General features: G+C 32.2%; 1 protein-coding gene and 4 pseudogenes across 1 annotated transcript; 1 reads left to right on the forward strand and 4 right to left on the reverse strand.

The window, feature by feature from the left end:
• Positions 1-12,593: 12,593 nt before the first annotated feature.
• On the reverse strand, positions 12,594-13,416 carry LOC148270382 (agamous-like MADS-box protein AGL62 pseudogene; annotated as a pseudogene).
• Positions 13,417-28,135: 14,719 nt separating this feature from the next.
• Positions 28,136-29,133, forward strand: LOC110810657 (patellin-3 pseudogene; annotated as a pseudogene).
• Positions 29,134-34,475: 5,342 nt separating this feature from the next.
• LOC148270383 (agamous-like MADS-box protein AGL62 pseudogene) lies at positions 34,476-34,760 on the reverse strand (annotated as a pseudogene).
• A 6,701-nt stretch (positions 34,761-41,461) lies between these two features.
• Positions 41,462-42,323, reverse strand: LOC110825677 (agamous-like MADS-box protein AGL62). Its single transcript, XM_088221697.1, has 2 exons — positions 42,001-42,323; positions 41,462-41,924 (listed from the first exon to the last, which is right to left on the reverse strand). Exons 1-2 carry the CDS (start codon positions 42,319-42,321, stop codon positions 41,499-41,501), a joined length of 747 nt encoding a protein of 248 aa, XP_088077823.1. The 5' UTR covers positions 42,322-42,323; the 3' UTR covers positions 41,462-41,498.
• A 28,573-nt stretch (positions 42,324-70,896) lies between these two features.
• Positions 70,897-71,522, reverse strand: LOC148270384 (agamous-like MADS-box protein AGL62 pseudogene; annotated as a pseudogene).
• Positions 71,523-72,089: the final 567 nt, after the last annotated feature.

Genomic DNA, 72,089 nt, shown 5'->3' on the forward strand with positions numbered 1-72,089 from the left:
GGTTAAACAAAATCCAATTTCTTTGATCCATTTGATTGAAAATTTCTATTTAATATTGTTTGGTCCTAATATAAAATCTTCCTTGTTTGCATACTTAACATTTAATGAAGATATTATCCCTACTTGGGATATATTCCCAAATATATAGATATGTTTACATACTTAGATAAGCACTCTCAATAGAATATTTCCCTTGAATATTACCTAATTTCATTATTGATTTATTTTAAGATTAATTACCCACATCAAACTAGTAGAATTTTCATAGCTAGCATTTATGTGTTAATAAAATTTTCTTAGTTGGAGCTTATGCATGTGGCCCATATAGGCTTAGTATTAAATAATTTATAGGACTTTAACCAATATAATTGATTTATTATGACTAAACACTTTTCATTCATCATCATGATTTATTTATCGCATCAATAAATTGGATGAACATACATGTCACCAAGAGTGTCATCTAATAAATATATCACAACTCTTACAATGTATAAAAATTTGATCATGAAATTTAGTAGTTTGTCCATGGATGCATAATTACCATATAGTTAATTCATTTCATTTATTGTATTTTAGATTAACTCAAGATATGACTTATACCAACCATTATTTAACTGAATAGTTGGTATATTTCTTCTTGTACAAGAGATTGTACTTCCTTGTAGGTTTTTAATTAAATGTTATTTATATTATTTTAAAATTAATGTCTGTATATTAGTTAATTAACCGACACAAGTATTTATTCAAAAATAGACTCATAATTGTCAATGTAAAAACTAACTCGCATAAATATGATATAATTGAAGGTATTCCCACAGATGATCATGTTCTTATCGAAGCATGATAATGTGACTTTAATATTTTATTTTCTTATATTTAGACGTTACCTTTGTCTTGAGTTAATGAGTTAAAAATAAATTACTTAAAATATTTTCTCCTATTACAACTCTTAGAATAGCGGGTTGATTTCAACTTGAAAATAAAAATAAATGCATAGATAAAAAAATTATGTTATTATTGCACTCTTTGAAAGTACCACAACGCTACAATGAAAAGGAATATGATGAAAACCCAAATGCTAAGGCATCAGATATCTAACATAAATAAAATAAAACAAACTGCAAGCATTGTGTTTGCAACTCTTTTTAATTTCATCCTTCCGAGACTTAGTCAAGAAATGCACTTACTAGAATCTTATTTTTCCATTTCCTTGAATATATATATTGGGAATATCGTTGAGCACATTAGGTATTGTGTTTGGGTCGTTTAATACATGAGGCATCATGTTTAATTTGTTCTGAATTATAATCATCTCAGCTTCGTTAGTAACTTTCTTCTTCAATTCCTCAAAAGATGTCTTTAAATGCTCAAGTTCTGAGAAACGCATTTCCTGTTTTTGACCCATCCACCAACACTTACTCTCACATATTTTTTGTATTTCCTTAAGCTCTGCATTGCGATTTTTCTCGATTTCCAATTGATTCATGACCTATTTTCATATGTTTTAAATAATAAGTACAATTCAGTATAAGTTGTAATCGAACAAAAGGAAGATCAAATAAGTATAATAAGTTTTAAAATCTAAATATGGTCTACTCAAACCTGTGTGAGGATCATATTGAGCTCATTGGGATTCATCAAATTGGGATTCATCAAATTGGAAAATTTCATTTTGTACTATCCAACAAATAACTTTATTTATAAATTTATTAGCTTTAATTACTTATTCATTTAGAGTCAACAGATTAGACATTATCATTTTGCACTATCGAATATATAACTTGATTTAGATTAATTTTCTATATAAATTTCTGAGCTTTAATTACTTATTCATTTGGAGCACATTGCGTATTATCATTTTGCACCATCTAATATATAAGTTGATTTATAAAATTTAATTACTTATTTATTGGGAATTATTAGGCTGGACATTATTATTTTGCACTATTCTATATATAACTTGATTGAGAGAGATTTTCTATATAAATTTTTTTAGCTTTAATTACTTCCTCATTGGGAGTTACCAGGTTGGGGATCTTCATTTTTCACCATCAAACATATAATCTGATTTAGATGGATTTTCTATATAAATTTTTTACTTTAATTACTTACTCATTTAGAGTCATTAGGTTAGACATTATAATTTTGCACTATCTAATATATAACTTGATTTAAATGGATTTTTTGCATAAATTTCTTATCTTTAATTACTTGCTCATTTGGAGTCACAAGATTGAGCATTATCATTATACACCATCCAACATATAGCTTGAGTTAGGTGGATTTTTTGTAGAAAATTTTTAACTTTAATTACGTACTCATTTGGAATCATCAGGCTGTGCATTATCATTTTACACTATTCAACCTATAGTTTGAGTTAGACAAATTTTCTATAAAAATTTCTTAGATTAATTACTTACTTATTTGGTGTTACCAGATTGACTTTATTATTTTGCACTATCCAACATATTGCTTGAGTCAGGTAAATTTTTTTTATAAATTTTTTAACTTTAATTACTTACTCATTTGGAGTCACTAAGTTTAACATTATCATTTTTCACTATCCAATACATAATTTAATTTAGATGAATTTTCTATTCAAATTTATTAGCTTTAATAACTTACTTGTTTGGAATCATCAAGTTGGAAATTATCACTTTTCACCATCCAACACAACTTGATTTAGATGAATTTTTTATATAATTTTTTTTTGGTTTTGATGACTTACTCGTTCTAAGTCACCAAGTTGGGCATTTTTATTTTATATTGTTCAATATATAATTTGATTTAGACGAATTTTCTTTGTAAATATATCGGCTTTAAAGACTTATTTGTTTGGAATGCTTTACAATCACCTCATTGAAATATATAGTAAAAAAATCTTGAAAATTGATATAATATTACCTTTAAGTTATACGAATTTACCATTCCAAATCATCATTGCTTGTAGAACGAAATGAGATGAATATTCTTAGAAATAGTTATTAGCAGCCACATTTTTTTGCTTATCAAATTTGACAAGATAATGAAAATAGTGTCAACATCTATGCAAGGATGAATAAAATTTGAATTACACATCCCAATACACAGTATTATATAATTACCAGCCTATTTCCTAATATATATATATATATATATATATATCAAATTTGGGAAGATAATGAAAATATTTTTCATGTTTCTCCATACATGAATAATAAGTTAGTCAACAAAAAATTACAAACTTGGTAATTAAATTATAGCGAATATTGCGAAACCACCATGAAGTTTAACATGTTATATATAAAAAAAAAATTAAAATTATAAGAAAATCCCAAAGTACTGAATATCATACAATTACCAACCTACTAATTATTTTAATAACCATTTTCATCTTTTCAACCTTAGCCATAAAAGGTTTTGATGAAGCTTCCATATAAAACTATTCCGATTTGGCTCAATTCTTCACTATGGTGAGTTGTCTTTCATAGTATGTTATCTTTCTTGACGCTTTTGATGATTGCTCATCTTCTCTATTAATCTTCTCTACGTTGATTCAAAATGATTTATACTCTATTTGAATCCATAGGGACTTAAAAGTGTTTCCACGAGAGATATTTTAGTCAGAATTTTAGGATTATCTAACTAAATTTTTATGTTTGCTTTTTCATTAATCTCGTCATTCTTCCCAATAAATTTGCTACAAAATGGAAGGATTTAGATAGTCATGTTTTTAATCGAATATTCTCAATTGGAATTAATATTTTCTTGAAGAAATCTGTCTTCGAGAGCTTTTTTTTTTGGAAAAAAACTCAGACCCCAAAGAGATTGGGGTTCCTCCCAATTTCCATCATAAGTAGTAGTTATGCTAATGAAAATGCACAGTATGTTTTATAAAAATTTTGTAAATATAGAACATGGTTGTAATTTTTCAATTAATTTTTTCAATATGAGATATTATTTTAACAACACTCGATTATTTATAATATATTGAAATATCATATTTTTAATATAAACTATAACACCTTGTATAGTAAATTTATTAAGTACGCATAGATATTTTAATATAATTTGCACTTGAATCCGTATTTGCATAATGCATTTTTAATTTACTATTTATTTTTACTTTCATTGCCATATCTTTCTTAAAAATTTTTGTTAAATAAGAATAAGTTAATTGTGTTTTACTTTCGAAGTTGATCTATATATATCCACTATATATCTTCTCCACAAGCTATATATTCTATTTTCCATTGGATTATTACAGCCATTACGCACCATACATCTGTTTTAACAGCAGATCGGTAAATAATTAATATTTCATGGATGATTTTTCAAGAACCTGCCACCCCATATAACATCTAATAGAACATATTGGATATGTAAATACAAATTCATTTTGATTCTTGGTATCTATTATTTCTCTCTCTCTCTCTCTCTCGCTCTCTCTCTTTTGGGGTGAAATCTAAGCCCTAATATGTATTAAACAATGCACGTCTATATAAGATTTATAATGCATGCATAGCATATAGTACTGTAAATTAGAGTTAAGATGAAAGCAAATAGATCTTTTATTTATAAAATATATCACTTTACATTCCATTGATAATAAAACTTAAATATGAAAGTCAAACTGTATGAGCACTCTGTGACCTTACTAATCAAAACACATTCCCACAAACTTCAAATTTAGAAAAACTCCTACCTGTTTCCACCATTATTCTGAGTCATATTATATCCTGTAGCTGGCATCATGTTCACATTGTTAAGACCATTGGTATACATCAAGTTTTAATCGTTGATCGCATCCGATCCCCCCACCATCATGTTCTAGTCATTGTTCATCATCATATGATCGGCTGGAACCATGTTTTGATCATTGTTGATCATCAGATTTGCCGCCGGTAGCATCATGTTTGTAGGGTTACTGTTGATAAGCATGACATTAGAGACCATGATTGGATTATTGGGAGTCATGGAATTGGACAAGGGAATGTTTGGATTATTGTTGTTGAGCATGTCACGAAGCATCTTCATATAAGCTGCAGGATTAACCATGTTAGGATTAATCATGCTGGGCCTAATCACGTTTGGATTAACCATGTTGGAATTAACCCTATTCATGTTCGGATTAACCATGTTTCTGGGACCAACGATAGCATTTAAGGGGATAGATTCAAATGGAAGTCCAGTTCCATTGGAAGAGCTTCCAAGAAAAAGCTGATCATCAGAATTAGGATTAATATTGTCCTCTTCGGCATCTTTTTCTTTGGCGACTTTTATAACATTCTCGTATAATTCCTCAAGAGCAGGTTGAAATTGCTGAAATTGTGAAAGGTTCATGTCATCTATGGAACCCATCCACCAGGCTTTACTTGCATTCTCCTTCATCACCTTCTTAAGCTCCACACTTCACTTCTTTTTAGCATCCAGTTGGGCATTAAGCTTTAATTATATATAATCATGTCCAAAAAAAATTCAAGAATTAGTTATAAAAATCAAATAGTATAGATATATGAAGACATGGTAGTGATTATACCTTGTTTAGCTGTGAGTTGAGCCCTTGGAGACAAGCATTTCGATGAGCATCCATCATGCATCTGTTAGCTGAAAGAGGTTGTTCTATTAGGCCACTGAATCGATTGATCAACTTTTCCACAGAAGGACTGACAAAAAAAAACACTTTCTTAACAGGTGAAAAAATAATCACTGCAATTTCAGCACCACAAAGCGTGCTAATTTCACTCGCCTTCTTGAAAATGCTAGCCCGGCGTTTGGCAAAGGTAACTTGGAGATTCGTCGCCTTCTTGATCTTCACCATCTCAACCATTTGGCGGCCCTTTAACTTCCTAGGAGGCTCCATGGATAAATTTAGCACGAATTAAAAGATTAATTTATGATTTGAATGATTGAATAAGGATGAAGTAGAATGAAGTATATTTATAGACTACTCAATTTGACAGTTACAATTTTTAAGTATTCCTGCATTTAAATTAACTGTCTTAATTACTTACTCCTTTAGGATTTTGTAATAATGGAGAGAACATAATTTAACTAATTTAGAGTAGTCTAAATAAATGCACTCGAAGTTTTTAGAATCTTTCTTAAATAATTTGACATAGAGCTTCTAAGATATTCTTTTTATTTGACTAAAAATAATTGATTGAATTATCTTTTTTAATGAACATTGACTTAAATGAAATCTCTCGCGTCATTCAAATTTTATTATGTGCTTAGTATATAAATAGCAAAAGGCTTATAAATTTTAACATATTATTACATATGTAATTTATTATTCCTAATTGCGATGAGTATACTATATTTTCCTTTCAGATAATAGAATTTAAAAGTATTTCGCCATAGTTAAGAGAATGATAAATCTTTAATTTACTAAGTTTTGTATGTTGAATATTATATACGTAAATAACCTATTATAATTCTTTTTGAAAATATAATAGATCTTGACGAGTTAAATAGTTCATAACCTCTTTCACATTATTTATTATTTTGAATATTAAAATTTGAAAATAATATATTTAAGAGAATGATCGATCTTTCAATCTATTGCATTTTGGATAGCTTATAATTTTTTTTAAAAAAATATATACATTATAAATTATATCTGTCATATAATTTATTACATTTAACTGTAATGAGAATACTATATTGTCCTTTTGAATATCTATATTGAAACTAATATATATGAGAATGATAGATATAATTTTTCATAATAAATTATTTATATATTTTTTAACAATAACAAAAGCATTCTCATTCTAACTTTCGGATATTGAGACTAAACGTCAATTGAATTATTTTACATTATATTAGTGAATTCAGAATTTTTAATACAATCACAAAATCCAAACTCATATTAAAGATTTTTAAAAACTATAATTTGAATTTGATTTAGAATCATAACTCTTTTCCAATTCAGATATGTGGTATTTGTATTGTAATTTAAATTAAATACAAGTTAAAATTATACAAAATCTTAAGCATGCTACCAAATTAAATATATACCAACAGATTTATATATTTCTATATAATGGAATAGGGAAGCGAAATGAGTACGCGGAATAATCTTTTACCTTTTTTCTTCAAAGTCATAGATATACACGTACATATATTTATATATAATGTAATAATTAACTTTCTAAAAATAATAAATTTATTACGTACTTAAAGAGCTTTAATATTTTCATATACTCGAGTGTATTGATACCAAATTCTAAACTCTTTTAAATCTCTCGAGATATAGTTTACAATAAATGCGAGATAAGTGACTACTGTATATACATATATATAAATACACATACATACACACATATATATAAAGAGACAGAACTATCATATAAATGTACTTTATAGGGTGATTATAAAAGATTAAATATTTTTAAAGATTTGCAGAATTGTACTTAACAAGAATGTAAAATAAACAACACTCATGAAACACACATATACTTATTAACTCGATCCAAGACTAACAACGACAACATTTATAAAGAAAAAAAAACACACACACACACGCACACACAAGAACACCACCTGAAAGTAAGCAAATACAAAACTCAAGCCAATTGAAATCCCAAATTCCCAAATCATTATTTGAAAGACAAGACAAACAAAAACAAAAGACACGATACTGAAACTCTTCAAACTAGCCCTTGATTCATTTCAAGATAATCAACAAACTTAGTCATTAAAATCCTTGGCCGCTTCCTAGAACATTCCCTGCAAGAGGAGGCGGCATTTTTTTTGGATTATCACCGTTAGCCGCCTCATTTGGATTGTCCACAATGAAGTTCTCATCATCCAATGGATCCGCAAATAACATCTCTAGAGTGAAGCCATCAAATACTGAGTCTAGATTTGAATCATTTGGCACAATACGTATCATATTTAGAGCATCAGATGTTGTGCTAATTGGATCATTTGGTGCATGAGGCATAGTACTCGGATTAAAAAACTCATTAAGCCCAATATTTGGATCATTTGACAGATTAATATCCATTGTTGCAATTTGGTTCCCGAAGGCATCACATATTATGTCTGGATTATCTCCTGCATTAAGTGATGCAATTGGATCATCTGACTCAATCATGACTAAATTATTGAAGAGATCCCTAGGCATGGCCTTCAAGTCATCAACAGGATCTAACGCCATGCTTGAATCATTCAACGGGTTATCCATCATCATTATGTTGGGATTGCCAGAGTCTAGGTTACAGAAGCTACTCAGGGGAGGAGTTGAATTAGTACTGCTGGGGGCATATTCATGAGTTGGGTTGCTGGGCATACTAGGCATGGGGAAAGTAGTCAAGCCCTTCATTGCTGGATCTGAGTAAAACATCTCATCATCCCTTGGAGAACCCTCAGCTGAACTCGAGTTTCCTTGTTCCTTCTTTAGCTTCTTTGTAAGTTCGACAACATCATTCCACAAGGCCTTCATACCAGCATCCAAAACTTCAAGCTCTTCCAGGTTGAATTTGTCCATTGAACGCGTATACCAAAGCTCTTTCATCAAGCCTTTTCTTCTTTGTTTGAGCTCTTTACCTCGCTTCCTTGCTGCCTCCTCCTTGTCTTGAGCCTGTTATCATATATACATATTCATGTATTTGCAGTATTAGTTAAGCAGTTAGGCTAAAGATTTGAAAGTCCAACAAAAAATTCAAAATATATCACGTAACTTCATAGATTTAAGTATTAGTGAGTCATGATAATTTTTAGATTATCATAAATAGATATTATAAAAAAAAGATAACAAATAAGTTGCTAACACCTCAATGATCCTACTGATTGTTTGTTGAGTATCATTGTCGTTGTGAGGATCTCGAGCTGGACGAACATCAATACTAAGAAAACGATCAATCACAATATCGATATTAGGATTGCCATAGCAGAAGGCCCTATTTCCAGGGGAGAAAATAATAAGGCCAACATCTGGTCTACAAAGAGTGCAAAGTTCACTCGCCTTCTTAAAAAGGCTACTTCGATGTCTTGAGAAGGTAACTTGGAGACTGGCTTCATTCTCCATCTTTTTTGACTCGATCTTTTGACGACTTTTGCTTTTACTTGATGTCCCCTCATCTGCCATTGCTAAAACTGAAAATAACAAAAGATAACCTCGGCAAATTGAGAAGAATATAATGGAGATTATGATGAGAGGATGTAAGTATGCTATTATTGCAATTGAGGATTGTAAACTACGCAAGGTATTTATAAGGTTTGGAGGTACCACTTGAGGCTATCCAAGTTGAGTTAGGTGGATTTACTTAACTTTTATGCATTTACGTTTCTGGCTACAATCCTTTTTTCATTGAAATATAAGGTAAGGAATATCTTGACATAATCCAAAACTTAAATTTATGATACTATCAAGAATTCTTTATCTTTCATACTAGTACATAGTAAAACATTCATTTATGAATTTTGATTTGCTTACATCTCAAGGAAAAAACTTATTCTTCATTTGTCAATGATCGTATGAGCACGGCGATCTTGGAATATAAAAATAAAAAGTTTACACAAGCATGTTGAACCTAAATTCCCTTTAATGTATTTTCCTTGTTCATAGTTCATTTAATTATTTTCTACTAAATAAAAAAATTTGTTCTTATCATGGTCGTCAAGATGATCTTATTCAACTATTAGTATTTCATTCATTTAGTATAATGCTAGAGATAAGTTAAATTTCTTTAATTATTAGTGAATTTTAATATAATTTCATCTAGATAGTTTATATGTTTGTATATTTTTTATGTTCCAGTCTTCTTATCTAGCTTCTATCACTGGATGCATTTGTGAACAAATTATTACAACTTGATTTAAACTAAGGAAGAAATTCATCCTTGGCGCATTAATGATCATGACAAATACAAAAATGAAATGTATACGTAAGTGTATAGAACCTAATTCTCTAATATTGACTAAAACAAACTAATGTTCAATATTATTCTTTTTCATGCATTTCACTTACTAACAATTCATATAACTGTTTTTATGTAAATCAACAAGTTAAGTTTTATAATGGTCAGTAAGGTGATCTTATCTAACAACTAATATGTCGTTCATTGTGTAATGCTAGGGGGAAGTTAAAAATGTTTTTACCCTGAATAAATTTAATAGTCTCATCGATATGATCTATCTATTTGTTTTTTATTTATTTATTTCAGTTTTTTTGTTTGGTTTTTATTATTAGATGCATTCATGAATAAATTATTTCATCAAGTTTGGTTCAATCTCAAAGAAGAAATTTATTAATGGCATGGAAATGATCATAATAGCCACGATCTTGGAACACAAAATAGAAAGTTTATGAAGATTTATATAACCTAATGCTCTTACATCATGCATAAATTAACTAAAGTGAAATAGTTCAAGAGTTTTTGCCTTTTATGCATTTCTCGTATTAACATATCATTTAGTTGTTCTCAAGTAACTGAGAAGGCTCGATTTTAACATGGTCAAAAAGATGATCTTATCTGATAATGAATATGTCATGCACTCGGTATAACGCAAGAGAGAAGTTAAATTCTACCGTTATTATTGAATTTGACATAATCTCATTGATATAAACGTGTCTATATATTTTTTATATTCCAGTCTTCTTGTTCTGTTTTTGTCCTTGAACGCAATATGTTCTTCATGCATATCACTTTGTGTTTCATAAGGCTTCAAAATGTAAACTATATATCATAATAGTATTGCCATGTTAATGCATCATTCAGCAGCCCTTCCTATTTCTCTTTCTTTTTTTTTTTCTATTTAATCTTAAATCTATTAGTATGTTTTTCCTTATCGGCCTCCTTTATTGCTCTCAAGATTAATTTTGCTCTCAAAATTGAAAGATATTTAGTTTTAGTATACAAAATTAGTCTGAAAATATGTTTAACAATAAATCTTTTGAAATAAAATTTTAAGACTGAATATCACACTTATATGCATTGATTAAGCATCTGGTAAGAAATATGTTTTCCTTAGCGAAAAAATTTCATTCTTTGTTACGAATTTTTTAAAAAATAGTAAGATAAGTATACAAAAATAAGACCCTCGTTAATCAAAATTGAATGGATCACATGAACCGGGAAGCAGAGTCAAATTCTCCCGTATAAATATATGTTTGAAACTCTGGTTTAGAAATATGTTCAGACTAAAAACAGAAGAGATTATTGGTTTTAGATTGAAAGATCTTTTAGCTGCTGTGGATCGACTTCAGATGGTGCTCGGGTGAGAGCACACTATACGATAGTTTTCTTCAAGAAAGCTATGACATCTCTTATTTACTAGCTCCTGCTAACAATATAACCAATCTATCCAATCCATATGCAGTGTCCCCTGCATTTCAGAAGCATTGCCAGCAAATTTTTTATTACAAAATTTAGTAGCTGTCTTCACATAATAGCTACAATATGATCAATATTTGATACCTACACCGAACTTAAAGCAGAGAAGGATGTCTTCATGGGAAAAAGATATAAATTGTAGACATACACGAGTTGAAGATCCAGTGTAAAAATATAGAAAATAGAAATTCAAATGGAATAGAAATAAAAAAAAAATTGAGAAAGAGAATAATATGCTGAGTAGATTTATGATTCCAACATAGCTCCAAATTCAATATAGGAGTGTAATAGCCAGATTTATGATTAAATACGTATATACATTTCAATAAAACGCGCACTTATATCTGTACATGCATCATCTTTTTAATGCACAATTTATTTTTATTTTCTCTATCATGTCGTTCTTACAAATTTTTTGTTAAATAAGAATAAATTAACTATATTATACTTTTAAAGTTGATCTATATATAGATCTACTACTTACCTTCTCTACAACCTATATGTTCTATTTTTATTTGGATTCAAACAGTCATTTAGTATCATACATACGTTTAAATTGTACATAAGAAAATAGTAGATTATAATTTTTACGTAATTTAATTCTTGTGCATGCTAATTATTCCATAAATTTACCTGAATAACAAAAACTCATGCCTGTGTAATCTAATATCTATCTCTAAGCTGAAAGCTTTTAATATTGAAAAATTCTAGTATGCTTACCTCAAGCTCTAAACTTTCCTCAATCTCTCGAGGTATTGTATACAATAAATAAGAGATAATAGATCACTGTATATATATACACACACACACACATATATATATAATAGAGGCTAAACTCTTGTATATATGTGTTTTACATATTGTATGGTGAATATAAATGAGTAAATATTTTGATAATAATTGTTTATATATTAAAATAATACATATTACGATATGTTATATAGGTAGCAGTTGATAGTGTCACAACGCATGACAAAAAAAAAAAGCGTAGTAGAATGTTTGAGATATATACATATATATATATAATCAAGCGCAAAGGGTTTTAAGGAAGAAAACTTATATTAAGAACTAGATGCAGTATCACTGAAAGATTACAAAGTACTTAAACAAATAACATAAAATAAGACGCCTCTTATTTTCTAGAACAAACCCTTACTCGTTAGAAGCTAAAATCCTAAAACCCAACATAATATAAAGACTAATAATGTGGCATTTACTGTGCTGGAAAAATTAAAAATTCATTTTAAATAAATAAAAAAAGTTCACTTAGAAGAATCCTTGGCCAAATCCATGATACTTTGGAGGCATCATATTCGGATTGTTGAATGGAACAATACTAGAACTGAATCCAGCAGGCTTTGTCTCAAAAGGAAGACTTGCTCCATCGGAAGAACTTCCTAGAAAAAAAGGATGGTTAGGATGATGATGATGAGGATGAGGATGAGGAAGATGAGGATGAGGATGAGGAAGATGATGATGAGGATGATGATTATTTTGGGTACGAATCAAAATCTTCTCAGCATGCTTAGCCACATTCTTCTTCAGTTCATCGAGAGAGGCCTTCAGTTGTTGAAGTTGTGTCAAGCTCATATCGTTCTTGCGAGCCATCCACCAATATTGATTCTCATTTGCATTTTTCATATGGTTAAGCTCTTCGCCTCGCTTCTTCTCGATTTCGAGTTGGTTAAGAACCTGTACATGTGGTAAAATTAATATATATTATTTATACCGAAAATGTTTTATTAGAAAGGAAATTAATTAAAATAACCTGAGTGAGCTGCATGTTTAGCTCACGGACACTAGTGTTCCGATGAGCCTCAATGAGTTTCATGGTTCCAGATGCAGCTTGTGGTGGATTACCACTAACAAAACGTTCCAGCACAGTTTGGACACAAGGATGGCCAAAAGAGAAGACCTTCTGACCGGGTGAGAAGATGATAATAGCAATCTCAGCCCCACATAGAGTGCTCAATTCACTCACCTTCTTGAAAAGTCCGGCTCGACATTTGGAGAAAGTGACTTGGAGATTGCTTTCATTATTCATCTTCGCCATTTCAACCTTTTGCCGTCCCTTACTCTTTCTCACCATGGTTACAAGTATTGAATATGTGCAGAGAGAAATTAATAGAGAGATTAATGGAGAGAAATAGTTTGTATTGAAAGAGGGGGAAATGAGTGATATTATAGGAGATTTGAATCAAGGTTGTGAATTAATAAATTTTAGGTAGACATCCTGTATATATTTTCTTGTTTTAATAATTTACTTGTTTAGGGTTGCTTGAGAATCTCCTCCTTATTGAAATATATGGTAGGAAAAATCTAGACAATTAAAGTTAAATTTTAGCTGTACTTTTATACAATTTGCAAAATCATCATTATTTTAACATATATAGATACATAGCTAGATGGATATACATGAAAATCGAACCTTCTTGAAAATTTTACATTTTTTATGTTATATATATGTATATATATTCTCGATATTAATTTGGGATTGAGAAGGTAAGAGAGCTACTTTTAATTTTATTTATTTGTCTATTGTTAGGAGACACACTGAATCAAATTGCAATGATAAAAATCCTTAGATAATTTCTGTTAAAGTAATAAAAAATTTAAAAATGTATTATAAGATATATTAAAATTTAAAAACTATGATGAATTCTTTATAAAATTAATTGATCATTAGTACTATGGATAATTTTAATTTTATTTATAAGCATTAAGGAAGGATCAAAGTTGTAAATTAAATTATAACTATCAATTGGATCACATTTAAAATTCAAAATTTTAAATAATTAAATTTAATTGTGACACTCGATTAACCTTCATAACAATAAAGTTTTAATTCGATTGCGTGTGATATTCAGTTAAACTTAAAATTCATATAATTCATGTTTAGCTCTTTCAAAAGGTGACTTATAATTATTTTACTTGTACAACACTTCAACTTGAGCCTGCTTAAACAAAATCCAATTTCTTTGATCCATTTGATCGAAAAAAAATTTTTAATACTGTTTGGTCCTAATATAAAATCTTCCATGCATTTTTTAGGGAATTTTTATTTAAATTATATCTCATATAATTGAATAAGTTAAATAAACAATTAACATTTAATAAAGATATTATCCATACTTGGGATATATATTCCCAAATATATAGATATATTTGCATACTTAGATAAGTACTCTCAATAAAATATTTCCCATGAATATTACTTAATTTCATTATTGATTTATTTTAAGATTAATTACTCACATTAAAGTAGTAGAATTTTCTTAGTTGGAGCTTGTGCATGTGACCCATATAGGCTTAGTATTAAATTATTTATAGGACTTTTGACTCATCATCATGATTTATTTATCGCATCAATAAATTGGATGAACATACAGGTCACCAAGAGTGTCACCTAATAAATATATCACAACTCTTACAATGTATAAAAATTTGATCATGAAATTCAATAGTTTGTCCGTGGATGCATAATTACCATATAGTTAATTCATTTCATTTATTATATTTCAGACTAACTCAAGATGTGACTTGTACCAACCATTATTTAACTGAATAGTTGGTATATTTCTTCCTATATAAGAGATTGTACTTCCCTGTATGATTTTAATTAAATGTTATTTATGTTGTTTTAAATTTGATGTATATATATATTAGTTAATTAACCAACACAGGTATTTATTCAAAAATAGAGACTCATAATTGTCAACGTAAAAAATTAACTTGCATAAATATGACATAATTGAAGGTTTTCCCAAAGATGATTCATGTTCTTATCGAAGCACGATTATGTGACTTTAATATCTTTTTTTTTTATATTTAGACGTTACCTTTGTCTTGAGTTAATGAGTTTAAAGTAAATTACTTAAAATATTTTCTCCCATTACAACTCTTAGAATAGTTGGTTGATTTCAACTTGAAAATAAAAATAAATGCATAGATAAAAAAATTATGTTATTATTACACTCTTAGAAAGTACCACAACACTGCAATGAAAAGGAACATGATGAAAACCCAAATGCTAAGGCACCAGATATCTAACATAAATAAAATAAAACAAACTACAAGCATCGTGTTTACAACTCTTTTTAATTTCATCCTTCCAAGACTTAATCAAGAAATGTACTTAGTAGAATCTTTTTTTCCCATTTCCTTGAATATATATATTGGGATTATCCTTGAACAAGTTAGGTATCGCGTTTGGGTCGTTCAATACATGAGGCATCATGTTTAATTCGTTCTGAATTATAATCGTCTCAGCTTATTCAATAACTTTCTTTTTCAATTCCTTAAGAGATGTCTTTAAATGCTCAAGTTGTGAGAAACTCATTTCCTTTTTCGGACCCATCCACCAACACTTACTCTCACATTTTTTTTGTATTTCCTTAAGCTCCGCATTGCGATTTTTCTCGATTTCCAATTGATTGAGAACCTATTTTTATATTTTTCAAATAATAAGTACAAGTCAGTATAAGTTTTAATCCAACAAAAATAAGATCAAATAAGTATATTAAGTTTTAAAATCTAAATATGGTCTACTTAAACCTGTGTGAGGATCATATTGAGCTCATGTATCCTTGAGTTGCGGTGAGCCTCAATGAGCGTCATGGCTCCTGAAGTATCTCGTGGAGGATTACCACAAATGAAATCTTCAATCACTTTTTCAACACAAGGATGACCAAAAGAAAAAGCCTTCTTACAGGGGAAAAAACAATCGTTGCAATATCAACGTCACAAAGAGTGGACAATTCACTAGCTTTCTTAAAAAGACCAACTCTTTGTTTTGAGAAAGTTACTTGGAGGTTGGTTTCGTTACTCATCTTCACCATCTCAATCTTTTGACGTCCCTTGCCCTTCCTATCCATTGCTAAAAGTGAAAGAAAAAGACAATGTGAAGAAAAGATAAAAAAGTTGGTTTATAATTTACTAGGAACTGATAGAAAATGTATAGTGTTTATAAGAGTCGTCGGACTGACATTATTATTTTGCGCTATGCAACATCAAACTTTATTTAAATGAATTTTCTATATAAAATTTTTAATCTTTAATTACTTACTCATTTGGATTCATCAGATTGGAAAATATCATTTTGTACTATCCAACATATAACTTGATTTATAAATTTATTAGCTTTAATTACTTACTCATTTGGAGTCAACAGGTTAGATATTATCATTTTGCACTATCGAATACATAACTCGATTTAGATTAATTTTCTATATAAATTTTTTAACTTTAATTACTTATTCATTTGGAGCAGATTGCATATTATCATTTTGCACCATCCAATATATAAAGTGATTTATAAATTTCTTAACTTTAATTACTTATTTATTGAGAATTATTAGGCTGGACATTATCATTTTGCACTTCAATATTTAACTTGATTAAGAGAGATTTTCTATATAAATTTCTTAGCTTTAATTACATCCTTATTTGGAGTTACCAGACTGGGCATTATCATTTTTCACTATCAAACTTATAATCTGATTTAGACGAATTTTCTATATAAGTTTCTGCCTTTAATTACTTACTCATTTGGAATCATCAGGTTAGACATTATTATTTGCACTATCTATAACTTGATCTAAATGGATTTTTTGCATAAATATTTTAGCTTGCTCATTTGGAGTCACCAGATTGAGCATTATCATTATACACCATCCAGCATATAGCTTGAGTTAGGTGGATTTTTTGTATAAATTTTTTAACTTTACTACGTACTCATTTGGAATCATCAGGTTGTGCATTATCATTTTGCACTATTCAACCTATAGTTTAAGTTAGGTAGATTTTCTATAAAAATTTCTTGGATTTAATTACTTACTCATTTGGTGTTACCAGATTGACTTTATCATTTTGCACTATCCAACATATTGCTTGAGTTAGGTGAATTTTTCATATAAATTTCTTAACTTTAATTAGTTACTCATTTGAAGTCACTAAGTTTGACATTATCATTTTTCACTATCCAATACACAATTTAATTTAGATGAATTCACTATACAAATTTATTGGCTTTAATAACTTACTTGTTTGAAATCATCAAGTTGGACATTATCATTTTTCACTATCCAACACAACTTGATTTAGATGAATTTTCTATATAATTTTTTTTCGATTTTGATGACTTACTCGTTCCGAGTCACCAAGTTGGGCATTATTATTTTATATTGTTCAATATATAATTTGATTTAGACGAATTTTCTATGTAAATTTATCAGCTTTAAAAACTTACTTGTTTGGAATGCTTTACAATCACCTCATTGAAATATGTATGTTCAATATATAATTTGATTTAGACGAATTTTCTATGTAAATTTATCAGCTTTAAAAACTTACTTGTTTGGAATGCTTTACAATCACCTCATTGAAATATGTAGTAAAAAAATCTTGAAGATTGATATAATATTACCTATAAGTTATACGAATTTACCACTTCCAAATCATCCTTGCTTGTAGAACGAAATGAGATGAATCTTCTTAGAAATAGTTATTAGCAGCCACATTTTCTTGCTTATCAAATTTGACAAGATAATAAAAATAGTGTCAGCATATGTGCAAGGATGAATAAAATTTGAATTACATATCTCAATACACAGTATTATATAATTACTGTAGCACCCGGAAAGGAGGAGGAAAAAAAAAAAAAAAAAAAAAAAAAAAAAGGGGGGGGCCACGTCAGCAGCCACGTCAGCAGGCCCGGTCAGCAGTCCCGGTCAACCGGGGCCTGCCACGTGGCAAGATCGTTTCACTCCGAAAGGAGCCACGTTGGCGATCCGCGTGGGTGCGATCCGACGGCCCAGATCAATCACGCGATCGGACGGCCCAGATTCAAACGCACGGACGGCCCAGATTCAATCAAAAACGAACGGCCCAGATTAAAACGAAACGAACGGCTGTGATCAAAAGGCAAGGGGTTATAAATAGAACCCCCACACCAGACCAAAAACCCTAGCCGCCAGCCGCTCGCCGGAGAAGACGAACCAGAGGCCGACCGCCGCCACCCGCCGCCACTCGCCGCCGCACCGGGGAAATTTCCGACCGCCGATCGAGGTAAATTTCATACCCCCGACTCGTTTTTCCCCACTGATTCCTCCTATGGCCAAATCGAAGCCGAAATCCCGGCCAAACGGCCGGAATACGCGGCCGAAGCCCAGCGGCGCCGCCGCGCCCCCTCTCGGTTTTTGCCTCCGACGAGGCCCTTCCCGGCCTCCGTTCGATGCAATTTTTATATCACCGTGATCACCATTCTTTTCTCTACAGGTTGACCGAAGCCAAATCACCAAAACACAAACTTCGCCGGAGAGTCGCCGTACCCGAGAGCGCCGCCGCCGGTAAGCTCCGTTTTTCCGTGATTTTTTTGGCCCCCCGAGGGCCCTAGGGTTGTTTTCTGACAAGGACCAATGCGAGTGTGGCCGAATTCGGCCAAAAACGGCCGAAAACAGTCAACCCGAGGCGACTCGCCGCCGCCAGCGGCGGCGCCGTCGCCGGAGCACGGCGGAGCCGCCGTGCCGGAGTTGCGATTTGGGCCGAAAGAGGCCCTGGGCCTAATTTGGATTTTTTTTGGAACCCGTGCAGGTACTGTTAGCGTGTTTCAGTTCCCCGGGAAAAATTCAGGAGAAAATTAGGGACAGCCTGCAGGCGCACTGTGAATCGTATTCGGATCCCGAAAACAAGTAAGGACCCCTCACCCTATTTCCTATCACGGTATTAAAGTTCAAAATGATAAAACAGTATTTCTTGAATTAACGCATGTGTGAAATTGCTTAAGGTTGCTAATGGAGCCCGAGTCTAGTGTGATTGATGATTTACTGTTATTTGGCCTGTTTACAGCTTTAAATGCAGTATGAGGTTTGATGTGTTCATTTTACAGATTTGTGTGCATGTACTACGTTTTTATTAATTATGGGTTGAATGACTGAAAAACTGATACTGTATGTTGTCTGTTTGGTATGAATTACGATTTGCTTGTTTAAATGTGAATTGATGATGCTGATTGAGGAAAAGGAAAAATGAAAGATTGTGTAGACTGATAATTGTATTATGGGGGTCAGCCTGACTAGATATCCTGGGAGATGGTGGACGGACCGGGTCCGTAGGGAACCCTACCGGGATTGTGGTCTCACATGCCGGACGGGGTATGGAGATCTTATGGTTTTGGCGCCCATACCGGACGGGGTATGGGGACGGCCCGTTTCACCCTCATACCGGACGGGGTATTGAGGTTTATGGTTTTGGCGCCCATACCGGACGGGGTATGGGGACGGCCCGTTTCACCCTCATACCGGACGGGGTATTGAGGTTCATGGTTTTGGCGCCCATACCGGACGGGGTATGGGGACGGCCCTGGAAACTGATTATGAATGTTAAAGGTTAACGGGTAGCGGAACCCCTATGGAGCCCCACGGATACTAGTAGGCTGGTAAATGAGAAAAAAAGATATGTTGTACAATGATTGAATTACAAGAGGCGTGATAAGTGTTATATTTTACAGCTTAGATTATTCAATGATTATGATAATGTTATTGTTTTTCTCATATTGTTTTCATAAATTCCACCAAGGTAAGGGGATGGTAAAAGTTTTATTATTGATAAAAGGTTTTGTTGTTAATAAACGAGTTTTTTGTAAAATTATGCTCCATTGGTCTTTTTGTGGTTTTCTACCCGCCTTTATCTCCGTGACGGTGAGATATCGTGATGTTCTTACTGGGCTAGTGTAGCTCACTCCTTAATTAACCATTTCAGATCAGGAAGACATGGTTCCCGAGCCCGTTCCGCAGGAGGACGACGAAGGGGATGCCTAGAGACTCTGTAGTCATACGCATAGTTTATTTTCGAGTTTTCTTTCTTAGTTAGTTTAACCTTTTATATTTTAAGTACGTTTGTTTGGTTTTTCGTGTAAGGGATGTTAACTGAAATTTTGATCTCGCTTCCGCATTTGATATATTTAAACACTCATTTCATTTTAATATTTTCCGGGGTCGTTACAGTTGGTATCAGAGCCGCATTTCCTCGGACCCATCCCTTACACTATAGTCCTTTAAAGAAATACTCACCGATTGGTCGTTACTCAACCATTCCTTGTAAATGCAGGTACACAGAAATGAGGAGAGGAAGGCCCCCACTAAACCGAGCGGCCCAAGATAATTCGCTTCGGGAGGATTTGGACAGATTATATGAGATGGTGGAAGCTCTCGTAGCTGCTCAGCGAAGGCAAGAGGAGAGAAGGGAGTTACCCGGACCTCCTCCGCTAGCGCAGGTTGAGCCCCCGTTACAGCAGGCTGATCCCGAGCCACCCCGGCAGGAGCCTGTTCCTCCACAGTACCACCCGGCACCACAGCCGCGGTACGACCCGGTACCACAGCCACGGTACCAACAGGTACCGCCACAGCACATTCCAGTGCCCCCACCCCATCAGCAGGCGCCACCACAGGGTCCCCCAGTTCACCCTCAGCCGGCCCCAGTTCCTTTACCTCGGGACCCCGCTCCCTCCTTGATCGACCCTGGCTTCATAGAGAGGTACAGGAGACTGAACCCTTCTACTTTTTCGGGGGAATCCTCTTTTGAAGAGGCCCAATACTGGCTGGCGGAGACTGAGCGAGCCTTTGAGACCTTGGGAGTAATTCCTGAGCAGAGGGCTGCCATTGCCTCCTACATGCTGGTAGGGGAAGCAGTACGCTGGTGGGAGCTCAAGCGGGCCACCCTGCCTGTACCAGTTACTTGGGAGCAGTTCCTAGCGGCTTTCCATGCGGAGTATCTCCCTAAGCACATCCAACATTTAAAGGAAATTGAATTTGCTCAGTTGGTCCAGGGTAATATGACAGTGTCGGAGTATGCCCGCAAGTTCCTGGAGCTGGGCCGACATGCCCCGGAGACATTGTTGGATGAGGGCCGAAAGGCCAGGAAATTCCAGTGGGGTCTCCGCCCGGCGATCAGACAGCACTTGTTGGTGATGGAGCTCGAGACATATTCGGCAGTCCTGGCAAAGGCGCAGATCATAGAAAGGAGCTTCGACACCCGCCCTCAGCTAGCGGGAAGTTCCCGACCTTCAGCCCCGCTCCGCAGGCCAGCGCCTACCATGCCGGTCCAACCCAGCAAGAGACCCAGGCCTGCCGCTCAGGGCCCTCCTCAGGCTATGGGGGCAGCTCGTGGGAAGATCTGCCAGTACTGCGGCAGGGATCATGGGGACCGACCCTGCTACCGCCTCAACAACACCTGTCGCATATGCGGCAGTGCCCAGCACTATGCGAGGGAGTGTCCTAGGAACCAGAATCAAGGGAGGCCTCCAATCCAGGGCAGAGTTTACAACCTTACCCAGAAGGATGCCGATGCAGACCCGGACGTGGTACATGGTATGTATACTATCTCTGGCCACATTGCTCATATTTTGTTTGATACTGGTGCATCACATTCTTTTATTTCACATGTTCTTGCTTCCAAAATTTGTGTACCACCTGATAGACTTGATTCATTATTGTTTGTATCTACCGCTGGGGGGGAGACATTACTAGGAGAGGTTGTCTACAGGGCATGTGCCGTGGAGATAGCAGATAGGAAATTGAGGGTAGACCTGATAGGGTTAGACACAGGGGATTTTGATGTAATCCTAGGAATGGATTGGCTGGCGGCGTATCACGCCACCATAGACTGCTTTAATAAAAAGATTGTATTTAATCCTCCCAACGAGGAGCCATTTACAAGTTAATAAAATTATTCGGTACTGATTCTCCCTAATGACAAATTCTTTTCTTCTTAATTCCCAGTGCGTTGATATTGTATTTTCCCTAACTAGGTAAACCCAAGAAGGAAGTTTGTATCCAAGAGATTCCAGTAGTCCGAGACTTTCCAGACGTATTTCCGGATGAACTGCCCGGTCTACCAGGGGACAGAGAGGTCGAGTTTACCATAGACTTACAGCCAGGAACCCAACCCATCTCGGTAGCTCCTTACCGAATGAGCCGCATCGAGATGGAAGAGCTAAGGAAACAAATCACTGAGCTACAAAACAGTGGCTTCATTAGACACAGCATTTCCCCATGGGGTGCCGGGGTTACTTTTGCAAAGAAAGGAGATGGAACGTTGAGACTGTGTATTGATTATAGAAGGATAAACAAGGTAACAATTAAAAACAAGTACCCTCTCCCCCGGATTGATGACCTTTTCGATCAGTTGCAGGGTGCACAGGTCTTTTCTAAAATAGATCTACGATCAGGTTACCATCAGGTAAAAGTGAGAGCAGAAGACATCCCCAAGACGGCATTCCGAACCAGGTACGGACACTATGAGTTCCTGGTTATGCCGTTTGGGCTAACCAACGCCCCGGCCATCTTTATGGATCTAATGAACAGAATCTTCAGAGAGTTCTTGGATAAATTTGTCATCGTGTTCATCGATGATATCTTAGTCTACTCAAAAAGTAGAGAAGAACATGCTCATCATCTTGCCCAAGTCCTCCAGGTACTCAGGGAAAAGAAGTTGTATGCAAAGTTGAGCAAGTGTGGATTTTGGCTCGAGCAAACCGCCTTCCTAGGACATGTTATATCGAAGGAAGGGGTGTCGGTGAACCCCGAAAAGGTTGAAGCGGTACTTGGTTGGAAAAGGCTGACAACAGTTAAGGAAATTCGCAGTTTCCTAGGGATGGCGGGTTATTACCGCCGGTTTGTCGAAGGGTTCTCCAGTCTAGCGGCCCCTCTAACCCGACTCACAAAGAAGAATGCAAAGTTTGATTGGAATGAGAACTGCGAAAGGAGTTTTTCAGAATTGAAGAAGCGACTGACTACTGCACCCGTGCTGGCTCTACCGAGTGGATCAGGAGGGTATACAGTTTATAGTGATGCCTCCTATCTGGGCCTGGGTTGTGTCCTGATGCAGTATGGAAAGGTTATAGCATATGGGTCTAGACAGCTAAAGAATCATGAGAAGAACTATCCTACCCATGATTTGGAGCTTGCCGCAATCATACACGCCTTGAAAATCTGGCGCCATTATTTGTATGGAGAGACCTTTCAGATCTACACCGATCATAAGAGCTTGAAGCACATCTTCACTCAGAAGGATCTCAACATGCGTCAGAGAAGGTGGATGGAACTCCTCAAGGACTATGATTGTGACATCCTATACCATCCAGGTAAGGGCAACGTAGTAGCCGATGCCCTCAGTAGGAAGAGTGCAGGCACCCTAGCCCATCTGATGGTTTCGGAATGCAGGTCCATTGGGGCTACGCAGCAGGTTCGACTGCAAGATCTGAAGAGGGCCACATGTTTGAGCCACCTAGCAGTCCAACCCGAGCTAATCCAAAGAATAAAGGAAGCCCAGTCAATCGACTCCGCCCTAGTAAACCGCAAGAAGGATGCAGAACAGGGAGTGAACTCAGAATTTCAGATCTCTGCCGACGGATTGATTCGTTTCAAGGACAGAATGTGTGTCCCAGACGACAATGAATTAAAAAGAGACATCATGACAGAGTCCCATAGTTCAAGGTTCGCCATGCATCCAGGAAGTACAAAAATGTACCAAACTATGCGACCCCGATTATGGTGGAATGGGATGAAGAGAGATATAGCCGACTTTGTATCTAAGTGCTTGGTATGTCAGCAGGTCAAAGCAGAACATCAACGCCCAGGGGGGTTGCTTCAGCCTTTACCGATTCCAGAATGGAAGTGGGAACACATCACCATGGACTTCGTATCGGGACTACCCAAGGCACGATCGGGACACGATGCCATATGGGTAATTGTTGACCGACTCACTAAGTCTTCCCACTTCCTGGCCATCAGAATGACTGATTCGTTGGACAAGTTGGCAAGAATGTATGTCCGGGAAATAGTCAGACTGCATGGGGTCCCAGTAACAGTGGTATCCGACAGGGATCCCAGATTCACTTCTCGGTTTTGGAATAGTTTCCAGCAAGCTATGGGAACAAAGCTGTCCCTCAGTACTGCCTTCCACCCCCAAACCGATGGACAATCAGAGAGGACAATCCGTACGCTGGAGGATATGCTCCGAGCTTGTGTCCTTGACTCCGGAGGCCATTGGGACGACCATCTACCCCTGATAGAGTTTGCCTACAACAACAGTTACCAAGCAAGCATCGGCATGGCCCCATACGAGGCGCTATACGGGCGTCCGTGCAGGTCACCGATTTGTTGGGAGGAAGTGGGCGATAGAAGATTGTTTGGCCCGGATTTAGTGGAAGAAACCACGTCCAAGATAGTTAAGATCAAGAAGAACATCCAGACAGCTCAGAGTAGGCAAAAGAGCTATGCTGATACCCGGAGGAGAGACCTGACCTTTGAGAAAGGTGACCGGGTGTTTCTTAAAGTCACCCCCTTCAAGGGAATTAGTAGGTTCGGCAGAAGGGGAAAATTAAACCCCAGATACATTGGACCCTTTGAAATCTTAGACAAGATTGGTACCACTGCCTACAGACTTGCACTGCCCCCTGAGCTCTCCCGGGTTCACAATGTGTTTCATGTATCTATGCTGCGCAAGTACAATCCGGACCCTTCTCATGTCGTGGCTCATGAACCGCTCTCACTCCGAGAGGACTTGTCTTATGAAGAAGTACCGGTCAGTATCACGGACCGAGAAAGCAGAATACTCTGTAACCGGGAAATATCATTTGTAAAAGTCTTGTGGCAGAACCACACGCCTAGGGAGGCGACTTGGGAGCTGGAATCAGAATTTAGGGCCCAATATCCTCATCTGTTTGATCAAGAGTAATGAGGCAAATTTGGGGACCAAATTTCTTTATGGGGGGGAGAGTTGTAGCACCCGGAAAGGAGGAGGAAAAAAAAAAAATTTATGAGGTCGTTGCACTTAATGCCCTGTCCGGCATGAGGGTGAAACAGGCCGTCTCCATACCCCGTCTGGTATGAGTGCCAAAATACTAATCTTTGATACCCCGTCTGGTATGAGGCAACGTTCACGGTAGGGTTCCCTATATACCCGGTCCGTCCACCATCTCCTAGGATATCCAGTAAGGCTACTGTTCATCCATTTACTTAATTAAATAATTTTTCGTTTACCTTTAATTTCTAATTTTTCACTTTAACCGTAATTACATGAAACAAGCAATACATGCATCAAGGAAACACAATCGCATCATCATATAAATTTCAGTGTATTATCATGCATTCAAAAACTATAAAATCAACCAATCAGCTAAACATGGAAAACAGTAATAAATAATCAGTTCCGGCTCCATTAGTGACTTGTAATTAATTGTAGATATTTTTTAAACTATTCAAAATACTGTATTATTATTAATTAAACTTCAATTCCATAATAAGGAATAAGGTGAGGGATTCTTACACAAATTAATGTCCGAGATGCTAAACTTTCAGTCGTACCTACTGATGGGTCCCCGAGATTCCTTGAATTTTTATTTAGGGATTAAAACATATTTCAAGTACCTAGAAATATTCTAAAAAACTCAAAATCAATCTTAGAAACTCTTTTTGGCCAATTTTGGAATTTTGACACGGCAGCTCCACCGTGCTTTGGCGACGACATTGCCGCCTACAACGGTGGTTTACCTCGAGTTGGCCGTTTTCGGCCATTTTCAGTCGATTTCGGCCAGTTTTGTACCCATCCCTACGAGAAAATACGTTAAAAGATCTCGAATGGCTAAAAAAAGTCAAAAATCAAAGCTTACCGGCAGTAGAGTTTTCCAGTGCGGCGGCTCTGCTGGCTCACCTTCACGGTTGGGTATTTTACTTTAGTCAACCTGTAGAGAAAAGAATGGTGATTACATTGGTAGAAAAATTACACGAAATGGAAATCAGGAAGGGCCTCATCAGAGGTAATTTTTGCTTTTTTTCGCGGTGGTGCTGCCGGGCTTTGGCCCGCAGTTTTCGGCTCATCCGCTGGTCCTTTTGCTCCGATTTGGCTATGAGGGTGTTAAAAATTGAATTTCAAGTGAATGAGAAAAAATTTACCTTTTTTGGCGGTCGAAAGTGGCTCCGGCGCGATGGCAAACGACGGTCGACTACCTTCCCGGCGACTGGCTCTTCTTCTCTGGCGGTGGGGTCTGACGGCTAGGGTTAGGGGTTGGTGTGAAGAGAGTTATTTATATTCATATTCTTTTAATCTGTACCGTTCATCACGTTTGATCTTGACCGTCCGATTGCGTTTAAATAGGAAGTGAATATGGATCATTCATCACGATTTAATCTGGACCGTCCGATCTGTTTAAATAGAAAGTGAATCAGGACCATTCATCGTGATTTGATCTGAACTGTCTGATCGTGTTTTAAAAAGTGAACAAATCCGGACTGTCCATGCGCGCGGGAACAAATTCGGACCGTCCGATCGTGAACACGCGAATCGTCAACGTGGCTTCCCGCGTAGCACCGCGTCAACGTGCCTTGCCACACGGCGGGCTCTGATTTGTCGGAGCTGTTGACTGGGTGTCCTATGTATCACAATTTTCTCAAATTATATTTTGACCATCAGTTTCTGATTTTTTTTTTCAAAAACACCCACATAATTCAAAATTTCATCTATTTTTTTCAAAATTATTTTCAATTTCATCCTACTCTTATTTTTCTTCATTTTTACATTAATAAAAATTTTAAAAATTAAAAAAATTAAAAATTTATATTTATACAATTAATTTTAATTATATTAAAATAAATTAAGGGTATTACAATTTTATTTTAATTTTTTTTATTTAATACAGACTTAATGTTAAGACCAAATTTAATAATAAAAAAAAACAGATTGAACAAAATATAAATTTGATAATAAAAATAAATACTATTAAATATTTAAATAATAAAAATAAATAAAAAGCGATTATTTAATCTAAATATTAATTAATAATTAAAAAATAAAATTTAAAATATTATTAATCACAAATATAAAATTTTCTATCAATAATGGTTTGGAAAAGCTAATGCTTGCAAACTATTATTACGCACTTGCAACGGTAAAACTAAAAAAAAATTCACTCTCTTTACAAAAAGGCAAAAAGAATTAAATATTTATATTTTCGAAAATTTTAAATGAAAAAGGGCAGGACAGGAAAAGAAAATGATGTGAACGAAGCATAGGATTCCAGATATTTGTCAGAAAGAAACTCCCCCCTTCATCTTCAACCTTTTGCTCGCCAACTTCAGTCTTTCCATGGCTTCTTGATAACTTCTAAACTTGACCGCATATAGACAAAACCCAACCACTTTTCACTTTCTCCAACTCCACCTCTTTCCCCCCAAAACTACACAAACCCAAAACAACTCATGGCCGAACCACAACACCCGCCGCCACCTGCGGAGGCTCCGGCAGCGCCGTCGCCGCCCTCTTCCGTTGCCGAAAATGCTTCCCCTGCACCGGACAAGGAAGACCCACCAGCACAGCCAACATTAACTGAACAGACTCCGCCTCCTCCTCTTGATCCTCTTCCTTCTGATGAACCTCCGAAAATTCCAGAAAAGGAAGAGCAGCAGCCGCCGGAAACGGAACCTGAGAAGACCTTGACGTTGGAGAAAGAACCGGAGCAGGTGACCGCAGAGTCTAGATCGCTTGCGGCGATGATGGAGAAAGAGGAGCTTCCGCCGCCGCAGCAGGAAGTAAGTGAGAAAACAATGGCGGTTAACGCCGACAAGGAGGTTTCCGGCGACGTGAAAGATAAAAGTAAGGCTCCTCAGAGCTTGGTTTCCTTCAAGGAGGAGAGCAATAACGTGGCTGATCTCTCTCAGTTCGAGAAGAAAGCTTTATTAGAATTCAAGCAGCTTGTTCAGGAAGCTCTAAACACTCGTTAATTCAGCTCTCCGCCACCTCCAAAAGAATCTACCATGGCGACTGAACCAAAAACTGAAGCAGTATCCTCCGCTGAGTCCGATGCTAGCACCACCATAAACCCACCTCAAGAACCAGCAGTTCCTGAAAAGCCACAAGAGAAATCTCAAGAAGAAGTGAAGCTGGAGACTCACTCGCCGGAGGAATTCTCCACTTTGGGAATTCCTCTTCTGAAAGACGACCGGAGCGATGTCATTCTGCTGAAATTCCTCAGAGCCAGGGATTTCAAACCCAAGGACGCTTTTATCATGATCAAGAACACAATTCAATGGAGAAAAGACTTCGGCATCGAGGAGCTTGTCGACGAAGATCTCGGCGATGACCTGGACAAAGTTGTGTTTATGCACGGACATGACAAGGACGGGCATCCAGTTTGTTACAACATTTATGGAGAGTTTCAGAACAAGGAGTTGTATCAGAAGACATTTTCAAATGAAGAGAAGAGGATGAAGTTTTTGAGATGGCGGATTCAATTCTTGGAAAGGAGTATAAGGAAACTTGATTTTAGTCCTGGTGGTGTTTGTACTATTTTTCAGGTTAATGATCTGAAGAATTCCCCTGGACCTGGAAAAAGAGAGCTTAGATTGGCAACTAAACAGGCTCTGCACATTCTTCAGGACAATTACCCTGAGTTTGTGGCCAAACAGGTAATAATTAGAATGATAATCAAATTAATTGCTGATTAAATTTGAATTAACTAGGATTTAATCTTTTGAAATCAAGAAAACTCATAACATTTATTTATCGCATCAATAAATTGGATGAACATACAGGTCACCAAGAGTGTCATCTAATAAATGGATCACAACTCTTACAATGTATAAAAATTTGATCATGAAATTTAATAGTTTGTCCGTGGATGCATAATTACCATATAGTTAATTCATTTCATTTATTATATTTTAGATTAATTCAAAATGTGACTTGTACCAACTATTATTTAACTGAATAGTTGGTATATTTCTTCCTATATGAGAGATTGTACTTCCCTGTATGTTTTTAATTAAATGTCATTTATATTGTTTTAAATTTGATGTATATATATATTAGTTAATTAACCAACACAGGTATTTATTCAAAAATAGAAACTCATAATTGTCAACATAAAAACTTAACTCGCATAAATATGACATAATTGAAGGTTTTCCCAAAGATGATTCATGTTCTTATCGAAGCACGATTATGTGACTTTAATATATTTTTTTTTATATTTAGACGTTACCTTTGTCTTGTGTTAATGAGTTAAAAGTAAATTACTTAAAATATTTTCTCCTATTACAACTCTTAGAATAGTTGGTTGATTTCAACTTGAAAATAAAAATAAATGCATAGATAAAAAAATTATATTATTATTACACTCTTTGAAAGTACCGCAACACTGCAATGAAAAGGAACATGATGAAAACCCAAATGCTAAGGCACCAGATATCTAACATAAATAAAATAAAACAAACGGCAAGCATTGTGTTTACAACTCTTTTTAATTTCATCCTTCCAAGACTTAATCAAGAAATGTACTTAGTAGAATCTTTTTTTTCCCATTTCCTTGAATATATATATTGGGATTATCCTTGAACACGTTAGGTATCGCGTTTGGGTCGTTCAATACATGAGGCATCATGTTTAATTTGTTCTGAATTATAATCGTCTCAACTTCTTCAGTAACTTTCTTCTTCAATTCCTTAAGAGATGTCTTTAAATGCTCAAGTTGTGAGAAACTCATGTCCTTTTTCGGACCCATCCACCAACACTTACTCTCACATTTTTTTTTGTATTTCCTTAAGCTATGCATTGCAATTTTTCTCGATTTTCAATTGATTGATAACCTATTTTTATATTTTTCAAATAATAAGTACAAGTCAGTATAAGTTTTAATCCAACAAAAATAAGATCAAATAAGTATATTAAGTTTTAAAATCTAAATATGGTCTACTCAAACCTGTGTGAGGATCATATTGAGCTCATGTATCCTTGAGTTGCGGTGAGTCTCAATGAGCGTCATGGCTCCTGAAGTATCTCGTGGAAGATTATCACAAATGAAATCTTCAATCACTTTTTTAACACAAGGATGACCAAAAGAAAAAGCCTTCTTACTAGGGGAAAAACAATCATCGCAATATCAACGTCACAAAGAGTGGACAATTCACTAGCTTTCTTAAAAAGACCAGCTCTTCGTTTTGAGAAAGTTACTTGGAGGTTGGTTTCGTTACTCATCTTCACCATCTCAATCTTTTGACAGCCCTTGCCCTTCCTATCCATTGCTAAAAGTGAAAGAAAAAGACAATGTGAAGAAAAAATAAAAAAGTTGGTTTATAATTTACTAGGAACTGATAGAAAATGTGCAGTGTTTATAAGAGTCGTCGGACTGACATTATTATTTTGCACTATGCAACATCAAACTTTATTTAAATGGATTTTCTATATAAATTTTTTAATCTTTAATTACTTACTCATTTGGATTCATCTGATTGGGAAATATCATTTTATACTATCCAACATATAACTTGATTTATAAATTTATTAGCTTTAATTACTTACTCATTTGGAGTCAACATGTTAGACATTATCATTTTGCACTATCGAATACATAACTCGATTTAGATTAATTTTCTATATAAATTTTTTAACTTTAATTATTTATTCATTTGGAGCAGATTGCATATTATCATTTTGCACCATCCAATATATAAACTGATTTATAAATTTCTTAACTTTAATTACTTATTTATTGGGAATTATCAGGCTGGACATTATCATTTTGCACTATTCAATATTTAACTTGATTAAGAGAGATTTTTTATATAAATTTCTTACCTTTAATTACATCCTCATTTGGAGTTACCAAGCTAGGCATTATCATTTTTCACTATCAAACATATAATCTGATTTAGATGAATCTTCTATATAAATTTCTGCCTTTAATTACTTACTCATTTGGAGTCATCAGGTTAGACATTATTATTTTGCACTATCTATAACTTGATCTAAATTGATTTTTTGCATAAATTTCTTAACTTTAATTACTTGCTCATTTGGAGTCACCAGATTGAGCATTATCATTATACACCATCCAGCATATAGCTTGAGTTAGGTAGATTTTATGTATAAAATTTTTAACTTTAATTACGTACTCATTTGGAATCATCAGGCTGTGCATTATCATTTTGCACTATTCAACCTATAGTTTAAGTTAGGTAGATTTTCTATAAAAATTTCGTGGATTTAATTACTTACTTATTTGGTGTTACCAGATTGAGTTTATCATTTTGCACTATCCAACATATTGCTTGAGTTAGGTGAATTTTTTTTATAAATTTTTTTAACTTTAATTACTTACTCATTTGGAGTCACTAAGTTTGACATTATCATTTTGCACTATCCAATACATAATTTAATTTAGATGAATTTTCTATTCAAATTTATTAGCTTTAATAACTTACTTGTTTGGAATCATCAAGTTGGAAATTATCACTTTTCACCATCCAACACAACTTGATTTAGATGAATTTTTTATATAATTTTTTTTTGGTTTTGATGACTTACTCGTTCTGGGTCACCAAGTTGGGCATTTTTATTTTATATTGTTCAATATATAATTTAATTTAGACGAATTTTCTTTGTAAATATATCGGCTTTAAAGACTTATTTGTTTGGAATGCTTTACAATCACCTCATTGAAATATATAGTAAAAAAATCTTGAAAATTGATATAATATTACCTTTAAGTTATACGAATTTACCATTCCAAATCAGCATTGCTTGTAGAACGAAATGAGATGAATATTCTTAGAAATAGTTATTAACAGCCACATTTTCTTGCTTATCAAATTTGACAAGATAATGAAAATAGTGTCAACATCTATGCATGGATAAATAAAATTTGAATAACACATCCCAATACACAATATTATATAATTACCAACCTATTTCCTAATATATATATATATATCAAATTTGGGATGATAATGAAAATATTTTTCATGTTTCTCCACACATGAATATTAAGTTAGTCAACAAAAAATTACAAACTTGGTAATAAAATTATAGCGAATATTGCAAAACCACCATGAAGTTCAACATGTTATATATAAAAAAAATTAAACTTATAAGAAAATCCCAAAGTACTGAATATCATACAATTACCAACCTACTAATTATTTTAATAACAATTTTCCTCTTTTCAACCTTAGCTATAAAAGGTTTTGATGAAGCTTCCATATAAAACTATTCCAATTTGGCTCAATTCTTCACTATGGTGAGTTGTCTTTCATAGTATGTTATCTTTCTTGACGCTTTTGATGATTGCTCATCTTCTCTATTAGTCTTCTCTACGTTGATTCAAAATGATATATACTCTATTTGAATCCATAGGGACTTAAAAGTGTTTCCACGAGAGATATTTTAGTCAGAATTTTAGGATTATCTAACTAAATTTTTACGTTTGCTTTTTCATTAATCTCGTCATTCTTCCCAATAAATTTGCAACAAAATGGAAGGATTTAGATAGTCATGTTTTTAATCGAATATTCTCAATTGGAATTAATATTTTCTTGAAGGAATCTGTCTTCGAGAGCTTTCCAAAGAAATTGGGGTTCCTCCCAATTTTCATCATAAGTAGTAGTTATGCTAATGAAAAAGCACAATATGTTTTATAAAAATTTTATAAATATAGAACATGGTTGTAATTTTTCAATTAATTTTTTCAATATGAGATATTATTTTAACAACACTCGATTATTTATAATTTATTAAAATATCATATTTTTAGTATAAACTATAACACGTTGCATAGTAATTTATTAAGTACGCATAGATATTTTAATATAACGTGCACTTGAATCCGTATTTGCATAATGCATTTTTAATTTACTATTTATTTTTACTTTCATTGCCATGTATTTCTTAAAATTTTTTATTAAATAAGAATAAGTTAATTGTGTTTTACTTTCGAAGTTGATCTATATATATCCACTATATATCTTCTCCACAAGCTATATATTCTATTTTCCATTGGATTATTACAGCCATTACGCACCATACATCTGTTTTAACAGTAGATCGGTAAATAATTAATATTTCATGGATGATTTTTCAAGAACCTGCCACCCCATATAACATCTAATAGAACATATTGGATATGTAAATACAAATTCATTTTGATTCTTTGTATCTATTGTTTCTCTCTCTCTCTCTCTCGCTCGCTCTCTCTTTTGGGGTGAAATCTAAGCCCTAATGTGTATTAAACAGTGCACGTCTTTTTAAGATTTATAATGCATGCATAGCATATAGTACTGTAAAATTAGAGTTAAGATGAAAGCAAATAGATCTTTTATTTATAAAATATATCACTTTACATTCCATTGATAATATAACTTAAATATGAAAGTCAAACTGTATGAGCACTCTGTGACCTTACTAATCAAAACACATTCCCACAAATTTCAAATTTAGAAAAACTCCTACCCGTTTCCACCATTATTCTGAGTCATATTATATCTTGTAGCTGGCATCATGTTCACATTGTTAAGACCATTGGTATATATCAAGTTTTAATCGTTGATCGCATCCGATCCCCCCACCATCATGTTCTGGTCATTGTTCATCATCATATGATCGGCTGGAACCAAGTTTTGATCATTGTTGATCATCAGATTTGCCGTCGGTAGCATCATGTTTGTAGGGTTACTACTGATAGGCATGACATTAGAGACCATGTTTGGATTATTGGGAATCATGGAATTGGACAAGGGAATGTTTGGATTATTGTTGTTGAGCATGTCACGAAGCATCTTCATATAAGCTGCAGGATTAACCATGTTAGGATTAATCATGCTGGGACTAATCACGTTTGGATTAACCTTGTTTGAATTAACCCTATTCTTGTTCGGATTAACCATGTTTATGGGACAACCGATAGCATTTAAGGGGATAGATTCAAATGGAAGTCCAGTTCCATTGGAAAAGCTTCCAAGAAAAAGTTGATCATCAGAATTAGGATTAATATTGTTCTCTTCAGCATCATTTTCTTTGGCGACTTTTATAACATTCTCGTATAATTCCTCAAGGGCAGCTTGAAATTGCTGAAGTTGTGAAAGGTTCATGTCATCTATGGAACCCATCCACTAGGCTTTACTTGTATTCTCCTTCATCACCTTCTTAAGCTCCACACTTCACTTCTTTTTAGCATCCAGTTGGGCATTAAGCTTTAATTATATATAATCATGTCCAAAAAAAATTCAAGAATTAGTTATAAAAATCAAATAGTATAGATATATGAAGACATTGTAGTGATTATACCGTGTTTAGCTGTGAGTTGAGCCCTTGGAGACAAGCATTTCATTGAGCATCCATCATACATCTGTTAGCTGAATGATGTTGTTCTATTGGGCCACTGAATCGATTGATCAACTTTTCCAAAGAAGGACTGACAAAAAAGAACACTTTCTTAGCAGGTGAAAAAATAATCACTGCAATTTCAGCGCCACAAAGCGTACTAATTTCACTCGCCTTCTTGAAAATGCCAGCCCGGCGTTTGGCAAAGGTAACTTGGAGGTTCGTCGCCTTCTTGATCTTCACCATCTCAATCATTTGGCGGCCCTTTAACTTCTTAGGAGGCTCCATGGATAAATTTAGCACGAATTAAAAGATTAATTTATGATTTGAATGATTGAATAAGGATGAAGTAGAATGAAGTATATTTATAGACTACTCAATTTGACAGTTACAATTTTTAAGTATTCCTGCATTTAAATTAACTGTCTTAATTACTTACTCCTTTAGGATTTTGTAATAATGGAGAGAATATAATTTAACTAATTTAGAGTAGTCTAAATAAATCCTCTCGAAGTTTTTAGAATCTTTCTTAAATAATCTGACATAGAGCTTCTAAGATATTCTTTTTATTTGACTAAAAATAATTGATTGAATTATCTTTTTTAATGAACATTGACTTAAATGAAATCTCTCGTGTCATTCAAATTTTATTATGTGCTTAGTATATAAATAGAAAAATGCTTATAAATTTTAACATATTATTACATATGTAATTTATTATTCCTAATTGCGATGAGTATACTATATTTTCCTTTCAGATAATAGAATTTAAAAGTATTTCGCCATAGTTAAGAGAATGATAAATCTTTAATTTACTAAGTTTTGTATGTTGAATATTATATACGTAAATAACCTATTATAATTCTTTTTGAAAATATAATAGATCCTGACGAGTTAAATAGTTCATAACCTCTTTCACATTATTTATTATTTTGAATATTAAAATTTAAAAATAATATATTTAAGAGAATGATCGATCTTTCAATCTATTGCATTTTGGATAGCTTATAATTTTTTTTAAAAGATATATACATTATAAATTATATCTATCATATAATTTATTACATTTAACTGTAATGAGAATACTATATTGTCCTTTTGAATATCTATATTGAAACTAATATATATGAGAATGACAGATATAATTTTTCATAATAAATTATTTACATATTTTTTAATAATAACAAAAGCATTCTCATTTTAACATTCGGATATTGAGACTAAACGTCAATTGAATTATTTTACATTATATCAGTGAATTCAAAATTTTTAATACAATCACAAAATCCAAACTCATATTAAAGATTTTTAAAAACTATAATTTGAATTTGATTTAGAATCATAACTCTTTTCCAATTCAGATATATGGTATTTGTATTGTAATTTAAATTAAATACAAGTTAAAATTATACAAACTCTTAAGCATGCTACCAAATTAAATATGTACCAAGGATTTATATATTTCCATATAATGGAATAGGGAAGCGAAATGAGTATGCGGAATAATATTTTACCTTTTTTCTTCAAAGTCACAGATTTACACGTACATATATTTATATATAATGTAATAATTAACTTTCTAAAAATAATAAATTTATTACGTACTTAAAGAGCTTCAATATTTTCATATACTCAGTGTGTTGATACCAAATTCTAAACTCTTTTAAATCTCTCGAGATATAGTTTACAATAAATGCGAGATAACTGACTACTGTATATACATATATATACATACACACACATATATATAAAGAGACGGAACTATCATGTAAATGTACTTTATAGGATGATTATAGAAGATTAAATATTTTTAAAAATTTGCGGAATTGTACTTAACAAGAATGTAAAATAAACAACACTCATGAAACACACATATACTTATTACCTCGATCCAAGACTAATAACGACAACATTTATAAAGAAAAAAAAAACACACACACGCACACACACAAGAACACCACCTGAAAGTAAGCAAATACAAAACTCAAGCCAATTGAAATCCCAAATTCCCAAAGCATTATTTGAAAGACAAGACAAACAAAAACAAAAGACACGATAGTGAAAATCTTTAAACTAGCCCTTGATTCTTTTCAAGATAATCAACAAACTTAGTCATTAAAATCCTTGGCCGCTTCCTAGAACATTCCCTGCAAGAGGAGGCGGCATTGTTTTCGGATTATCACCGTTAGCCGCCTCATTTGGATTGTCCACAATGAAGTTCTCATCATCCAATGGATCCGCAAACAGCATCTCTAGAGTGAAGCCATCAAATACTGAGTCTAGATTTGAATCATCTGGCACAATACGTATCATGTTTAGAGAATCGGATGTTGTGCTAATTGGATCATTTGGTGTATGAGGCATAGTACTCGGATTAAAAAACTCATTAGGCCCGATATTTGGATCATTTGATAGATTAATATCCATTGTTGCAATTTGGTTCCCGAAGGCATCAGACATTATGTCTGGATTATCTCCTGCATTAAGTACTGCAATTGGATCATCTGACTCAATCATGACTAAATTATTGAAGAGATCCCTAGGCATGGCCTTCAAGTCATCAACAGGATCTAACGCCATGCTTGAATCATTCAACGAGTTATTCATCATCATTATGGTTGGATTGCCAGAGTCTAGGTTACAGAATCTACTCAGGGGAGGAGTTGAATTAGTACTGCTGGGGGCATATTCATAAGTTGGGTTGCTGGGCATACTAGGCATGGGGAGAGTAATCAAGGCCTTCATTGCTGGATCTGAGTAAAACATCCCGTCATCCCTTGGAGAACCCTCAGCTGAACTCGAGTTACCTTGTTCCTTCTTTAGCTTCTTTGCAAGTTCGGAAACATCATTCCACAAGGCCTTCATACTAGCATCCAAAACTTCAAGCTCTTCCAAGCTGAATTTGTCCATTGAATGCGTATACCAAAGCTCTTTCATCAATCCTTTTCTTCTTTGTTTGAGCTCTTTACCACGCTTCCTTGCTGCCTCCTCCTTTTCTTGAGCCTGTTATCATATATACATATTCATGTATTTGCAGTATTAGATAAGCAATTAGGCTAAAGATTTGAAAGTCCAACAAAAAATTCAAAATATATGACGTTACATCATAGATTTAAGTATTATTGACTCATGACAATTTTTAGATTATCATAAATGGATATTATAAAAAAAAGATAACAAATAAGTTGCTAACACCTCATTGATCCTACTGATTGTTTGTTGAGTATCATTGTCGTTGTCAGGATCTTAACTGGACGAACATCAATACTAAGAAAACGATCAATCACAATATCGATATTAGGATTGCCATAGCAGAAGGCCCTATTTCCAGGGGAGAAAACAATAAGGCCAACATCTAGTCTACAAAGAGTGCAAAGTTCACTCGCCTTCTTGAAAAGGCTACTTCGATGTTTTGAGAAAGTAACTTGGAGACTGGCTTCATTCTCCATCTTTTTTAACTCGATCTTTTGATGACCTTTACTTTTACTTGATGTCCCCTCATTTGCCATTGCTAAAACTGAAAATAACAAAAGATAACCTCGGCAAATTAAGAAGAAGATAATGGAGATTATGATGAGAAGATGTAAGTATACTATTATTGCAATTGACGATTGTAAACTACGCAAGGTATTTATAAGTTTGGAGGTACCACTTGAGGCTATCTAAGTTGAGTTAGGTGGATTTACTTAACTTTTATGCATTTACATTTCTGGCTAGAATCCTTTTTTCATTAAAATATAAGGTAAGGAATATCTTGACATAATCCAAAACTTAAATTTCTGATACTATCAAGAATTCTTTACCTTTCTTACTAGTACATAGTAAAACATTCATTTATGAATTTTGATTTGCTTACATCTCAAGGAAAAAACTTATTCTTCATTTGTCAATGATCGTATGAGCACGGCGATCTTGGAATATAAAAATAGAAAGTTTACACAAGCATGTTGAACCTAAATTCCCTTTAATGTATTTTCCTTATTCATAGTTCATTTAATTATTTTCTACTAAATAAAAAAATTTGTTCTTATCATGGTCGTCAAGATGATCTTATTCAACTATTAGTATTTCATTCATTTAGTATAATGCTAGAGATAAGTTAAATTTCTTTAATTATTAGTGAATTTTAATATAATTTCATCGAGATAGTTTATATGTTTATATATTTTTTATGTTCCAGTCTTCTTATCTAGCTTCTATCACTGGATGCATTTGTGAACAAATTATTACTACTTGATTTAAACTAAGGAAGAAATTCATCCTTGGCGCATTAATGATCATGACAAATACAAAAATGAAATGTATACGTAAGTGTATAGAACCTAATTCTCTAATATTGACTAAAACAAACTAATGTTCAATATTATTCTTTTTCATGCATTTCACTTACTAACAATTCATAAAACTGTTTTTATGTAAATCAACAAGTTAAGTTTTATAATGGTCAGTAAGGTGATCTTATCTAACAACTAATATGTCGTTCATTGTGTAATGCTAGGGGGAAGTTAAAAATGTTTTTACCCTGAATAAATTTAATAGTCTCATCGATATGATCTATCTATTTGTTTTTTATTTATTTATTTCAGTTTTTTTGTTTGGTTTTTATTATTAGATGCATTCATGAATAAATTATTGCATCAAGTTTGGTTCAATCTCAAAGAAGAAATTTATTAATGGCATGGAAATGATCATAATAGCCACAATCTTGAACACAAAATAGAAAGTTTATGAACATTTATATAACCTAATGCTCATACATCATGCATAAATTAACTAAAGTGAAATAGTTCAAGAGTTTTTGCCTTTTATGCATTTCCCGTATTAACATATCATTTAGTTGTTCTCAAGTAACTCAGAAGGCTCGATTTTAACATGGTCAAAAAGATGATCTTATCTGATAATGAATATGTCATGCACTCGGTATATTGCAAGAGAGAAGTTAAATTCAACCGTTATTATTGAATTTGACATAATCTCATTGATATAAACGTGTCTATATATTTTTTATATTCCAGTCTTCTTGTTCTGTTTTTGTCCTTGAACGCAATATGTTCTTCATGCATATCTGTTTGTGTTTCATAAGGCTTCAAAATGTAAACAATATATCATAATAGTATTGCCATGTTAATGCATCATTCAGCAGCCCTTCCTATTTCTCTTTCTTTTTTTTTTCTATTTAATCTTAAATCTATTAGCATGTTTTTCCTTATCGACCTCCTTTATTGCTCTCAAGATTAATTTTGCTCTCAAAATTGAAAGATATTTAGTTTTAATGTACAAAATTAGTCTGAAAATATGTTTAACAATAAATCTTTTGAAATAAAATTTTAAGACTGAATATCACACTTATATGCATTGATTAAGCATCTGGTAAGAAATATGTTTTCCTTATCGAAAAAATTTCATTCTTTGTTACGAGTTTTTTAAAAAATAGTAAGATAAGTATACAAAAATAAGACCCTCGTTAATCAAAATTGAATGGATCACATGAACTGGGAAGCAGAGTCAAATTCTCCCGTATAAATATATGTTTGAAACTCTGGTTTAGAAATATGTTCAGACTAAAAACAGAAGAGATTATTGGTTTTAGATTGAAAGATCTTTTAGCTGCTGTGGATCGACTTCAGATGGTGCTCGGGTGAGAGCACACTGTACGATAGTTTTCTTCAAGAAAGCTATGACATCTCTTATTTACTAGCTCCTGCTAACAATATAACCAATCTATCCAATCCATATGCAGTGTCCCCTGCATTTCAGAAGCATTGCCAGCAAATTTTTTATTACAAAATTTAGTAGCTGTCTTCACATAATAGCTACAATATGATCAATATTTGATACCTACACCGAACTTAGAGCATAGAAGGATGTCTTCATGGGAAAAAGATATAAATTGTAGACATACACGAGTTGTAGATCCAGTGTAAAAATATAGAAAATAGAAATTCAAATGGAATAGAAATAAAAAAATATTGAGAAATAATATAATATGCTGAGTAGATTTATGATTCCAACATAGCTCCAAATTCAATATAGGAGTGTAATAGCCAGATTTATGATTAAATACGTATATACATTTCAATAAAACGCGCACTTATATCTGTACATGCATCATCTTTTTAATGCACAATTTATTTTTATTTTCCCTATCATGTCGTTCTTACAATTTTTTTGTTAAATAAGAATAAATTAACTATATTATACTTTTAAAGTTGATCTATATATAGATCTACTACTTACCTTCTCTACAACCTATATGTTCTATTTTTATTTGGATTCATACAGTCATTTAGTATCATACATACGTTTAAATTGTACATAAGAAAATAGTAGATTATAATTTTTACGTAATTTAATTCTTGTGCATGCTAATTATTCCATAAATTTACCCGAATAACAAAAACTCATGCTTGTGTAATCTAATATCTATCTCTAAGCTGAAAGCTTTTGATATTGAAAAATTCTAGTATGCTTACCTCAAGCTCTAAACTTTCCTCAATCTCTCGAGGTATGGTATACAATAAATAAGAGATAATAGATCACTTTACATATACACACACACACACACATATATATATATATAATAGAGGCTAAACTCTTGTATATATGTGTTTTACATTTTGTATGGTGAATATAAATGAGTAAATATTTTGATAATAATTTTTTATATATTAAAATAATACATATTACGATATGTTATATAGGTAGCAGTTGATAGTGTCACAACGCATGACAAAAAAAAAAAAGCGTAGTAGAATGTTTGAGATATATACATATATATATATATAATCAAGCGCAAAGGTTTTTAAGGAAGAAAACTTATATTAAGAACTAGATGCAGTATCACTGAACGATTACAAAGTACTTAAACAAATAACATAAAATAAGACGCCTCTTATTTTCTAGAACAAACCCTTACTCGTTAGAAGCTAAAATCCTAAAACCCAACATAATATAAAGACTAATACTGTGGCATTTACTGTGCTGGAAAAATTAAAAATTCATTTTAAATAAATAAAAAAAGTTCACTTAGAAGAATCCTTGGCCAAATCCATGATACTTTGGAGGCATCATATTCGGATTGTTGAATGGAACAATACTAGAACTGAATCCAGCAGGCTTTGTCTCAAAAGGAAGACTTGCTCCATCGGAAGAACTTCCTAGAAAAAAAGGATGGTTAGGATGATGATGATGAGGATGAGGATGAGGAAGATGAGGATGAGGATGAGGAAGATGATGATGAGGATGATGATTATTTTGGGTACGAATCAAAATCTTCTCAGCATGCTTAGCCACATTCTTCTTCAGTTCATCGAGAGAGGCCTTCAGTTGTTGAAGTTGTGTCAAGCTCATATCGTTCTTGCGAGCCATCCACCAACATTGATTCTCATTTGCATTTTTCATATGGTTAAGCTCTTCACCTCGCTTCTTCTCTATTTCGTGTTGGTTAAGAACCTGTACATGTGGTAAAATTAATATATATTATTTATACCGAAAATGTTTTATTAGAAAAGAAATTAATTAAAATAACCTGAGTGAGCTGCATGTTTAGCTCACGGACACTAGTGTTCCGATGAGCCTCAATGAGTTTCATGGTTCCAGATGCAGCTTGTGGTGGATTACCACTAACAAAAAGTTCCAGCACTGTTTGGACACAAGGATGGCCAAAAGAGAAGACCTTCTGACCGGGTGAGAAGATGATAATAGCAATCTCAGCCCCACATAGAGTGCTCAATTCACTCGCCTTCTTGAAAAGTCCGGCTCGACGTTTGGAGAAAGTGACTTGGAGATTGCTTTCATTATTCATCTTTGCCATTTCAACCTTTTGCCGTCCCTTACTCTTTCTCACCATGGTTACAAGTATTGAATATGTGCAGAGAGAAATTAATAGAGAGATTAATGGAGAGAAATAGTTTGTATTGAAAGAGGGGGAAATGAGTGATATTTATAGGAGATTTGAATCAAGGTTGTGAATTAATAAATTTTAGGTAGACATCCTGTATATATTTTCTTGTTTTAATAATTTACTTGTTTAGGGTTGCTTGAGAATCTCCTCCTTATTGAAATATATGGTAGGAAAAATCTGGACAATTAAAGTTAAATTTTAGCTGTACTTTTATACAATTTGCAAAATCATCATTATTTTAACATATATAGATACATAGCTAGATGGATATACATGAAAATTGAACCTTCTTGAAAATTTTACATTTTTTATGTTATATATATGTATATATATTCTCGATATTAATTTGGGATTGAGAAGGTAAGAGAGCTACTTTTAATTTTATTTATTTGTCTATTGTTAGGAGACACTGAATCAAATTGCAATGATAAAAATCCTTAGATAATTTCTGTTAAAGTAATAAAAAATTTAAAAATGTATTATAAGATATATTAAAATTTAAAAACTATGATGAATTCTTTATAAAATTAATTGATCATTAGTACTATGGATAATTTTAATTTTATTTATAAGCATTAAGGAAGGATCGAAGTTGTATATTAAATTATAACTATCAATTGGATCACATTTAAAATTCAAAATTTTAAATAATTAAATTTAATTGTGACACTCGATTAACCTTCATAACAATAAAGTTTTAATTCGATTGCGTGTGATATTCAGTTAAACTTAAAATTCATATAATTCATGTTTAGCTCTTTCAAAAGGTGACTTATAATTATTTTACTTGTACAACACTTCAACTTGAGCCTGCTTAAACAAAATCCGATTTCTTTGATCCATTTGATCGAAAAAAATTTTTTTAATACTGTTTGGTCCTAATATAAAATCTTCCATGCATTTTTTAGGGAATTTTTATTTAAATTATATCTCATATAATTGAATAAGTTAAATAAACAATTAACATTTAATAAAGATATTATCCATACTTGGGATATATATTCCCAAATATATAGATATATTTGCATACTTAGATAAGTACTCTCAATAAAATTTTTCCCATGAATATTACTTAATTTCATTATTGATTTATTTTAAGATTAATTACTCACATTAAAGTAGTAGAATTTTCTTAGCTGGAGCTTGTGCATGTGACCCATATAGGCTTAGTATTAAATTATTTATAGGACTTTAACCAATATAATTGATTTATTATGACTAAACACTTTTGACTCATCATCATGATTTTTTTATCGCATCAATAAATTGGATGAACTTACAGGTCACCAAGAGTGTCACTTAATAAATATATCACAACTCTTACAATGTATAAAAATTTGATCATGAAATTCAATAGTTTGTCCGTGGATGCATAATTACCATATAGTTAATTCATTTCATTTATTATATTTCAGACTAACTCAAGATGTGACTTGTACCAACCATTATTTAACTGAATAGTTGGTATATTTCTTCCTATATAAGAGATTGTACTTCCCTGTATGATTTTAATTAAATGTTATTTATATTGTTTTAAATTTGATGTATATATATTAGTTAATTAACCAACACAGGTATTTATTCAAAAATAGAGACTCATAATTGTCAACGTAAAAAATTAACTCGCATAAATATGACATAATTGAAGTTTTTCCCAAAGATGATTCATGTTCTTATCGAAGCACGATTATGTGATTTTAATATCTTTTTTTTTTATATTTAGACGTTACTTTTGTCTTGAGTTAATGAGTTAAAAGTAAATTACTTAAAATATTTTATCCTATTACAACTCTTAGAATAGTTGGTTGATTTCAACTTGAAAATAAAAATAAATGCATAGATAAAAAAATTATGTTATTATTACACTCTTAGAAAGTACCACAACATTGCAATGAAAAGGAACATGATGAAAACCCAAATGCTAAGGCCCCAGATATCTAACATAAATAAAATAAAACAAACTACAAGCATCGTGTTTACAGCTCTTTTTAATTTCATCCTTCCAAGACTTAATCAAGAAATGTACTTAGTAGAATCTTTTTTTTCCATTTCCTTGAATATATATATTGGGATTATCCTTGAACACATTAGGTATCGCGTTTGGGTCGTTCAATACATGAGGCATCATGTTTAATTCGTTCTGAATTATAATCGTCTCAGCTTCTTCAGTAACTTTCTTCTTCAATTCCTTAAGAGATGTCTTTAAATGCTCAAGTTGTGAGAAACTCATTTCCTTTTTCGGTCCCATCCACCAACACTTACTCTCACATTTTTTTTTGTATTTCCTTAAGCTCCGCATTGTGATTTTTCTCGATTTCCAATTGATTGAGAACCTATTTTTATATTTTTCAAATAATAAGTACAAGTCAATATAAGTTTTAATCCAACAAAAATAAGATCAAATAAGTATATTAAGTTTTAAAATCTAAATATGGTCTACTCAAACCTGTGTGAGGATCATATTGAGCTCATGTATCCTTGAGTTGCGGTGAGCCTCAATGAGCGTCATGGCTCCTGAAGTATCTCGTGGAGGATTACCACAAATGAAATCTTCAATCACTTTTTCAACAAAAGGATGACCAAAAGAAAAAGCCTTCTTACAGGGGAAAAAACAATCGTTGCAATATCAACGTCACAAAGATTGGACAATTCACTAGCTTTCTTAAAAAGACCAGCTCTTCGTTTTGAGAAAGTTACTTGGAGGTTGGTTTCGTTACTCATCTTCACCATCTCAATCTTTTGACGTCCCTTGCCCTTCCGATCCATTGCTAAAAGTGAAAGAAAAAGACGATGTGAAGAAAAGATAAAAAAGTTGGTTTATAATTTACTAGGAACTGATAGAAAATGTGTAGTGTTTATAAGAGTCGTCGGACTGACATTATTATTTTGCGCTATGCAACATCAAACTTTATTTAAATGGATTTTCTATATAAATTTTTTAATCTTTAATTACTTACTCATTTGGATTCATCAGATTGGGAAATATCATTTTGTACTATCCAACATATAACTTGATTTATAAATTTATTAGCTTTAATTACTTACTCATTTGGAGTCAACAGGTTAGATATTATCATTTTGCACTATCGAATACATAACTCGATTTAGATTAATTTTCTATATAAATTTTTTAACTTTAATTACTTATTCATTTGGAGCAGATTGCATATTATCATTTTGCTTGATCCAATATATAAACTGATTTATAAATTTCTTAACTTTAATTATTTATTTATTGAGAATTATTAGGCTGGACATTATCATTTTGCACTTCAATATTTAACTTGATTAAGAGAGATTTTCTATATAAATTTCTTAGCTTTAATTACATCCTCATTTGGAGTTACCAGACTGGGCATTATCATTTTTCACTTTCAAACTTATAATCTGATTTAGATGAATTTTCTATATAAGTTTATGCCTTTAATTACTTACTCATTTGGAATCATCAGGTTAGACATTATTATTTGCACTATCTATAACTTGATCTAAATGGATTTTTTGCATAAATTTTTTAGCTTTAATTACTTGCTCATTTGGAGTCACCAGATTGAGCATTATCATTATACACCATCCAGCATATAGCTTGAGTTAGGTGGATTTTTTGTATAAATTTTTTAACTTTAATTACGTACTCATTTGGAATCATCAGGTTGTGCATTATCATTTTGCACTATTCAACCTATAGTTTAAGTTAGGTAGATTTTCTATAAAAATTTCTTGGATTTAATTACTTACTCATTTGGTGTTACCAGATTGACTTTATCATTTTGCACTATCCAACATATTGCTTTGAGTTAGGTGAATTTTTCATATAAATTTCTTAACTTTAATTACTTACTCATTTGAAGTCACTAAGTTTGACATTATCATTTTTCACTATCAAATACACAATTTAATTTAGATGAATTCACTATACAAATTTATTGGCTTTAATAACTTACTTGTTTGAAATCATCAAGTTGGACATTATCATTTTTCACTATCCAACACAACTTGATTTAGATGAATTTTTTATATAATTTTTTTTCGGTTTTGATGACTTACTCGTTCTGAGTCACCAAGTTGGGCATTATTATTTTATATTGTTCAATATATAATTCGATTTAGACGAATTTTCTATGTAAATTTATCGGCTTTAAAAACTTACTTGTTTGGAATGCTTTACAATCACCTCATTGAAATATGAAGTAAAAAAATCTTGAAGATTGATATAATATTACTTATAGGTTATACGAATTTACCACTTCCAAATCATCCTTGCTTGTAGAACGAAATGAGATGAATCTTCTTAGAAATAGTTATTAGCAGCCACATTTTCTTGCTTATCAAATTTGACAAGACAATAAAAATAGTGTCAGCATATGTGCAAGGATGAATAAAATTTGAATTACACATCTCAATACACAGTATTATATAATTACAAACCTATTTCCTAATATATATATATATCAAATTTGGGAAGATAATGAAAATATTTTTCATGTTTCTCCATACATGAATAATAAATTAGTCAACAAAAAATTTCAAGCTTGGTAATAAAATTATAGCGAATATTGCAAAACCACCATGAAGTTTAATAAGTTATATATAAAAAGAAATTAAAATTTGAAGAAGAAAATCCCAAAGTACAGAATATCATACAATTACCACCCTACTAATTATTTTAAAAACCATTTTCCTCTTTTCAACCTTAGCCATAAAAGGTTTTGATGAAGCTTCTCTATAGAACTATTCCGATTTGGCTCAATTCTTCACCACGGTGAGTTATCTTTCATAGTACATTATCTTTCTTGACGCTTTCGATGATTGCTCATCTTCTCTAATCTTCTCTACATTGATTCAAAATGATTTATACTCTATTTGAATCCATAGGGACTTAAATGTGTTTCCATGAGAGATATTTTAGTCAAAATTTTAGGATTATCTAACTAAATTTTTATGTTTGCTTTTTCATTAATCTCGTCATTCTTCCCAATAAATTTACAACAAAATGGAAGGATTTAGATACTCATGTTTTTAATCAAATATTCTCATTTGGAATTCATATTTTCATGAAGGAATCTGTCTTCGAGTGTAGTTTTTTTTTTTGGAAAAAACTCAAACCCAAAAGAGATTAGGGTTCCTCACCAGTGTCTGTCATAAGTAGTAGTTATGCTGATGAAAAAGCACAATATATTTTATAAAAATTTTGTAAATATAGAACATTGTTGTAATGTTTTCAATTAATTTTTTCAATATGGGATATTATATTAACAACACTCGATTATTTATAATATACTGAAATATCATATTTTTGATATAAAATATAACACGTTGCATAATAAATTTATTAAGTACGCATATATATTTTAAGATAACGTGCACTTGTATCCGTATTTGCATAATGCATTTTTAATGCGCTATTTATTTTTACTTTCACTGCCATGTCTTTCTTAAAATTTTTTGTTAAATAAGAATAAATTAATTACGTTTTACTTTTGAAGTTGATCTATATATATCCACTATATATCTTATCCACAACCTATATATTCGTTTTTTCATTGGATTATTACAGCCATTACGTACCATACATCTGTTTTAACTGTAGATTGGTAAATAATAAATATTTCACGGATGATTTTTCAAGAACCTGCCACCCCATATAACATCTAATAGAGCATATTAGATATGTAAATACAAATTCATTTTGATTCTTTGTCTATGTTTCTTCTCTCTCTCTATCTCTTTTGGGCATAAATCTAAGCCCTAATATTTATTAAACAGTGCACAGACATATAAGATTTATAATGCATGTATAACATATAGTACTGTAAAATTTAGAGTTGAGATGAAAGCAAATAGATCTTTTACTTATAAAATATATCACTTTACATTCCATTGATAATATAGCTTAAATATGAAAGTCAAACTACATGAGCACTCTGTGACCTTACTATTCAAAACACATTCTCACAAACTTCAAATTCAGAAAAACTTCTGCCCATTTCCACCATTATTCTGAGTCATATTACACGTGTTTAATTGGATAAGACTTTAATGATTTCTACTACTAGAAATAATATTTTATTTTCCTATTTTATGTATAAATCTTATATAATTGAAATAGCCGAAAAGAAATTATTAATAGATTTAATACTTCTAGTGACGGGCTTTAATGTAATTTTAGAAATGAATTGACTAGCAACATACCATGCAATTTTAGATTGTTACAACAAAAAGGTTGTATTCCATTTTCCTAATCAAAAGCCATGTACATCCTAAACTTATCTTCTATAAATAAAATGTAATTATTCTCAACTAACTGTTGGAACTGATTGATAGACAAAAAGCAAAAAGAAATTCCACTACAAGAAATACTAGTGTTACAAGAATTTCCTAATATATTTATTGAAGAGTTACCAGGACTACCACCAGATCGAGAGATAGAGTTCTTTATTGATTTTTTGCTTGACATGGCACCTATTTCTATTACTCCTTACAAAATGGGAAGAGTAGAATTAGTAAAGTTATAGAAATAGCTTTAGGAACTTTAGAGAAAGATTTTATCTGCCCTAGCATTTCTCTATGGGGTGCACCAGTCCTATTTGTGAAGAAGAATGATGAGGCTGAATGATTGTGTATTGACAAGAGGACTCTCAACCAAGTCATAGTCAAGAACAGATATCCTGTACAAAGGATGGTAATCAGTCTTGCTACCATGCCAATAATGCATGTTATGGTTGTAAAAGCACTCATCACAAGATCCGTGATTGTCGATACACTATATGCAACCTGCACATACCACCTAGGGCAGAACATATGCTCTTAGAGTGCTAGATGTTGAGGCTAATCCAGAGGTTATCCAAGGTACATATCTTATCTCTAAAACTCTTTCACATGTATTAATTGATCCAGGATCCACACACTTATTCGTATCATCTATTTTTGCACCACGTTTGGGTAGTACACCTGTTTAATTGGATAACACTTTAATGGTTTCTATTGCTAAAAATAATATTTTATTTTCCCATTTTATGTATAAATCTTATATAAGTGAAATAGCCGAAAAGAAATTAGCAGTAGACTTAATACTTCTAGAGACAGTCTTTGATATAATTTTAGAAATGAATTGACTAGCAGCCTACCATGCAACTTTAGATTGTTACAACAAAAAGGTTGTCTTCCATTTTCTTAATCAAAAGTCATGTACGTCCTAAATTTATCTTTCATAAATAAAATGTAATTAGTTTCTAAAAATTAAATTGCAAATTTAATTATTCTCAACTAATTGTTGGAAGTAATTGATAGACAAAAAGCAAAAAGAAATTCCACTACAAGAAATACTAGTGGTAGAAGAATTTCTTAATATATTTCCTGAAGAGTTACCAGGACTACCACCAGATTGAGAGATAGAGTTCTTTATTAAATTTTTGCTTGACACTCAGCCTATTTCTATTACTCCTTACATAATGAAAAGAGTAGAATTAGCAAAGTTATAGAAATAACTTGAGGAACTCTTCGAGAAATATTTTATCTGCCCTGGCATTTCTCCATGGGATGCACCAGTCCTATTTGTGAAGAAGAATGATGGGACTGAACGATTGTGTATTGACTACAAGACTCTCAACTAAGTCACAATCAAGAACATATATCTTATACAAAGGATTGATGACCTCTTTGATCAATTGCAAGGTGTAAAAGTACTTTCAAAGATTGATTTGAGGTCTAGATATCATTAGATAAAGATCAAGGCAGAAGATATTCCCAAGACTGCTTTCAAAACCAAGTATGGTCACTATGAATTTCGGGTCTTATCCTTTCGCTTAACAAATGCTCCTGCAGTGTTTATGAATATGATGAATCGAGTATTTCGATCTTATTTGGACAAGTTTATCATTATATTCATAAATGATATCATGATCTACTCCAAGACTATTGATGAACATGTTGAACATCTAAGGTGTATTTTGGGAACTCTCAGAAGAGAAAAGTTATATGTTAAACTGAGCAAATGTGAATTTTGCCTCGATAAAATCTTCTTCCTTGGTCATAAGGTTTCTAAGATGGGATCATAGTGAACTAGAAGCGTCTTACTATTGTTACAGAAATCTGAAGCTTCCTAGGATTGGCAGGTTATTACCGCATATTTATCAAGAGATTTTTCAAGATTGTAGGTCCCCTTACTTTACTAGAAAATATGTAAAATTTGAATGGATAGATGATTATGAAAATAGTTTTCAAGAAATTAAAATTTGGTTTGTTACTACTCCAGTGCTAGCTCTTCCTAGTAGTTCTGGAGTTTATGTAATGTATACAAATGCTTCATATTTGGACTTAGTTGTGTTTTAATCCAGTATGGTAAGGTCATCACTTATAGGTCATGATAATTGAAGAATTATGAGCAAAGTTATCTAACTCATGATATAACATTGGCTGTTATTGTATTTGCTCTCAAGATGTGGCATCAGTACTTATATGGAAAGACATTTGAGATCTTTATTGACCACGAGAGTCTCAAGTATCTCTTTAAACAGAAAGAATTAGACATGCGTCAACGTCGATGGATGGATATTTTGAAGGATTTTGATAGTAACATCTCTTACCATCCAAGTAAGGATAGTGGTTGATGCATTACATCGAAAAAGTATTTGTATGATGGCCAATGTTATGTTTTTTTATTGAAAGGATCTAGAGACAGTTTAGGAACTTCAATGGAAAGATTACCATTCAGGTTATTATGTGGCCAATTTAAGAATACAACTGGTACTAATTCAGAAAATCAAGAATGGTTAGATGACTGACACTACTATTCAAGCCTTGAAAAAGAAAGCAAAATAGAATTTGAAGGTTGACTTCAGGGTTCATGATGATGGAATCCTTATATTCAAGAATAGATGATGTGTTCCTAATGATCAAAATCTGAAGAAGCAAATCTTAGAGGAAGCCGATTATTCTAAAATATTAGTCCACCCTGGTAGATAAAGATGTATAAGAACTTGAGATTACTGGATAGGTGTGAAAAGGACGTCAAAACTTCGTTAGTAAATGTCTCACATGTCAAAGAGTTAAGACTAAGCAATAAAAACCTTATAGTTTGCTCCAACTTATCCTAATTCTAGAATAAAAATAGGAATACATCAGTATGAACTTTATTACAGGGCTACCTAGAACCAGATCAATTCATGATGCAATTGTGAACAGATTGATTAAGTCGGCTCATTTTCTGCCTAAGAAGACCACAGATTCTCTCAAAAAGCTTGTCAGGTTATACATTAAAGAGGTAATCACACTCTATGGGTTTCAATAATTTCTAATAGAGATATTCAGTTTACTTCTAAATTTTGCAAAAGTTTTTGGCACTACACTGTCCTTCAGTATAGTCTTTCACCCTTAGATGGATGGACAATTAGAAAAAATCATCTAGACTTTGGAGGATATACTTCGAGCTTATGTTCTTAATTTATGAGGGAATTGGGATGATCACATTCCACTAATTGAGCTTACTTACAAAAACAACTATCAGTCCAATATTAGTATGGCTCTATATGAAGCTTTTTATGGCAAACCTTACAGATCTCCAGTGTGTTGAGAAGAGGTAGGAGATTGAAAATTGTATAGACTAGAAATAGAGTAATAACCAAATTCCAAAGTTGCCCTAATTAAAAAAAAATTCAAACTGCTTGGAATCGACAAAAAAGCTATGCAGATAAATGGCAGAAAGATCTAGAATTTCAAGTTGGTGATCATATTTCCTGATGATATCACCACTGAAATGCATCATGAGATTTCAAATGAAAGGAAAATTGAGTCCCTACTTTATTGGATTGTTTGAGATCTTAGCCAATATAGGTACTTTTGCATATTAGATAGCACTTCCATCAGAGCTAGTCAAGGTTTATAATGTATTTAACGTATTTATGCTATGCAGGCATCATCCAAACCCATTTCATATACTACACTATGAAACACTTTTAATTGAAGAGAACCTAACTTTTGAAGAGGTACCAGTGGCCATTCTTGAATAGTAAGACTAGGTATTCAAGAACAAGACCATTTTCATGGTGAAAGGTCTTTAGCAATACCATTCCCAGAATAAAGCTATTTAGGAACATGAAGATTCTATGCGGGAAATGTACCATCACTTATTTTGAATTATGTAATTGGGAGACCAAATTCATTTAAGGGGGGAGAATTTATAACACCACGTGGATAATTAAGTAATTATTAATGGAAATTTTGTGTTAAATATAGTTATGCATAAATTAAAACCCAAGAAAAATTTTTAAAAATTAAAATTTACCCCTAAATATGCAAAAAATAAAATTAGAGACTAAATTGAATAAAATTAAATTTATTTGGGGTCCTTTATAAATTTATAAATTGATTTAAGCGCTAAAATCTGAAGAAAACTCGAAATCTGGGTCATTCCATAATTTCTAAAAAATGGGTCACTGGACTAGTGATGTGGCAGCCACCAATCAAAGAAAGTCGCGTGGCATTTGACTTGCATGTGTGGTCAGCCATGTGGGCACCCATGGTAAGCAGATTGGACGATCTTGAGTGTTATAAGATAATCCAACAATGAAAATTGCAGTGTTCAAATTCAACAGTGTGCAAATATGCAGAGAAAATGATTGTGATCCAACAATCCACATACAAGATGCCAATCGAATGACATGCATGTGTTCTAAGGCAATCTAACGGTCCTACGCACAAATGGTTCATATCTAAAAGAGAATCGCGATTTAGCGATTGAGGGAACAAGATGGCAAAATTACAATTTTGCCAAGGCCTATCCAATGGACTGTACGCGACCACACGTGCGATGTTTGTGCAGTCTAGATCTATTTAGTGTTGGATTTAAAAACTCATCCAAACCACTCAACCTAGCCCAATTTGGAAAGAAATAAATAAACAAAAAAATAAGAAAAGAAGAAAGGAAGAAGAAGAGAATGAGAGGTCGAAGTCCCCTATTCTTAGCGAAAAAAAGGTGAAAGGAGGGAAAAAGATAGGCAAAGATCTCCGACGAAGGCCCTACCACCAAGAGAAGGGTGATTTGTGGCTGACCGGTGCTGAAAATTGTGAAAATCTATCGAGTTTTCTGGTGACCTGTGAGCACAACACGTGATCAAACTGGCACTTTTGTTAGTAATTTTCTAGAGCTTTATTTATCAGTTTAATTAAACAAAATGCTCTAGAGATAGCTTACATGTAATAGAACATGTTTAAAGTTCAAATTAAATCAAAATCAAGCCATGCATGCATGAAAAACTGCATGCAAATTGCTGGTTTATTACTGACTCGAAAAAGAATTTTTCCCTACAGATTTTTTCTCAAATGATATTTTTGGAGCTCAAATCATTTCATAATGACTTCCAAATTATAAGTATAATTAATAGGTAACCCAAAGCCTACATAACATAAATATTTATTAAATTTCGTTAACCGGATAAGAAGTTATAAGTTTGCAAAAAGAGATTACTGTGTTGGGTTCAAAACTCATCTAAGAACTTATCAAGGCAGTTTAAACCGCTAGAGAAGGTCTTCAAACCGTCTGTTTAGATATTTTGATATTTTTTATCATGTTTTTAAATTCTCATTTGTTTGATTGAATTAATTGAATTCATGTATGATACTTATATAATGTATATATGTATAAATTGTCTTAAAATAAAAAAATTTCAAAAAATATGAAAAAGAGGTTGTTAAAATTAAGAAATTAAGTAGATGAAGAAAAAGAGAAAAAAATAAATTAGAAGTAAAAGAAAATTAGATTCGAGTTATAAAATGGGAAAATAAGTAATTAGATTAGAAATAAAAGGAATTAGAGTAAGGATAAGATTTTTTTAAAAAATACTAATTACACATAATAAGAATTAAAAAATAATAATATCTAAAATAAAAAATAAAAAGTAAATAGAACAAATTAAATAATAATAATAATATAAGTAATACTAATAAAATAAAATAACAATAATAATAATAATGATAAATACTAGCAAATATATATAATATTAACAAATAATAAAAAATCACATAAAGTAAACGAATATTAACAAAAAAAAAACTCAAATAATTAAATAAAATTTTTAAAGTAAATTAAGAGGGAATTAGTTAGAAATGGAAGGGAAGAGTGATAAGTGAAACTTCAATTGTGAAAAAAAATAAAATAAAATATCATTTTTAACTAGAATAGAAAGAAATAAAATAATATGAAGATTGAAAGAAGTGAAAATTTAGAGATAACCCATTTAAAATTGGTATGGTTGAACTTTAGTAGTGTGGTGAACCCTATCCTTGAGTGGATAGAAACTCTTCCAGAGGTGGTTGGGATCTGTATTCTGTTTTGGGTCACCTGGTGATGGACTACTATGACCAATGTAAATGTGTTATTTGTATGTGCATCCCCTTGTGATAGTGGAAATTCTGATCTCGTATTGTTACCAAATGGATAACGGATAAATCCGTTCAATATAAAAAAAAATTTTAAAACTTTAATAACTTCAATCTAGTTATTGTGATGGGGTAAATTGAGAATAGAGAATACCCACTGAGGGGTTACGAATGTCTTGATTTGACCGAAAACTTGCAGAACATTTTTGGTGGTGATTCTGAAGGATAAAAGATGGCTTAAGAAAAACTATGGGATAAAATGGATCTAGAGGGATTTTGAGGAAAAATGAGTCTAAGAGCTTTTGATGGATAATACCTAAGTTTAGGGGGAGTTTAAGAGATGAGATAGGAAATTGATTACATTTGCATTTCATAGTTTTCAAATAAAAAGATTAAAAAAAAAGTTTTACATCTTTACTTGATTGTTTGATTATATGTTGCATGCCTATCATGTAACTTGTTTCTTATACTTACTGAGCGCGTTAAAATTGTTTATCTCATTAAATTATCATCTTTCCATATCAAGAGGATTTGATTGTAGATTAGGAGGATCTCACCCCTGAACTGGATCGAGAAGAAACTGTTTGAGCACCCATGATGGAAATTATATTTTGTAACTAGACGGATATCTATTTTATCTTAACTCTGTTACACGAATCTCGTGTATTGTAAATAATATTGCAATGTGGTCAAAAGATAAATTATGAATATTTTGAATCTATAAATATTTTGTTAAGTAAATTTTTATTGTATATCTAGTGTTTGACGACTATAATCATTTTAAGGGAGAGAAGAGACGTCACAATCAGTCACCACTAATTCATAATATAGTTATAAAGCGGCATTTTATTACATTTTAAATGATATTCAAACTCGTAATTTTTAAATATAATACGAATATTTTAATTATTGTAAGATTTTGTTGCTATGAATGATGCTAAATAAAATTATAAAATAAAAGTTGCACTAAATGTATACAAATATTCACAACAAAATTTGTGTGTATCCTATTCGTTATAGGATAATTTTCATAGTTACTCTAATAAATTAAATGCAATTATAAACAAATGTCTTTTGTTTTATTTTATTAAAGAACAAATTTTTATTAGTAATTTATCAACCAATTGTTTTAAACAAAAATTGATAACCTAATAATCATATCAAAGGATTATTAAGTGATCATCCAATTATTGTACACTATCAAAATTTATTGTAACGGCCCAGAACTTGAAAGGAAATAAATTATAAATTTGAATGCGGAAGTGAAATAATAGCGTTAGAGTTTACATTTCTTACACAATAGGACTACAGGAATTACCCTTTTAAAAGAACAACGGAAAATTAAAGAAATAAATTGAAAAGTAAATAATTGAACATCATATTCGCAACCCTCTTGTGGATCGGGATCTGGATCGTAGTTCTCTTGATCTGAAATTGTTAATGGAAGAGTGAGCTACACCAACCTAGTAAGAATATCACGCCACTCACTCGATTCAAAAAATGAAGGTTGGTAAAAATCATGAAAACTATTAATGAAGCTCTTAATTTAAGTAAATTCATTTATCATAAATAAATTATTTATTATACACCTACCATAGTAAAATTTTTAAAAACTGACCTAAAGAGGTAAGGACACAAACAATCTCATAATCTCACGTACAATTAAGTAAAAATAACAACTTTCGCCTTTTATCTGCCTACTGGTATCCATGGGGATTCATAGGGATGTCCCCACTATGCGTGAACCCTTATTCAATATTTTCAATTAACCGGCCGCCCCCATACCTCGTCCGATATGAGCGCCAAAAATATAATCCCTCAATATTTCATCTTATATGAGGGTGAAACGAGTTATCCCCATACCTCGTCCGATATGAGGCAACGTTCATGGTAGGATTCCCTATGTACCCGATCCATCCACCATCTCCCAGGATATCCAGTAAGATTACCATTCACTCAATCACTTAATCAAACAATTCCTCGTTTACATTTAATTTTCAGTTTCACAATTTAACTGTAAATCACGCAGAACAAGCAATACATACATCAAGAAAACACAACAAATCACCATGCCAACTTTAGTGTATTATTATGCATTTGACACTGTAAAATCAATCAAACAGGATAAACAGTGAATAAAAATCTGGTTCCAGCTCCATTAGTGACATGTGATTAATTATCAATATTTTTTAAATTGTATAAAATACCACATTATTTATAATTAAACTTCAATTTCATAACCAGGAATAGAGTGAGGGATTCTTACTCAAATTGGTGTCCGAACATTGAACTTTTACATACGCCTACTGGCGGTCCCCGGCTTCCCTGAATTTTTTTTCAAAAATTAAAATACATTCCAAGTACCTAGAAATACCCTAAAAATTCAAAATCGGTATTAGAAACCCTTTTCGGCCAATTTTGAGATTCTGGCACGGCAGTGCTGCCATGCTTCGATGACGGTACTTTGCCTCAGGTTGGCCATTTTTGGTCAGTTTCGGCTGATTTCGGCTAGTTTTGTGCTCATTCATGCAAGAAAATACGTTAAGGGACTTTGGTTAGCCGAAAAAAGTCAAAAAATAGAAACTTACCGACAGCAAAATTTTTCGGTGCGGTAGCTCCGCCAGCTCGCCTTAGCGGTTAGGCGTTTTTCTTTGATCAACTTGTGGGAAACAAGATGGTGAATATAATGATGGAAAAATTACACAAAACGGGAATCGAGAATGGCCTCATCAGAGGCAGTTTTTGATATTTTCTGCGACGGCATCGCCAAACTTTACCTGCAGTTTCTGGCTCATCTGATAGTCTATTTGCTCCGATTTAGCCATGGGAGTGTTCGAAATCAAATTTCGAGCGAATGAAAAAATCTTTACCTCTTTTGACTGTTAGAGGTAGCTCCGGCACGGCGGCGGGTGGCGGTCGGCTCCGTTCCCGGTGACTGTTTCTTCTTCTCTGGTGGGGGGTCTGGTGGCTTGGGTTAGAGTTTGGTGTGGGGTGAGGTATTTATATATGTCTCTTTTAATTTAGATCATCCATCGATTTGATCTGGACCGTGCGATTGCGTTTAAATAGGAAGTGAATCTAAACCATTCATCGTGATTTCATCTGGACCATACGATCGCGTTTAAAGAATGAACAAATCTAGACCGTCCACACGCGCAGGAACAAATCCGGACTGTCCGATCGCAGGCACGCAGATTGCAAGCGTGACCTCCCGCGTGGCACCGCGTCAGAGTGCCTTACCACGCAGTGCACTCCAGTTCGTCGCGGCTGCTGACTGGGCGTCGTATGTGGCAAATTTTTTCTAAATTCTATTTTGACCCCTAGTTTCTAATTTTTCTTTTAAAAATACTCACAGAACCCAAAATTTAACCCATTTTTCTCAAAATTATTTTCAATTCATCCTCTACCTATTTTTCTTCATTTTTACATTAAATAAAAATTTAAAAATTATATTTATACATTAATTTTAAAAATATTAAAATTAATTCCGGATATTACATTTATAATGTAAAATTAACAAAACACCAACATAAATCATATTTTTATGATAAAATAAAATAATTGAATTATATCTAAGTTAATATAAATTATTCAATTAATGGATTAAATATGTTGGTTATTGGCATTATTTTAAGGAACGTGCTATTACAATCATTAATTATAAAAATTATTTTAAATATTTTCACATAATCAACTCAATTTTAGTCTAGAAAATTAATACATAATATTTTCACATAATAAGCATTAATTACATAAAATATAATTGGTGCTAAACAAAAGAATAAATTGTCAAAATTATATATTATTATAAGTATTTTTTTTAAATAGAAAAAAATATGTAATAAATTATTTAAACATTAAAAAAGATAAATGCGTGTCGTCCATTTACTGGTGATGATAAGTACGTATCATTAAAATAGGCATTGGATTTTGATGGTTGAACTTTTTTATAGATATAAACTATTGTATGACTAATGTAATAACCAACGGTGGAATCTTTAATTTAGAAAATATTAAAAGTTAAAAGTATAATCACTATTCTTTTATTATATGGTTTCTATTAATTTTTTTATCAAAAGAATTAGGTTAATGTTTTTACCCATTACAGATACTGTAATTAAAAGAAAATAAACATAATAATTTCACTGATTTAATCACTATATTTTTATTAATACACTAATTAATTTAAATATATAATTATTTATTGTTAATTATGCTTATTAAATTATTAATTTACAAAAACAATTAGTTTATAAAAAATAATTATTTATTTAACTCATGAATTAAATATTAAAAAGAAACCATTGAACGAAGTAAGACTCTCAATAAGTTATTCATGCCAATAAATTTCTTAATTTGACTCCAACAATTATGGGGGAGCCCTGCTCAACCTACTAATTTTATTATTAATAATTATTATTTTTTAAGTAAATAAAATTTTTGTAATGACTCGTGAAGTTGAAAGGAAATAAATATGAATTGAATGCGAAAACGAAATAAATAGTTAGGGTTTACACTCCTTACACAATAATTCAGATTACACAAATAGAGTTACGGGAATGACCCTCTTAAATGAAATAATGAAAAATAAAAAAAATAAACGAAAAATAAACAACTTGACATCCTACTCGCAACATTCATGTGGATCGAGCTCTGGATCTTGGTACTCTTGATCTGAAATGGTTAATGAAAGAGTGAGGTACATTAGCGCAGTAAGAATATCACACCACTTACCCACACAGAAATAAAAGTTAGTAAAAATCATGAAAACAACTAATGGAGTTTTTGGGTGTTACATATACATACACACATATATATAAAGAGACAGAACTATTATATAAATGTACTTTATAGGGTGATTATAGAAGATTAAATATTTTTAAAGATTTGCGGAATTGAACTTAACAAGAATGTAAAATAAACAACACTCATGAAACACACATATACTTATTAACTCGATCCAAGACTAACAAGAACAACATTTATAAAGAAAAAAAAAACACACACACGCACGCACAAGAACACCACCTGAAAGTAAGCAAATATAAAACTCAACCCAATTAAAATCCCAAATTCCCAAATCATTATTTGAAAGACAAGACAAACAAAAACAAAAGACACGATACTGAAACTCTTCAAACTAGCCCTTGATTCATTTCAAGATAATCAACAAACTTAGTCATTAAAATCCTTGGCCGCTTCCTAGAACATTCCCTGCAAGAAGAGGCGGCATTGTTTTCGGATTATCACCGTTAGCCGCCTCATTTGGATTGTCCACAATGAAGTTCTCATCATCCAATGGATCCGCAAACAGCATCTCTAGAGTGAAGCCATCAAATACTGAGTCTAGATTTGAATCATCTGGCACAATACGTATCATATTTAGAGCATCGGATGTTGTGTTAATTGGATCATTTGGTGCATGAGGCATAGTACTCGGATTACAAAACTCATTAGGCCCGATATTTGGATCATATGACAGATTAATATCCATTGTTGCAATTTGGTTCCTGAGGGCATCAGACATTATGTCTGGATTATCTCCTGCATTAAGTGTTGCAATTGGATCATCTGACTCAATCATGACTAAATTATTGAAGAGATCCCTAGGCATGGCCTTCAAGTCATCAACAGGATCTAATGCCATGCTTGAATCATTCAACGGGTTATCCATCATCATTATGTTGGGATTGCTAGAGTCTAGGTTACAGAAGCTACTCAGGGGAGGAGTTGAATTAGTACTGCTGGGGGTATATTCATGAGTTGGGTTGCTGGGCATACTAGGCATGGGGAGAGTAGTCAAGCCCTTCATTGCTGGATCTAAGTAAAACAACCCGTCATCCCTTGGAGAACCCTCAGCTGAACTCGAGTTACCTTGTTCCTTTTTTAGCTTCTTTGCAAGTTCGGCAACATCATTCCACAAGGCCTTCATACCAGCATCCAAAACTTCAAGCTCTTCCAGGTTGAATTTGTCCATTGAACGCGTATACCAAAGCTCTTTCATCAAGCCTTTTCTTCTTTGTTTGAGCTCTTTACCTCGCTTCCTTGCTACCTCCTCCTTGTCTAGAGCCTGTTATCATATACACATATTCATGTATTTGCAGTATTAGTTAAGCAGTTAGGCTAAAGATTTGAAAGTCCAAAAAAAAATTCAAAATATATCACGTAACGTCATAGATTTAAGTATTAGTGAGTCATGATAATTTTTAGATTATCATAAATGGATATTATAAAAAAAAGATAACAAATAAGTTGCTAACACCTCAGTGATCCTACTGATTGTTTGTTGAGTATCATTGTCGTTGTCAGGATCTCGAGCTGGACGAACATCAATACTAAGAAAACGATCAATCACAATATCGATATTAGGATTGCCATAGCAGAAGGCCCTATTTCCAGGGGAGAAAACAATAAGGCCAACATCTGGTCTACAAAGAGTGCAAAGTTCACTCGCCTTCTTAAAAAGGCTACTTCGATGTTTTGAGAAGGTAACTTGGAGACTGGCTTCATTCTCCATCTTTTTTGACTCGATCTTTTGACGACCTTTGTTTTTACTTGATGTCCCCTCATCTGCCATTGCTAAAACTGAAAATAACGAAAGATAACCTCGGCAAATTGAGAAGAAGATAATGGAGATTATGATGAGAGGATGTAAGTATACTATTATTGCAATTGAGGATTGTAAACTACGTAAGGTATTTATAAGGTTTGGAGGTACCACTTGAGGCTATCCAAGTTGAGTTAGGTGGATTGACTTAACTTTTATGCATTTACGTTTCTGGCTACAATCCTTTTTTCATTGAAATATAAGGTAAGGAATATCTTGACATAATCCAAAACTTAAATTTATGATACTATCAAGAATTCTTTACCTTTATTACTAGTACATAGTTAAACATTCATTTATGAATTTTGATTTGCTTACATCTCAAGGAAAAAACTTATTCTTCGTCCGTCAATGATCATATGAGCGCGGCGATCTTGGAATATAAAAATAGAAAGTTTACACAAGCATGTTGAACCTAAATTCCCTTTAATGTATTTTTCTTATTCATAGTTCATTTATTTATTTTCTACTAAATAAAAAAAAATGTTCTTATCACGGTCGTCAAGATGATTTTATTCAACTATTAGTATGTCATTCATTATAATTCTTTTTGAAAATATAATAGATCCTGACGAATTAAATAGTTTATAACCTCTTTCACATTATTTATTATTTTGAATATAAAAATTTGAGAATAATATATTTAAGCGAATGATCGATCTTTCAATCTATTGCATTTTGGATAGCTTATAATTTTTTTAAAAAAAATATATACATTACAAATTATATCTATCATATAATTTATTACATTTAACTGTGATGAGAATACTATATTGTCCTTTTGAATATCTATATTGAAACTAATATATATGAGAATGACAGATATAATTTTTCATAATAAATCATTTACATATTTTTTAATAATAACAAAAGCATTCTCATTTTAACATTCGGATATTGAGCCTAAACGTCAATTGAATTATTTTACATTGTATTAGTGAATCTAGAATTTTTAATACAATCACAAAATCCAAACTCATATTAAAGATTTTTAAAAACTATAATTTGAATTTGATTTAGAATCATAACTCTTTTCCAATTCAGATATGTGGTATTTGTATTGTAATTTAAATTAAATACAAGTTAAAATTATACAAAATCTTAAGCATGCTACCAAATTAAATATATACCAACAGATTTATATATTTCTATATAATGGAATGGGGAAGCGAAATGAGTACGCAGAATAATCTTTTACCTTTTTTCTTCAAAGTCATAGATATACACGTACATATATTTATATATAATGTAATAATTAACTTTCTAAAAATAATAAATTTATTACGTACTTGAAGAGCTTTAATACTTTCATATACTCGAGTGTATTGATACCAAATTCTAAACTCTTTTAAATCTCTAGAGATATAGTTTACAATAAATGCGAGATAAGTGACTACTCTATATACATATATATAAATACACATACATACACACATATATATAAAGAGACAGAACTATCATAAAAATGTACTTTATAGGGTGATTATAAAAGATTAAATATTTTTAAAGATTTGCGGAATTGTACTTAACAAGAATGTAAAATAAACAACACTCATAAAACACACATATACTTATTAACTCGATCCAAGACTAACAACGACAACATTTATAAAGAAACAAAAAAAACACACACACACGCACACACAACACCACCTGAAAGTAAGCAAATACAAAACTCAAGCCAATTGAAATCCCAAATTCCCAAATCATTATTTGAAAGACAAGACAAACAAAAACAAAAGACACGATACTGAAACTCTTCAAACTAGCCCTTGATTCATTTCAAGATAATCAACAAACTTAGTCATTAAAATCCTTGGCCGCTTCCTAGAACATTCCCTGCAAGAGGAGGCGGCATTTTTTTCGGATTATCACCGTTAGCCGCCTCATTTGGATTGTCCACAATGAAGTTCTCATCATCCAATGGATCCGCAAACAGCATCTCTAGAGTGAAGCCATCAAATACTGAGTCTAGATTTGAATCATCTGGCACAATACGTATCATATTTAGAGCATTAGATGTTGTGCTAATTGGATCATTTGGTGCATGAGGCATAGTACTCGGATTAAAAAACTCATTAGGCCCAATATTTGGATCATTTGACAGATTAATATCCATTGTTGCAATTTGGTTCCCGAAGGCATAAAATATTATGTATGGATTATCTCCTGCATTAAATGATGCAATTGGATCATCTGACTCAATCATGACTAAATTATTGAAGAGATCCCTAGGCATGGCCTTCAAGTCATCAACAGGATCTAACACCATGCTTGAATCATTCAACGGGTTATCCATCATCATTATGTTGGGATTGCTAGAGTCTAGGTTACAGAAGCTACTCAGGGGAGGAGTTGAATTAGTACTGCTGGGGGCATATTCATGAGTTAGGTTGCTGGGCATACTAGGCATGGGGAAAGTAGTCAAGCCCTTCATTGCTGGATCTGAGTAAAACATCCCGTCATCCCTTGGAGAACCCTCAGCTGCACTCGAGTTACCTTGTTCCTTCTTTAGCTTCTTTGCAAGTTCGGCAACATCATTCCACAAGGCCTTCATACCAGCATCCAAAACTTCAAGCTCTTCCAGGTTGAATTTGTCCATTGAACGCGTATACCAAAGCTCTTTCATCAAGCCTTTTCTTCTTTGTTTGAGCTCTTTACCTCGCTTCCTTGCTGCCTCCTCCTTGTCTAGAGCCTGTTATCATATACACATATTCATGTATTTGCAGTATTAGTTAAGCAGTTAGGCTAAAGATTTGAAAGTCCAAAAAAAAATTCAAAAATATATCACGTAACGTCATAGATTTAAGTATTAGTGAGTCATGATAATTTTTAGATTATCATAAATGGATTTTATAAAAAAAAGATAACAAATAAGTTGCTAACACCTCAGTGATCCTACTGATTGTTTGTTGAGTATCATTGTCGTCAGGATCTCGAGCTGGACGAACATCAATACTAAGAAAACGATCAATCACAATATCGATATTAGGATTGCCATAGCAGAAGGCCCTATTTCCAGGGGAGAAAACAATAAGGCCAACATCTGGTCTACAAAGAGTGCAAAGTTCACTCGCCTTCTTAAAAAGGCTACTTCGATGTTTTGATAAGGTAACTTGGAGACTGGCTTCATTCTCCATCTTTTTTGACTCGATCTTTTGACGACTTTTGCTTTTACTTGATGTCCCCTCATCTGCCATTGCTAAAACTAAAAATAACAAAAGATAACCTCGGCAAATTGAGAAGAAGATAATGGAGATTATGATGAGAGGATGTAAGTATACTATTATTACAATTGAGGATTGTAAACTATGCAAGGTATTTATAAGGTTTGGAGGTACCACTTGAGGCTATCCAAGTTGAGTTAGGTGGATTTACTTAACTTTTATGCATTTACGTTTCTGGCTACAATCCTTTTTTCATTGAAATATAAGGTAAGGAATATCTTAACATAATCCAAAACTTAAATTTCTGATACTATCAAGAATTCTTTACCTTTATTACTAGTACATAGTTAAACATTCATTTATGAATTTTGATTTGCTTACATCTCAAGGAAAAAACTTATTCTTCGTCCGTCAATGATCATATGAGCGCGACGATATTGGAATATAAAAATAGAAAGTTTACACAAGCATGTTGAACCTAAATTCCCTTTAATGTATTTTCCTTATTCATAGTTCATTTAATTATTTTCTACTAAATAAAAAAATTTGTTCTCATCACGGTCGTCAAGATGATCTTATTCAAGTATTAGCATATCATTCATTTAGTATAATGCTAGAGATAAGTTAAATTTCTTTAATTATTAGTGAATTTTAATATAATTTTATCCAGATAGTTTATATGTTTATATTTTTTTTATGTTCCAGTCTTCTTATCTAGCTTCTATCACTGGATGCATTTTTGAACAAATTATTACTACTTGATTTAAACTGAGGAAGAAATTCATCCTTGGCGCATTAATGATCATGACAATTACAAAAATGAAAAGTATACGTAAGCGTATAAAATCAAATTCTCTAATATTGACTAAAACAAACTAATGTTCAATAGTTATTCTTTTTCATGCATTTCACTTACTAACAATTCATATAATTGTTTTATGTAAATCAACAAGTTAAGTTTTATCATGGTGAGTAAGGTGATCTTATCCAACAACTAACATGTTGTTCATTTGGTGAAACGCTAGGGGGAAGTTAAAAATGTTTTTACCCTGAATAAATTTAATAGTCTCGTCGATATGATCTATCTATCTGTTTTTTATTTATTTATTTCAGTATTTTTGTTTTATTTTTATTATTAGATGCATTCATGAATAAATTATTGCATCAAGTTTGGTTCAATCTCAAAGAAGAAATTTATTAATGGCATCGAAATGATCATAAAAGCCACGATCTTCGAACACAAAATAGAAAGTTTTTGAAGATTTATATAACCTAATGCTCTTACATCATGCACAAATTAACTAAAGTGAAATAGTTCAAGAGTTTTTGCCTTCTATGCATTTCCCGTATTAACATATCATTTAGTTGTTCTCAAGTAACTCAGAAGGCTTGATTTTATCATGGTCAGAAAGATGATCTTATCTGATAATAAATATGTCATGCACTGGGTATAACACAAGAGAGGTGTTAAATTCTATCGTTATTATTGAATTTGACATAATCTCATTGATATAAACAACATGTCTATAGATTTTTATATTCCAGCCTTCTTGTTCTGATTTTGTCCTTGAACGCAATATGTTCTTCATGCATATCTGTTTGTGTTTCATAAGGCTTCAAAATGTAAACTATCATAATAGTATTGCCATGTTAATGCATCATTCAGCAGCCCCTTCCTATTTCTCTTTCTTTTTTTTCTTCTATTTAATCTTAAATCTATTAGCATGTTTTTCTTTATCGGCCTCCTTTGTTGCTCTCAAGATTAATTTTGCTCTCAAAATTGAAAGCAATTTAGTTTCAGTGTACAAAATTATCTGAAAATATCTTAACAGTAAATCTTTTGAAATAAAATTTTAAGACTTAATATCACACTTATATGCATTGATTAAGTATCTGGTAAGAAATATGTTTTTGTTAAAAATTGAATGGATCACATGATCCGGGAAGCAGAGTCAAATTCTCCCGTATAAATATATGTTTGAAACTCTGGTTTAGAAATATGTTCAGACTTAAAACAGAAGAGATTATTGGTTTTAGATTGAAAGTTCTTTTAGCTGCTGTGGATCGACTTCAGATGGTGCTCGGGTGAGAGCACACTGCACAATAGTTGTCTTCAAGAAAGCTATGACATCTCTATGGAACTACCTCCTGCTAACAATATAACCAATCTATCCAATCCAAATGTAGTGTCCCCTGCATTTCAAAAGCATTGCCAGCAAATTTTTTATTCTAAATTCAGTAGTTGTCTTCACATAATAGCTACAATATGATCAACATTTGATACCTACACCGAACTTAGAGCAAAGAAGGATGTCTTCATGTGAAAAAGATATAAATTGTAGACATACATGAGTTGTAGATCCAGTGTAAAAATATAGAAAATAGAAATTCAAATGGAATAGAAATAAGAAAAAAATTAAGAAAGAGAATAATATGCTGAGCAGATTTGTGATTCCAACATAGCACCAAATTCAATATAGGAGTGTAATCGCCAGATTTGTGATTAAATACGTATATACATTTCAATACAACGACACTTATATCTGTACATGCATCATCTTTTTAATGAATAATTTATTTTTATTTTCCCTATCATGTCGTTCTTACAAATTTTTTGTTAAATAAGAATAAATTAACTATATTATACTTTTAAAGTTGATCTATATATAGGTCTACTACTTACCTTCTCTACAACCTATATGTTCTATTTTTATTTGGATTCATACAGTCATTTAGTATCATACATATGTTTAAATTGTGCATAAGAAAATACTGGATTATAATTTTTACGTAATTTAATTCTTCTGCATGCTAATTATTCCATAAATTTACCCGAAGAACAAAAACTCATGCTTGTGTAATCTAATATCTATCTCTAACCTGAAAGCTTTTGATATTGAAAAATTCTAGTATGCTTACCTCAAGCTCTAAACTTTCCTCAATCTCTCGAGGTATGGTGTACAATAAATATGAGATAATAGATCACTGTATATGTATACACACACACACACACACATATATATAATAGAGGCTAAACTCTTGTATATATGTGTTCTATATTTTGTATGGTGAATATAAATGAGTAAATATCTTGATAATAATTGTTTATATTTTAAAATAATAGATATTACGATATGTTATCTAGGTAGGAGTTGATAGTGCCACAACGCATGACAAAAAAAAAGCACAGTAGAATGTTTGAGATATATACATATATATATTTATATAATCAAGAGCAAAGGGTTTTAAGGAAGAAAACTTATATTAAGAACTAGATGCAGTATCACTGAACGATTACAAAATACTTGAACAAATAACATAAAATAAGATGCCTCTTATTTTCTAGAACAAATCCTTACTCATATTAGAAGCTAAAATCCTAAAACCAAATATAATCTAAAGACTAATCCTGATGCATTTACTGTGTTGGAAAAATTAAAAATTTGTTTTACATAAATAAAAAAAGTTCACTTAGAAGAATCCTTGGCCAAATCAATGATACTTTGGAGGCATCATGTTTGAATTGTTGAATGGAACAATGATAGAACTGAATCCAGCAGGTTTTGTATCAAAAGGAAGACCTGTTCCACAGGAAGAACTTCCCAGAAAAAAGGATGGTTAGGATGATGATGATGAGGATGAGGATGATGATTATTTGGAATACGAATCACAATCTTCTCAGCATGCTTAGCCACATTCTTCTTCAGCTCATCAAGAGAGGCCTTCAATTGTTGAAGTGTGTTAAGCTCATATCTTCCTTGGGAGCCATCCACCAACATTGATTCTCATTTGTCTTTTTCAGATGGTTTAGCTCCTCGCCTCGCTTCTTCTTGATTTCGAGTTGGTTCAGAACCTGTACATGTAGTAGAATTAATATATATTATTTATATTGAAAATGTTTTATTAGAAAGGAAAGAAATTAAAATAACCTGAGTGAGCTTCATGTTGAGCTTACGGACGCTAGCGTTCCGATGAGCCTCAATGAGTTTCATGGTTCAAGAAGTAGCTTGTGGTGGATTACCACTAACAAAACGTTCCAACACAGTCTCGACACAAGGATGACCAAAAGAAAAGACCTTTCGACTAGGTGAGAAGACGATAATAGCAATCTCAGCCCCACATAGAGTGCTCAATTCACTTGCCTTCTTGAAAAGTCCAGCTCGGCGTTTAGAGAAAGTAACTTGGAGATTGCTTTCATTATTCATCTTCACCATCTCAACCTTTTGTCGTCCCTTACTCTTTCTCGCCATAGTTACAAGTCTTGAATATGTGCAGAGAGAAATTAAAAGAGAGATTAATGGAGAGAAATAATTGTATTGAAAGTGGGGGAAATGAGTGATATTTATAGGAGATTTAAATCAAGGTTGTGATTAATAAATTTTAGGTAGACATCCTGTATATATTCCTGTATTAATAACTTACATCTTTAGGGTTGCTTGAGAATCTTCTCTTTATTGAAATATACAATAAGAAAAATCTGGACAATTAAAGTTAAATTTTTGCTGTACTTTTATACAATTTGCAAAATCATCATTGTTTTAACATTTATAGATACATAGCAAGATGGGTATATATGAAAATTGAACCTTCTTGAAAATTTTACATTTTTTATGTTATATATATTTATATATATTCTCGATATTAATTTGGGATTGAGAAGGTAAGAGAGCTACTTTTAATTTTATTTGTTTGTTTCTTGTTACGAGAAACAATGAATCAAATTGCAATGATAAAAATCCTTATATTATTTATGTTAAAGTAATAAAAAATGTAAAAATGTATAATAGAGTATATTAAAATTTAAAAACTATGATGAATTCTTTAAAAAATTAATTGATCACTAGTACAATGGATAATTTTAATTTATTTATAAGCATTAAGGAAGGATCTAAGTTGCAAATTACAACTATCAATTGGATCACATTTAAAATTCAAAGTTTTAAATAATTAAATTTAATTGTGACAATCGATTAACCTTCATAACAATAAAATTTTAATTCGATTGCATGTGATATTCAATTAAACTTGAAATTCATATAATTCATGTTGAGTACTTTCAAAAGGTGACTTACAATTATTTTATTTGTATAACACTTCAACTTGAGCCTGCTTAAACAAAATCCAATTTCTTTGATCAATTTGATTGATAATTTCTATTTAATACTGTTTGGTCCTAATATAAAATCATCCTTGTTTACATACTTAACATTTAATGATGATATTATCCCTACTTGGGATATATATTCCCAAATATATAGATATGTTTACATACTTAGATAAGCACTCTCAATAAAATATTTCCCCTGAATATTACCTAATTTCATTATTGATTTATTTTAAGATTAATTACCCACATCAAACTAGTAGCATTTTCTTAGCTGGAGCTTATGCATGTGACCCATATAGGCTTAGTTTTAAATTATTTATAGGACTTCAACCAATATAATTGATATATTATGACTAAACACTTTTCATTCATCATCATGATTTATTTATCGCATCAATAAATTGGATGAACATACAGGTCACCAAGAGTGTCATCTAATAAATATATCACAACTCTTACAATGTAGAAAAATTTGATCATGAAATTTAGTAGTTTGTCCATGGATGCATAATTACCATATAGTTAATTCATTTCATTTATTGTATTTCAGATTAACTCAAGATATGACTTATACTAACCATTATTTAACTGAATAGTTGGTATATTTCTTCTTGTACAAGAGATTGTACTTCCTTGTATGTTTTTAATTAAATGTTATTGATATTATTTTAAAATTAATATGTGTATATTAGTTAATTAACCAACATAGGTATTTATTCAAAAATAGACTCATAATTGTCAATGTAAAAACTAACTCGCATAAATGTGACATAATTGAAGGTATTCCCAGAGATGATCATGTTCTTATCGAAGCACGATTATGTGACTTTATATTTTCTTACATTTAGACGTTACTTTTGTCTTGACTTAATGAGTTAAAAATAAATTACTTAAAATATTTTCTCCTATTACAACTCTTAGAATAGCGAATTGATTTCAACTTGAAAATAAAAATAAATGCATAGATAAAAAAATTATGTCATTATTGCACTCTTTGAAAGTACCACAACACTACATTGAAAAGGAACATGACGAAAACCCAAATGCTAAGGCACCAGATATCTAACATAAATAAAATAAAACAAACTGCAAGCATTGTGTTTACAACTCTTTTTAATTTCATCCTTCCGAAACTTAGTCAAGAAATGCACTTAGTAGAATCTTATTTTTCCCTTTCCTTGAATATACATATTGGGATTATCGTTGAACACATTAGGTATCGTGTTTGGGTCGTTTAATACATGAGGCATCATGTTTAATTTGTTCTAAATTATAATCATCTCAGCTTCTTTAGTAACTTTCTTCTTCAATTCCTCAAGAGATGTCTTTAAATGCTCAAGTTGTGAGAAACGCATTTCCTGTTTTGGACCCATCCACCAACACTTACTCTCACATATTTTTTGTATTTCCTTAAGCTCTGCATTGCGATTTTTCTCGATTTCTAGTTGATTCATGACCTATTTTAATATCTTTCAAATAATAAGTACAATTCAGTATAAGTTTTAATCGAACAAAAGGAAGATCAAATAAATATAATAAGTTTTAAAATCTAAATATGGTCTACTCAAACCCGTGTGAGAATCATATTGAGCTCATGTATCCTTGAGTTGCGGTGAACCTCAATGAGTGTCATGGCTCCTGAAGTATCTCGTGGAGGATTACCACAAATGAAATCTTCAATCACTTTTTCAACACAAGGATGACCAAAAGAAAAATCCTTTTTTCTGGGGGAAAAAATAATAATTGCAATGTCGACGCCACAAAGAGTGGACCTTTCACTAGCTTTCTTAAAAAGACCAGCTCTTCGTTTTGAAAAAGTTACTTGGAGGTTGATTTCGTTACTCATCTTTATCATCTCAATCTTTTGATGACCCTTGCTCTTCCTATCCATCTAAAAGTGAAAGAAAAAGACGACGTGAAGAAGAGATAAAAAAGTTGGCTTATAATTTACTAGGAAGTGATAGAAAATGGGTAGTATTTATAAGAGTCATCAGATTGACATTATTATTTTCTACTATGCAACATCAAACATTATTTAAATGTATTTTCTATATAAAATTTTTAATCTTTAATTACTTACTCATTGGGATTCATCAAATTAGAAAATTTCATTTTGTACTATCCAACAAATAACTTTATTTATAAATTTATTAACTTTAATTACTTATTCATTTAGAGTCGATAGATTAGACATTATCATTTTGCACTATCGAATATATAACTTGATTTAGATTAATTTTCTATATAAATTTCTTAGCTTTAATTACTTATTCATTTGGAGCAGATTGCGTATTATCATTTTGCACCATCTAATATATAAACTGATTTATAAATTTTTTAAATTTAATTACTTATTTATTAGGAATTATTAGGCTGGACATTATTATTTTGCACTATTCAATATATAACTTGATTGAGAGAGATTTTCTATATAAATTTCTTAGCTTTAATTACTTCC

The sequence above is a fragment of the Carica papaya genome, chromosome 1, assembly GCF_054855325.1.
Source record: "Carica papaya isolate Zhongbai chromosome 1, ASM5485532v1, whole genome shotgun sequence".
In the NCBI taxonomy this organism is placed as follows: Eukaryota; Viridiplantae; Streptophyta; class Magnoliopsida; order Brassicales; family Caricaceae; genus Carica; species Carica papaya.

What these genes read in the sequence shown, in the direction of transcription:
- LOC110825677 (XM_088221697.1), bottom strand. Translation starts at nt 42,321, where the DNA reads ATGGTGAGAAAGAGTAAGGGACGGCAAAAGGTTGAAATGGCAAAGATG. An exon ending in TAAACATGCAGCTCACTCAG is followed by an intron (nt 41,925 to 42,000) that starts GTTATTTTAATT and finishes CCACATGTACAG; the next exon opens with GTTCTTAACCAACACGAAAT.